This window comes from Phoenix dactylifera, unplaced genomic scaffold (genome assembly GCF_009389715.1).
Source record: "Phoenix dactylifera cultivar Barhee BC4 unplaced genomic scaffold, palm_55x_up_171113_PBpolish2nd_filt_p 000182F, whole genome shotgun sequence".
Classification (NCBI taxonomy): domain Eukaryota; kingdom Viridiplantae; phylum Streptophyta; class Magnoliopsida; order Arecales; family Arecaceae; genus Phoenix; species Phoenix dactylifera.
The window spans coordinates 187,718-249,063 of record NW_024067712.1 but is presented as its reverse complement, the minus strand read 5'-3'; the positions used below and the strand labels follow the sequence as shown (position 1 = coordinate 249,063).

The following is a 61,346-nucleotide window of genomic DNA, read 5'->3' as shown; positions in this document are numbered from 1 at the left end:
GTTTAAATATTAGACATGCTTCACATTTTGGGTTGGATTTATTTTGAAGTTTATTTAGCTATCCAATCTGACCCAACCCAAATTGAAGGAAGTACTTCAAGTTTTCTATTTTTTTCTCTATTAAGAGAAAAACGCTCAAATTAATTTCACTATATAAGGCCAGCTGTTTAGGATATTAATCTCTTAAAGAAGATTGCAGTATTAGAAAATATTAGTTCATGAAGTTTTGACTATGTTATTAAATAATTTTGGGATAGTGAAAACTCAGTTTGATTTAGAAGTAATAACAAAATTTACTTCATAAAATCTTGTTAGCGACCTAGACTCGAATATTGTGGGCTATATCCAGGTCATACATGACCTCGACTCGATCGGAACAACATATTGGGTTTGAAATATTTTCCATGGACCCGACTTGGCTTGACCCAATCATCTACTGGATTGGGTTTGACCCTAACATCAAGACCCATATATGAAAGCAAGTCGGGTTAGGGTCAAGCATGCCCTAGTCTAACTTGACCTGTTTGCAATCAAAACAGGAAGTTAAGCCACCAACTTTGAGCTCAAAAATTCAAATGAGCCAATTGGCACCCTTTTTTTTGTCTCATCATGGGCGAGCTAAGTAACGCGGGATCTTCGGAGAGCTCGGTTGGTCAGAGTAGAGGGCAACACACCAAGCTTGATCGGGTAAGGCTTGGGCCTGAATGTACACGGGCGTGCACCAATACCGAGTTAGCCAGAAAACTATAGGTTGAATGAAGGATAGAGAGTAGGGTGGGTCAAAGTGCCTTGACCTTCAAGGACTTTCACTACAATTACACTGCTATTCGAAGGAGATAAAAATAGATCGGATGTAGCTATAGGCTATGGTAGAATGGGTATAGCAGCGTTAGGCTACAGTATGGGTATAGTGTTGGGCTATAGTAAGGGTGTAGCATGGGGCTATAGTATAAAGCTAAGTTATACCTACTCTCAAGATAAAAGATAAAATTAAAAGTAAAGATAAAGATAAAAATAAACTAATTGAATTGATTGTCAAAGAATTCCTCTATAGAGTATAATTCTACTTATTTATATTAATAGTTAGTAACTTTCTATAAATACAATAATTGTCCACTCCAACGGTAACTTCCTACATCTGATCTCTATGCCTAGAATTTTTGATAATTGCTGCCAACCATTCTTTCATTGTGTAAGTATACATGCATGATCATTCTGCAACCACTAGAACGATAATCATGCCTTATCTACCTTTGATGCAGCTTATGTAGGCCATCTCCCCTCATTCAGCTTGCAATATAGTCTTTTGTTCCTAGGAGGCCAAGATTGGTATTATTTTCTTGGTCTTCTAATGGCTCAAGCTTGGACCTTTTGGCTTGCTTCTCCACCTCAGAACCAAATTCTATCTGTTAGGCCTAGGTATATACCCTATATGATTTCACAGTCAAACTCTATCTAATCTTAGCAAGAGTCACATGAATCTCACTTACTTTGATTCAATCAACTTAATTCACATGGCACTTGTTCCTAACCACCAGTTAGATTATTGAGATTGGTGTCAGTAATACCCTCCATATCTCATTGGTCGAGGATCATGAGGTTGATAGGATGTCCATCATCACCTTCTTAGTACCTGCAAAATAACAACGCTGTAATTAAGGTCTTCATTTGTTGACCCAGTATTACCCTATACCAAGGCATCTGCTTTTCACCTTTGGTAGTCTGCTTGCATTTTTTTCGATTACGTTGAATCTTCCATTGTCACGCCCCCGACCCAAGATCGCGAGCCGGGGGTACTCGCCAACTGCCGCACACCCGTAGGGAACTTTCTCCACAAGCATGCAAGGCATCTTAACCAAACATCTCAATTATATAAATCTAAAATAATTCATCTAAATAAATGCAATCTTATTCCATTGACTAAGTCATAAAGTCTCACAGTTCTAAATATGCAGTGGAACAATAATTTACCAGCATGCAACACTTAATTCTTAAAATAACAAAACCTTGCAATGTCCAACAATCATAATGAATGTCCAAGATAATAACTCAACTTAAATAACCCTAATCTAAGATAGCTTGCGCCACAATCCGTCTAGTCGCTCTCTCATTTTGGAACCCCAATAGACTAGTTCTCGAAATATGTAAAACAACAAGAAATTGTATAATGAGCTAAACAACCCAATAAGTAATAAATACTCTAGCTAGATAAATCAAGCAATAATATGTAGAATATATATATATATATATATGTAGTTCCAAGGTATAAGTCAAATATTTCTTAGATTCTTAAGATTCTTTTCACATATTCAATTCATCTTGTCGATCCTGCACTATAACCACATGTTCCCTGTGGAAGGGTTATAAACACCGTCTAATCTTCTTGCAGTAAGTCCTTCAGGAGAGTCAATTGCCAATGTATCTGCCTCCATTGGCGGGGTCCTCAACATAGCCAGGTCGAAGTTCAATTAGTTCTCTATTTCATTTTTCAGTTATGAAAACATGCAGTGTCAAAACCAAATATCGTTCATATCTTAATTTCTTTCAATTTAGAAAGAGATGACGCCCTCCAACCTACTCTGGATCCACTGTGCTAGACCAGAGCACTCTGCAACCTATAGCCTCCTGCTTGAGATGGGTATCCCTAGATAGATCCATGTCTCCTCCTGCTCTTGCATCTCCAGGATCTCCCTAATCTCCCTCCTGACCCTACGCTCCGTGCTCGGGCTGAAGAAGATGGCTAATTTCTGGAGGTTCACTCTCTTCCCCAAAGCCACGCAGTAATCCACCGCACACCCTTGAGAGCCCGTGCATCCCTCACTCTCGCTATGGCCAGCAAAAGACAATCATCAACAAATAGTAAATGTGAAATGGGTCGGGCTCCCAGGGTTGGAACATAAGCCTCCAACTCTCGGTTCACACACGCTGCCTGCAAACACAGAAAAGCATATTAGAGCAAATAATGAACAAGTATGAGGCAGAGGACATCCTTGTCAGAGTCCCATGGTGGACTGAAAGAAAGGTGACAGCGTGCCGTTGACCAGGAAGGAGAAGCTGGGCCCTTGAATACCACCCGACACCTAGCCTATCCCGGTCCTGTGGAACCAAAGCTTTCCAATGCTCTCCTGAGGAAACCCCACCAAACCCTATCATTTGCTCGCTCCATATCCAGCTTTAATTGTCATCATCAAGCTCTGGCGCTTTGGAGCCCGCTGAAGATCCCACATCATTTTCTGGGCCAACAAAACATTGTCGGAGATACTCCTATCCCCCATAAAAGCTTCCTGCTCTTGACAGATGATACCTGGCAGCAGTGGCTTTATCTTGCCCACCATAATCCTTACCACGACCTTGTACAGTGTGGTGCACAGACTGATGGGTCTGAAGTGGCTCGGCTCTGCTGCATCATGGCGCTTTGGTATTAGAGTGACGTAGGTGACCTTCTAATCCTCTGTCATTATTGCCTGATTGAAAAACAACTATACTGCCTCTACCACTGCTCTCCGAATGATGCGCCAATATCTCTGAAAGAAAAAAAGGGGAGAAATCGTCCGGTCCCGGGGCCTTATCTTCTGCCAGAGCCCAAACCGCCTTCTGCACCTCTAACTCTGACACTGGTCGAATCAAGGCCACGTTCTCTACATCTCCAATCCCAACGTTCGGCCTCGGGAGCTGACTGATGTCCTCGACACCCTTGTCCTCCGTCCATCTAGATCTGAAAAAGTCAAGCAACACCTATCTAATTTCAGACTCGCCCTCCACCCGTTGGCCCATTCTATTCCGCAAGGATCGGATCATACTCCTCTGCCTTCTGATGACGGTCATCCGGTGGAAAAAGCTGATATTTCGGTCCCCCTCACTGACCCATTGGATCCTAAATTTGCTAGAAAACCTCATGCTGTCGCATAAGTGAGTGATGTGTGGCAAATAACCCCCCGTAGGCCCGCCATGTCAGCCTCCGAGAGCTCACCCCCTGGTTTTCCCTCTTTTGAAGATAAGCAATTGAAGCCTCTACCTCCTCCAGCCTTCTAAAAATGTTGCCCACGACCTCCCTATTCCATCGGCGAAACCGTCTCTTCGTGAGCTCAAGTCTGTGTGGATCTGCTGCATGGCATCACGTCGCACTGGCATGCTCTAAGCCACCCGGACAATATCCTAGGACCGGGGGTATGACAACCACACCTTCTCAAAATGGAAGGGTCAGTGATGGTTGGAACTCAACATTGTCGAGATCAACAATGGACAGTGGTCAGATGTAATCCGGGGTAAGTGACTAACCCGCTAGGTGGGAAAGCGGAGGATCCAATTTGGAGACGCTATGGCTCTGTCTATTTGCTCCCACACCCTGGTTTTGCCGGACTGGTTATTACACCAGGTAAACTGTAGCCCTGAGAAGCCAAAATCCACTAGGCCATTCCTCGACAAAAAGTCTCGGAACTTCCTCTGATCTATCGAATCAGTGAAAGCCCTGCCGCCTCTCTTCTCAATGTCGGAACATCCTGGGATACCAAATTGGTAATCTCATGCTAGAAAACTCTCCTAACTCTGTAATCGGTGCTCGCATACACGCTGCATAGGACTCACGGGACTTCATTGGGCTTCGAAATAACCATTACAACCTATTGAGGGCAGTTACGAAATACATCTATAGTGGCCACCTCCCGCTTCCACAACACCAGAATGCCCCCAGACAGCCTTTGGGACTCCACTACAAAAAACTCCCACTTGGCCGCTAGGCGCCGCTACACGCGGCGTAGCCCATCTCCAAACAGGCGCGTCTCACATAGGAAGCAAAACGATGAGTGAAGGGGAGGTTTGATTTGAGGGCTGTGATTTAATCTAAAACAATCCAGGGGTTATAATAAATATGAGACGGCAAGATCTCATTCACTAACGATAGGGATGCAAACAGGTAGGACATGCTTGACCCGAAACCGATGAGACTTTATTTTCAAGTTATGATTTTGAAACCAGATCCATTCCATTAGCTGATGACCACGCTCATCTAAAGAATTTTAGGACTAGAAGGTTATTCGGGTCACGTCAGGGTCAACTACAAATTGAACCCAATCCAATAGGTTTGGGTCCGGTACCTGTTGAATGTTGTAGGACCGCTATGGTCTATTGGGCCCGTGCTACAAATGGGACAAAGCTTTTATAATTCACGAGACCGATGCATTACTGCTGTCCCGCATCGCAAGGCCGTGATTGCGAAACGGGAAATGGTAGCCGCTCCGAAGCCACCACTTCTTCTCTGCTGGAAGTGGCCGTGGGATCCGAACCCAAACCCCCAATCCCCCAATCCTTGTGGATCCCTCGACGCTCCCTGGCTCTTCAAATCCTTGCAGAACCTCGGCTCTTTTGCCCACAACCTCCTCCAGTCCGCCACCGCCGCCGCGTCCAGGGGCGGCACCTCCCCCTCTGCCGTCTCCGCCGCCGGCTCCCGTCGCCAGAAGACGCCGTCCCTGTCACGCGAGGAGCAGGGGGAGGCGGAACACCGAGCCCTCGCCTCGGCCCTGGCGAGCGGGAAGGAAGCGACCGTTATCGAGTTCTACTCCCCCAAGTGCCGGCTCTGCAACTCCTTGCTTGATCTTGTGCTCGAGTTGGAGGCAAGGAACTCCAAGTGGATCAGTTTTGTCCTCGCCGACGCGGAGAATGAGAGATGGCTCCCCGAGGTTAGGGCTTTTCTTCTCTTCATAGTTTTCGGAATTTAAGCTTTTATTCTCATAAAAATAGCATCGCTTTCCATCCTTTGCTTGTTACAAGCTCTATACCAATACTCCTTTGATTGTGGAATTATGTTTGAGACTAATATGAATCTATACGTATTCATATCGAGACAAAAATTAAGGTCAAAAATTTGAACATGGTAATTAAGGTAAAAATTAGAACGTGGTATCCATTGAGTAAACATCATTTTAACACTAAGGCTTGAAATTTCTTGCAATCTCGCCATTAGATAGCAAAAAAAAAAAAGCACCTTAGTCTTCTAACTAGATTGGAAGCAAGGTATGCTATACCGTACTGAATCGGATGGTACAGAGCATACGGTACCATACTAGGTTGGTACCGATATATGGTAAAAGGGTGTACCGATATTTGATACACCAAACTGGCTTCTATACCGGGCATTCCAATACAGCAATAGGATGGTATCAGTACAGAGCCCGATACTGAGACGTACCTTGATTGGAAGCTTTACTGTAGAGATAACCCAATGCAGATATTGATATTGTATATGCAGCAGATGGTATAATGGGGAAAATTTTCAAATTTTAATGAAATCTTCTACAAGAGAGCTCTTCTTGAAAATTGACTGCTTTGAGAATAATTCATAACATCAGTACTTATTCAAACTAAAAGGACACCTATATTTGAAATAGCTGAGTTACTGTGAGTAATTCTAGAACAACTACTGTTAGACATGGCATGGTTTTTGCATGAAACATCCAGGTGTGCAATACGTGGCTGCCTGAAACTTTCCTTGCTTTGACTCAGCTTTGATCTCAGTGTTTTATGAGGATTCAAGGTGCTGGTCATTTGATTAAGATTCTTCTTCCATAGGCCTAAGAGGTTGCATTTCTTAAATGACTTTCCACAGTAGTATCATTATGGGAATTTCAAGAGGTGTTCCTCTAGGGTTTTAATGAAATTGAGTGCATTTGGTTCACTTGATGTTTTCTACACTAATAAGCCTACTTACTTTGAGAGTTGTGCTATTGTGATTCAAATCAATTCCCCTATCCTAGATGGATTGTTATTGCAATTTGAACCATCTTTAATCTTAATTAAGCACATGCAAAAGGAGGAAACAAGCATTTATATTGCACTCAACTTTTGTAATTAACATTCATTGATCCTTCATACCGTAAAGAGAGTGGTGAAATTTATCCTAGTGTAGTTAATTGAATTTTGCAGAATGCCATCACACAATATAGAACCTTCGTTACCTGAAGTTGGAGCATATTCAAGTGTGGAAGCACCAAAAGAAAAATGGGAATTACTTAGAAAACGGGTGTACATGTGAAATTCCGAAGCAAGAATGAAAGATTTTGTTTGTACTGGTCCATATCAGGCATATTTTACTGCAATAGTAGGGAACCAGGCTTAGAGATGGGGTTAATATGAGAAAGCCTAATGGAACTAATCTTTCCTAGTCTGTACAACTTGATACCAACTGTTGCAGTGAAGTATAGACCAGCACTTGCTGATTTTGCTCAATACTAGTCAATACGGAGCCTGTTGCTTTTTTTGGATATTCTGCATTCGAGCAGGTAGAAGAGAGTGAGGGTTAACTTTTTGATCTCAACTTTTACTAATATGTTCATATGTTGAGACAACATTTTGTTATCTTATTAAACAAAAAAGAAAGAAATATCCATGTGTTCACATGTTTTGCATTCTTGTCATGGGATTTCTATTAGTAGTCCCATGGGAAATTTTGGGCCTCAACAAGTAGGAGCAAACTCATGCTATATGTTTCATTAGAAGAAAGAAAGAGAAGAGATGCTGGGAAAGGATTAGGAGAAGTAAGATGAAGAAATATATGGAGGTGAAAGTACCATAAGATATTCTTTCTTCATTCAAAACTATATTATCCCATTACAATTTTAAATACTGTTCGTAGCCTATATGAAAGGACACTTAAATGACACACTCAAAAAGAAGTTCAATCTTAATAAACCAAAACCTTTCTAACCAAACCCTAAAATAACCCTCAGCCTAATAGCAACCCTATATCAACATACCAAAAATAAAAAAAGGGTGGTTGCATCGGTATTGGCACAAAAAACTGTATCATGTGTTGCAATAGCATATCAGTACCATACTGACTTGGCTTCAATTGGTACCATTACCAATAGAAATAATTCAATGCTTTTTTCAAAATGAGTATGACAACTTCAGCAAAAGATTTTGGCTACTAAGGTGCAACTTGGTAGATGTAAGAGTAATTCAAGAATTAATAATAGGAGTAAAGTGTGTAACATAACATTTGTCAAAGAAAAAAAGTCGTTTGGGGCTTGAAATGTAGTTGTAGACTAATTATGTTGTAATTCTTCAATAATACTTTTGTACCTTCATGTATCATATACGAGTTAATTCTTTTAAACACTTAGAAACATCATTTTGATATAAGACCATGATTATCTAAATACCCTGGGATTATTTAAAAAATATGTGAACTAAAAGCATTCTTATATGATTAAACTCTTAAATTATTGTCAAGGATTTTGATTTCAAAATCATGATTCTATTCGTTATTTGATTCAAAAATTTCTAATTTTGAGTTGATATTTTTTTAAACAAATCTATGGATGTTAAAAGAAGAAGGTCTATAATTAGAAAGTATAAGGTAATAGGGAGGAAAAGAAATCATGAACAAGTAAATTCTGCTCAATGTAGGAAGGACCGGGATGTCATGATTTTGAAATCAAAAGCATATTGTTTGAAAAGGCATATTTTTTTTTAAAAAATATATTTTTTTGGAGAGGGAGACTATTTCACCAATCGAGTCACAGGTATCTAATATATTCATACCTAAAGATTTTTCACAAAGTGGTGATGAAACATATAACTTTTACAAATTTTTCCAATATGGTCCGATCCATTTCATGATATTTTGTGATTTTACATTATTTTCAGATTATGTTATATTTCATACAGTTAGATGTGTCGTTATGCACTGATAATTCATAAAACTCCCAAACAACCTGTTGGCCTCTAACCTCTTGGTTATACTTTGAGCTAATCTATGATCTTATAGTCACTAAACAAGAAGTGTCAATTCTAGGGGTTTAATTTAGATTTACAATGTGTTTTTACTTGTTCTAAATTGATAGGTCTCTATTAATTTACTCCTTCAAGAAGGAAGCTGAAGCATGCTTACTGCTTAGGATACCCTAATGATTCTACCATGACATTACATGGGGAGGCTGAACATTTCACTTGGAGAGAAGTATGGTAAGCATAAAAGAGAAGAAGTCCTGAAGTGATTCCAATCATACTTGATTTGTAAACTTCTTTGCAAATGATAATGTCATCCTTCATAGCAACAACTTGACCAACAGTCACTCCAAGGTTCAAATCATGTTTTAGTGGGATATTGGAAATTCCCGTCATTTTGGTGTCATTGTAACAGCTTCGCAAACGAAAGAGAGAATTTGATGACTTTACCTTCTCACTAAGAACATCCAAGTAACATCTTGACATTTAGAGGTTGCACATTTTGAATTTCAACTAAATGAAAGGAACTATGTGGGAGTGTCTCAGACTCATATTTGGGAAATAACTGTACATTCATCAGAAGATTCTATGGCCCACATTTTAAATCTTCAACCTACAAACATCTGGTTGTTGATCTCTCTTATGAATATTTCCCATAAGTTTCTCAAATAGTCTTGCCATAATTCTGTTAGTTCTTGTGCAATGGTTGACACATGAACTCCATATTTACAGATGTGATTTGTGTTTTTGTGTGTCTGTATGTGTATGTTTAGAGTTTAACTTAATCCTAGAAAACCCATTTGATTCTCCATCGTCCATCAAAAATTAACTAAACAGAGTACACCTGGTGTACCTGGTCTAATTGTTATGTTTAACATTTGACAAGGAAAACTTATCAGTAGGAAGTCATGAGGTCAAAATTTAGCTTTCCAATGGGTGTACCACAAGACTTTAAGGGAAGTTCATATAGAGTTATGCCTTTATTTGAAAAAAATGCATGAAAACCTTATAGGATCTTAGCTAGTTCTTTTTTCTCCTTCATCCACTAGTACAATGTTACCACATTAACATTAATGGATTAGGGCTATAAAAGTTGTCTGTTGTAAGTCAAATAGTTGAAGTTCCTATTGCTAGTTATCAAAAGCTCAACTATTTGTTTGGATTGTTTTTATATGAGCACGGTAGGCTAAATTGACCATTTTCTCTTTAATAACTGTATATTTGAATGCTTTTATTGACCATGATCATGTTCACAACTTTTTTTCCCTTTCAAGCATTAAAGAAAGTATCACCTCTGATATATATATGTAGCAGGACAACCTGCTCAAAAATCATCATTTATGAACCTTGCTAAATCAGTTTTCCTCTGACCTAAAGTGGAGTGGATTCAACCTTTGGTATTTGGAGTATTCTCCTTTTATTAATTGCTTGTTTTAACAACAATAATACCAATTTGACATATACTCTTGCAAATGGATTAAATACTTCAAGATGATCATACCAAATTGATGTTGGATGATGGAGGAGAGGAAGGAATTGCAACGGCAATCTCAAAATAGGCTTTCGACCCACAAGGACACCTCGAAGAAGATAATAGCAAAATAATTCTTAGAAGATTACACTTCTAAACTAAAAGAGGATAATTTTAATTCCAAACAACATGTTCCTTTCCTCTAAACTCATCTTTGACTAGAAGGGATGAATGTAGAGCATATGAAAAGCGATTATGAAATATTAAAATACAACACGTCATACTAAAAGTTTCCACAATAAACTACAAGATAGTAAGCAAACACTTTACTGCCTACAATTAATGACAGGTCTCTTATAAATTCTAGGCATAAATAACTAGGAGAAATGCAAAGACCAACGCAAAGGACACTTCTGGTGTCATGATCAACCTTCTTTTTTCTTGAAGTGCTTATTGTTTGTACTGACATTATTCTTCGATGTTCACTTTAGAAGATAACTAGACATTCGAGCTCTCTATACCTTATCCAATCATCTCCGACCGTCCGGATTACAAAATCCTTTTACATCGTATCTATCTTGTCTGGTCTTTGGTAATACATATTGAACAACTGACTACTTATTCATTAACAAGTCGGTAAATATAGATGTAGATCTTCCAAACAATTTACACTAGTATAAGATATTGAGGGGGCAGAAGTGTAAGAATTTGACTTAGAAAATAAAAAAGAAAGCAGGTCTGGAAAACATAAAAGAAAAGAAGGTGGCTAGAAAGAAAGATCTGAAAACAGAGAAGAATGGTTCTCTAGGAGATCAGCAAAAGGAAAAGAAAGAGAATAAAGAAAGAAGAAAGAATTGGGGGAAGAGGAAGAAGAAGGAGAAAAGTTGCAGAAAAAAAGAAAAAAATGGAGGACAGAAGAAGTAGAAAACGAATTATAGAAGGGAAGAAGAAGAGAAAAGAGCAAGGAATTGTCATAATTGGACAACAAGAAGGAAAAAGATGGAAGAAGAAACATGAAAGAGAAGAAGAAAGAATGAAGAGAAGAGGAGGAATGGTTGGAGCGTTAGAGGATGGTGGATAAAGAAAGAAAGAAACAACAAGAAGGAAAAAGATAAAAGAATGAAGAGAAGAGGAGTGGCCAGAGTGCTAGAGGATGGAGGATAAAGAAAGACAAAAGAAACAAGAAAGAGAAGAAGAAAGAATGAAGAGAAAAGGAGGTACGACCGGAGTGCTAGAGGATGGCGGATAAAGAAAGAGAAAGAAAGGACAACATCGAAGAAAGCAAGAAAATGGGACCTAGATGGCAGGGAAGATAGAGACAGGAGGATGGAGGAGAAAGAAAGGTAAATAAAACACTTGTTGCTTCTGGTGAAACCATTGGTGGCCATCGAATAGGCTTACGAAGTGACTAAGGAGAGCTAATAGGATTGTCTCTTTGATAATCCTCTATTCTCTCCTTTCTCCTTTCGTTCTTTTCTTTCTTGCACAGATGGATGTGTTATGTAGTTGATGCACAAAATCTTTTCTTTCCTATAGAAGGATAAGTAACTAATACCTCACTCACCCATCTCCAATGGCGTGTATGCGCAGCCTAACTTGGTCGCTTATGTGTTCCTATATGGCTAGGTAGGATGCCTAGGTGCCTGAGAAGACTCTTTAATAATACTGCGCTACGAGTAACTTTGTCATGGTTAATCAAGCCTTGGTTTGATCGGATTTAGTTTGATATTAATTTCGAGCTTGAAAATTGAGATTAAGCTTTGATCTTTTGTTATTTGTCTGAGCCTAATTGTTACAGCTTGATAATTCGTTATTTTCTTACCCTTCTCTCTCCAAACTTACCTTTGAAGCTAGTCATCATCTCCTAATGCCACCTTTAGTCAATTGGCTGTACAAGTTGGATTGGCCCCTTTAGCTACTTTCTATATAAACTATTAAAGTAACAAGAAACATTATGAACAACATGTTAGGAACCCGCCCATGCCGCAGAAAAATTTCAAAAATTTCAGATGCAGCGGAAGAGGCATGCGCGGGATCAACCGTTCATCGCATGAACGTTGTTTAAAACCGTTCGTAGATAGATAAGGATTAAAAATCTTTTTAAAAATATTAGAAGATCAGATCTTCACCTTGTGCGGGTAGATGATCACCGCAAACTGATGATCGTGGTTTTTGGATGAAGGTTCGCTTGAAGCCGTTCAAGTGCCCGGCCTCTACGGGTATCCACACGAAGCAGGAACCGATCCAAGCTCTCTATCTCCCCGGGGTGCTAGCTCCCTTGCAGAGATAACTTTGATGGCTGATGTCCTCCCTTTTAATCAACCCTTGATTGTGCTTGGGAGGAGGAAGAAGAAGGATGAAGAGAGGAAGAAGATCAAAGCCCTTGGCAGCCTTCTTCTCTTCTCATGCGTTGAAGCCAAGGAAGAAGCCCAAGAGGAGGGATACGCCTCCTCTTCTTTTCTCTTGCTGTTGGCGGCTGAAACAAAGGGGGAAAAGGGTGGCCACGGCTGGAGAGGAGAGGGCTTTTCACATGCCCTAGGGCGCCTCCCTTCACCTCCTTTTAAAGGGATCTAGGGCTCCTACAAATTAGGAGCCCTTGATGCCTAATCATGAGGGCGCCGACCCTCCTTCTTGCCGCACCCAAGAAGAGAAGGAGGAGGGGCGTGATCCCCTCCTTCTTGTGATGCCCTAATCCTCCTTTAAGGAGGATTAGGTGTCCCTCTTATGGCTAAGTCCTAATCCAATTAGGTCTTAACCAAATCATGAATCAATTGGGTTCAATCTATGCTAGTCCTAATCCAATTAGAACTTGAATGAACCATGACTTAATTGAGCTCTTCAATCCTAACCCAATTAGGAGTCATGTTGATTCATTAGATTAATAATTAATTAGGACTTAAGAAACCCTAATCCAATTAGGACTTATTTAATTTTAGTCCTAATCCAATTAGGACTCTGATTTGAATTCCAAGTCCTAATCCGATTAGGACTCTAGAAATCCTACTCCAAGTAGGAATCCAAATTTAATTCAAAACTCCTAATATAATTAGGATTGTAGGAATCCTACTTCAAGTAGGAATCCTAGTCCTACTCCAAATAGGATTTTCAGTCCAAGTAGGAATCCCAGTCCAAGTAGGAATCCCAGTCCTAATCCAATTAGGACTCCAAGAATCCAACTCCAAGTAGGACTCTTGTTTCAAGTCCAATTAATTAATTTCCTTTGTTCCTTCCTCAACTTATTATCAATCGAATTGATTACTTGTGATTGCTAATCACGATTCAACCATCGGATCGATCAATGCCTCTAGTGTGTGTGACCCCATAGGTTCTACTCTGACTGGTAGTGAGATATATTGTGATCTCTATCACAATATCATTGAAAACTCCTTTCAATGGGTCGGAATGATTCCAACTCTACTCATTAGGGTTTATCGATCATCAAGATAATCCCTATGAGTCCCACCATCCACCAATGAGACCTAGCAGCATGTAGTGGCTACCCAGCAGAATAGAATGATGAATCTCTAGGTGCAGTTATCATGTGATACAGTCCTTCTATCGTAGATCCCTACAAGACGGAGGTCATGGATAACTCGTCAAACCCCTTCGTCTATCATATGTCAAGATTTATTCGACTTAAGTTCGAGAGCGGAGAACTCTTTCTCCACTGTGCAATCTGCCCCGGCCGAGGTCTTACGAACTCAGTCTTATAAATCACATAGGATCTCTCCTTATCTATCAAGGTCGATAGATTCCTTGTAGATGCATACCCTACTCCTACAGTGAACCTACTGCAGCCAATCTACACTGCATGGACCCATATGGCTAGAGACCATGTATTTGTGCAGTCAAACTACAATAACCTCACTGTGAGTAGCCGAAGCATCGCAGGTCAAAGGACCAGTCACACTACTGCAACATCAAGCAAGTCACTGACGAGTGGATAGACATCCAAGTGACTTCTTATGTTGGTCACGCTCAGTACCCTTGTTCTTTAACAAGCACTTGCACAATTGCTCCAGTGTCCCTACACTGTGGACTCAAGACTCGTCCATCAAAGAAAGCAATATGTGCACTAATCTCAGCGGATCAATCACCGTCCTCGTGATGATCCATCGATCAGGAGCAATTCAGGAATTAATCACCAATGACACATGCCTCAAATTCTCAACTCTTGAGAATATGCGTCATCTTATTAATTTCTTGGACGATTCATGGACACATAAGAACATGAATGAAAAAGATGCCTTTTATTTATTCAATAATAAATAGTCAAGTACAAAATTATGTCCTAGAATAAAATAATGCGTCAGCCAAATTGGCTTCTAGGGCATACTTCTAACAATCTCCCACTTGCACTAAAGCCAATTAGCCATAAATCTAAGCCCCATCTTCTCAAGATGCGTTTTAGTTTTCTGCTGAGTTATCTGCTTAGTGAATGGGTCCACCACATTTTCTGTGGAGTCTACTTTTTGATCCTCTACTTATTTCTTTTCAAGGTAGTCGCTTATTAGGTTAAATCTCCGCTCTATGTGCTTCGGTTTCTGGTGAGACCTTTGGCTCCTTAGCTAGTGCTATGGTGCCTTTGTTATTGCAGAAGAGTGCTATGGCATCTGATGGCATTACACCTAATTCTGCAATGAACCTTTTAAACCAAAAGGTTTCCACTGCACCCTTAGAGATGGCTTAACATTCAGCTTCTAAGGTAGAATCTACAATGATTGGTTGTTTGGAACTCTTCTAATTTACTAAACCATTATTGCACATATTCTGATGTAGACTTTCTATCATCAATATGTGTGCATCCTTCTACCTTCAACTCTGATATTCTTCCAAAGATCAAGAATAAATCTTTAGTTCTTCTTAAGTACTTAAGAATATTCTTCACAGTTATCCAGTGCTTCTTGCTTGAATTTGACTGATATATGCTCGTGACACTCACAGCATATACTATATCATTTCACGTACATAGCATGGTATATATGAGGCTCCCTATAGCCGAAGCATAAGGGATCTTGCTCATCCGCTGAATCTCTTCAGATGTGTTAAGGCACATCTTCTTGGAGAGATTTATCCCATGCCTAAGGGGTAATAATCCCCTTTTAGAGGTTTCCATGCCGAACCTCTTCAGCACTCCCTCTATATACATATTCTGTGACAGGACAAGCATCCTTTTAGATCTATCTTTATAGACCTTTATTCTCAAAATATAGGATGCTTCCCCAAGGTCTTTCATGGAGAACTCTTTTAACAACCAGACCTTGACCGAGGTTAGCATGGGAATATCATCCCCTATCAGGAGGATGTCATCCATATATAGTACGAGAAATACGACAGCACTCCCACTAACCTTTTTGTAAACATACGGTTCCTCTTCGTTTTTGATGAAATCAAACGTTTTGATTGCGTCATCGAAACGAGTGTTCCAACTCCGAGATGCTTGCTTTAGTCCATAGATGAACTTTTGCAGCTTGCAGACTTTGTGATCTCCATCACTGGAAGTGAAACCCAAAGGCTGTTCCATATAGATATCTTCATTAAGATATCCATTCAGGAATGCAGTTTTCATATCCATCTGCCAGATTTCATAATCATGAAATGCTGCAATGGCAAGCAATGTTCGGATGGATTTTAACATGGCTACAGGTGAAAAAGTCTCCTGATAGTCAATGCCTTCGCGTTGACTATACCCTTTCGCCACTAGCCTTGCTTTATAGGTCTCTACCTTTCCATCCGAACCTATCTTCCTTTTGTAGATCCATTTGCATCCAATAGGTACAATACCTTCTGGTGGATCTACTAGGGTCCAGACTTGGTTGGAATGCATGGAGTCTAACTCCAACTATTTCTCGGAATCAATATCAGATATCGCCTCGTCATAGGTTTTGGGATCCTGTATGTGATCCCTATCTCCCACTAGGAACATTTCCTCGGTATCCTCTTCTAGTATACCTAAGTATCTATCGGGAGAATGGGAGACCCTACTAGATCTGCGAGGTGATTGAGGGACATCGTGTACTGGCTTAATATAAATAGGTTCTATAGGCACAATGGTTCGTTGCTATTTAGAGACTTTCTCTTCAAGCTCAATTTTCCTCCCACTGTCTCTGTCAAGGATAAACTATTTCCATGAAGATAGCATCTAGGCTCACAAACACTTTGTGATCCTTTGGGACGAAAAGTCGTATCCTAATGACTCTTTAGGATATCCTATAAAACGAGCATTAATTGTCCTATCCTCTAGCTTGTCTGCCTGTAGTCGCTTGACGTGGGCCGGACATCCCCAAATCTTGAGATGACCAAGACTTGGTTTCTTATTATGTCATATCTCATATGGTGTGGTAGGAACGGACTTTAGAGGGAACTCTATTCAATAAGTAAATAGCTGAAAATAGGGCATCTATCTAAAGAAACAAGGGTAAATTAGTGAAGCTCATCATGGACCAGACCATATCTAATAGAGTCCGATTCCTCCTCTCTGACACTCCATTGAGCTGAGGTGTACCAGGAGGAGTCCATTATGAAACTATACCATTCTCCTTGAGATAATCACGAAACTCTCTATTAAGGTGTTCACCTCCTCGATCTGATCGAAGAACCTTAATGAGTTTTTCTGTTTATTTTTCTACTTCATATCTTAACTCTTTGAAACTTTCAAAAGTTTCAGATTTGTGTGTCATACACATATCCATACCGTGAGTAATCATCGGTAAATGAAGTAAAAATTACAACCCCTAGCTTGCACATCGAATGGGCCACACATATCAGTGTGTACCAGGGTAAGTATTTCAGTGGACCACCCTGTGTCCTACAAAGGATAATTTGGCCATCTTTCCTTGAAGGCAGAATTAACAAATCAAATATGACTCGAAAGTCAATGAGCCCAAAAGTTCATGTTTCTCCAATTTGTTTATTCTGTCTTCTCCTATATGGCCAAGCCTGAGGTGTCACAAATACTTTAGATTTATCTCATTTCTAGATTTATTAGATTCTATGGTATTCACTGTTTGCTCAGATACATTCACAGATACATCCATATGTATGTGATAGAGACTGTCAATCATAAAACCACGTTGAATCAATTTATTTCTCAAATAAATGGAACAGTAGTTTTATAAAAATCTTTCTGTGCTAAACAAGATATAGAAATCAAATTTCTGCTAGCAACAGGTAACAGTCCCTAAGTATCCTGAGCATATCTGACATACCTTCTGAAGGTCTGTCACCCTTCATATTTTTATGCTTTCCATATATGTAGGACAGTTCCTCTTCCAATGGCCGTCCATGATGCAAATGAAAACATTTTTTCCTTGCAATTGGCCTTTTTCTTGGAACTTCCTTACTTGGCGTTTTCTCAGTCTTCTGCTTCTTCGCAGGCTTCTTCTTCTTCCAAATAGACTCTCTTTTGGAATTAGAAACCAACTCGACAGCGAGAACGATGCCCCTTGAACTCTTCAAGGTCCCTAAGATAGTTACCAATTTATTTAACAATTCTGTTTTGGTGCTTACAATCTTGTTCATATGATAATTTACTATAAACTGTTCATATGAAGCTAGAAGGGATTGTGGGATCAAATCCATTTGCAATTCCTTGTGCATAATCATGCCGAGCTTCTCAAGCTTCTCTAAGTCCTTTATCATGGTCAAACCATGATCATGGATAGACTGCCCATCACGCATCTTGGCCTTGAAGAGCCTTTTGGACATTCAAACCAAGCTGCGTGACTCTGATTACCATACAACTCTTGCAGGTGTTTTAATGTGTCCTTGGCAATCTTCATGTTCTCATGCTGGCATTAAAATTTATTGGACATGGATGCCATTATGTAGCACCTAACTTTATTGTCATCGTTCGTCCACTTGGCATGCGTCTTACGCTGATCAGTGATCGGACAGATTGGTAATACAGGGATTCCATGGTCTAGTTCATACCCTAATTTCTCACAATTCAAAACTATTTTGAAATTTGCTGAGCCAGTCTTTATAATTGGGTTTGGTCAAACGGTTGTTCTATAGGATATGAGTTAAAAATCTAGAAGCTGACATTATAATTCTCATAGAGTAAAGATTCTAGTTAGAATTTTGTACTTGATCCTTATTTGTTCTAGGGTCTTTTAGAACAAATGTACCTCCCACTATTTTCTCGAATTCCTCACACTCCCCTGGTAGGAAAACGGAAATCCTACGCGACTAGGGTTTCTAGTAGGTACTGCGGTCTCACCAATCTACATGGCACCTCACCTAACAGTTATTGGTGACACATAGATGGATGAGTGTACAACTCTTGTACAATGCTTCTTAAGCATGTTGCAGTGCAACTTGGTCTCTAAGCCATGAAGACCTCACCTAACAGTTATTGGTCCCATTTCTTAGTTAAGTCAGACCCACTGTATAACCGTAGGAATAAAGTCGTCATTGGGTCCTCACCTAACAGTTATTGGTGCCCAACCCCACCTTTACCCTACAACATCTCATGTCTATAGAGAGGTCCAGCCCCCCGATGCAACTTGCCCACTGTATCCAGCCGAGACAAATCAACATCAGAAAGACCTTAGCAGCTCTACTACAGTGGAAGACCTATTGACTTAATATTGGTTAATCAGGTCTTAGTGTTTGTAACTTGAGCTCTTCATAAGAGGTAATCGAACAATTGGCCAGGTAAGCAGGTGGGAGGCTCCCCTTACTCAGAGAGTAAGGTCCTAATTAAGTAACCACCTTTCATGCTTTCCTAGACACCAATTAGATCAATTAATCTAATATGACTCGCTCATGTTGGTTCACTTTTGACTTGATTGAGGAGGTTTTAATTTAGGTCTCATTGGGTTTGCTACATCACATGTAAACCTATCTACCCGACTCTCATTCACATCACATGCAAACGGCACATCACAGGCAGTTATAATCGCAGCATCAAATAAAGCTAAACTTTAAATAGGTGATGATCATGGATTCTAATTAGGTCGTATTACAAGCACATGCACGTCAATCGATCAACTGGTCTTCAACCCTTGAATTGGTTCCAAACCTCCTTGATTCGATCCTTGATCAACTCTTGATCCAATCGCCATCAACCGCTTAGACCCCTGTTCATCTCATGCATCATCTTCGACTTGATCGTTGACGTACATCACATCACAGAAATACAACCAGATATAAAATAAAAATAATAATAAATTACATCTCCCTTTTAGGAGGCACGCAGGCCTCTCAAAACATTAAATAAGATGCATGCAAGCATCTGAAAAATTACATGACATTACAGATCACATCGCAGGTCATTACATTTGATACCAAAAGGGTTTGAATCCTATGATCATCACCACATGCAGTAATTATAATTTTCAGATCTGAAATCTAATTGATTATCTCATGACATAGGTTGCTGATCATGCTAATCATGATTCTAAACTTTGTAATCCCATTAACAATGCAATTAGAATCATCTTTTTATCACATAAAAATCAGCATGCAAAATTCAGCACCCTAGAAAAAATCTGCATGCAGAAAATTTTCAGCATGCATAATCATTTAAATTTCAGATCTAATAAGCCTATTAATAATTAATCCTTACCTTAATCTACGATGCCTAGGCTCTGATACCACTGTTAGGAACCCGCCCATGCCGCAGAAAAATTTCAAAAATTTCAGATGCAGCGGAAGAGGCATGCGCGGGATCAACCGTTCATCGCATGAACGTTGTTTAAAACCGTTCGTAGATAGATAAGGATTAAAAATCTTTTTAAAAATATTAGAAGATCAGATCTTCACCTTGTGCGGGTAGATGATCACCGCAAACTGATGATCGTGGTTTTTGGATGAAGGTTCGCTTGAAGCCGTTCAAGTGCCCGGCCTCTACGGGTATCCACACGAAGCAGGAACCGATCCAAGCTCTCTATCTCCCCGGGGTGCTAGCTCCCTTGCAGAGATAACTTTGATGGCTGATGTCCTCCCTTTTAATCAACCCTTGATTGTGCTTGGGAGGAGGAAGAAGAAGGATGAAGAGAGGAAGAAGATCAAAGCCCTTGGCAGCCTTCTTCTCTTCTCATGCGTTGAAGCCAAGGAAGAAGCCCAAGAGGAGGGATACGCCTCCTCTTCTTTTCTCTTGCTGTTGGCGGCTGAAACAAAGGGGGAAAAGGGTGGCCACGGCTGGAGAGGAGAGGGCTTTTCACATGCCCTAGGGCGCCTCCCTTCACCTCCTTTTAAAGGGATCTAGGGCTCCTACAAATTAGGAGCCCTTGATGCCTAATCATGAGGGCGCCGGCCCTCCTTCTTGCCGCACCCAAGAAGAGAAGGAGGAGGGGCGTGATCCCCTCCTTCTTGTGATGCCCTAATCCTCCTCTAAGGAGGATTAGGTGTCCCTCTTATGGCTAAGTCCTAATTCAATTAGGTCTTAACCAAATCATGAATCAATTGGGTTCAATCTATGCTAGTCCTAATCCAATTAGAACTTGAATGAACCATGACTTAATTGAACTCTTCAATCCTAACCCAATTAGGAGTCATGTTGATTCATTAGATTAATAATTAATTAGGACTTAAGAAACCCTAATCCAATTAGGACTTATTTAATTTTAGTCCTAATCCAATTAGGACTCTGATTTGAATTCCAAGTCCTAATCCGATTAGGACTCTAGAAATCCTACTCCAAGTAGGAATCCAAATTTAATTCAAAACTCCTAATCTAATTAGGATTGTAGGAATCCTACTTCAAGTAGGAATCCTAGTCCTACTCCAAATAGGATTTCCAGTCCAAGTAGGAATCCCAGTCCAAGTAGGAATCCCAGTCCTAATCCAATTAGGACTCCAAGAATCCAACTCCAAGTAGGACTCTTGTTTCAAGTCCAATTAATTAATTCCCTTTGTTCCTTCCTCAACTTATTATCAATCGAATTGATTACTTGTGATTCCTAATCACGATTCAACCATCGGATCGGTCAATGCCTCTAGTGTGTGTGACCCCATAGGTTCTACTCTGACTGGTAGTGAGATATATTGTGATCTCTATCACAATATCATTGAAAACTCCTTTCAATGGGTCGGAACGATTCCAACTCTACTCATTAGGGTTTATCGATCATCAAGATAATCCCTATGAGTCCCACCATCCACCAGTGACACCTAGCAGCATGTAGTGGCTACCCAGCAGAATAGAATGATGAACCTCTAGGTGCAGTTATCATGTGATACAGTCCTTCTATCGTAGATCCCTACAAGACGGAGGTCATGGATAACTCGTCAAACCCCTTCGTCTGTCATATGTCAAGATTTATTCGACTTAAGTTCGAGAGCGGAGAACTCTTTCTCCACTGTGCAATCTGCCCCGGCCGAGATCTTACGAACTCAGTCTTATAAATCACATAGGATCTCTCCTTATCTATCAAGGTCGATAGATTCCTTGTAGATGCATACCCTACTCCTACAGTGAACCTACTGCAGCCAATCTACACTGCATGGACCCATATGGCTAGAGACCATGTATTTGTGCAGTCAAACTACAATAACCTCACTGTGAGCAGCCGAAGCATCGCAGGTCAAAGGACCAGTCACACTACTGCAACATCAAGCAAGTCACTGACGAGTGGATAGACATCCAAGTGACTTCTTGTGTTGGTCACGCTCAGTACCCTTGTTCTCTAACAAGCACTTGCACAATTGCTCCAGTGTCACTACACTGTGGACTCAAGACTCGTCCATCAAAGAAAGCAATATGTGCACTAATCTCAGCGGATCAATCACCGTCCTCGTGATGATCCATCGATTAGGAGCAATTCAGGAATTAATCACCAATGACACATGCCTCAAATTCTCAACTCTTGAGAATATGCGTCATCATCTTATTAATTCCTTGGACGATTCATGGACACATAAGAACATGAATGAAAAAGATGTCTTTTATTTATTCAATAATAAATAGTCAAGTACAAAATTATGTCCTAGAATAAAATAATGCGTCAGCCAAATTGGCTTCTAGGGCATACTTCTAACACAACATGACCATTTTATTAGCCCTAAGACCCTAAAATGGAACAAAGGTGGCCGTCTCAATAGACGGTGTCATCTACATTTGTTTCCTTGATAGTGTTCTCCTCGCTCTTGGAGGAACTTTCTTAATTCACTACATGGTCATCTCCAAGTTGAAGGCCTTGTGCAACCTACTAATCAAAGTGATCCTGATTTGGGTTCCTTGAACTATCTAGATCATAATGTTCTTCTCCAAACCAATGACATGGAGAAAAATTATGATTGTCCATCTACAACAATGATTGAGGGCAGTTGTCAAATTGTAGATCATCTATTGGTTGCTCTGGCACAAGGTGTGGAAGAGCCAATATAATGAGTTCACATGAGGTTGCAAGTGAACACTACAATGTGACTATTGACTACATGCAAAAAGGAGCTTAGAACCTTTTAGAATGGTTGTACACAATCAACATCTTGAGTTGAAACATTTTGTTTTGTTCTTTATGGCAATGTTGATTTGGGAATAGAAAAGTATAACAAAATAGTTATTCTTTTTAAAATAATGATTTTTTTAAACATAGTTATTTCCTTTACTATTTGTTTGGATTTCTATTCTTATTTGGAATAATTTTAGGGTGGCAGATGTTTTTGTCTATATAAAAAAGAAAAAAGAAATAAAAGCCCTTATTCCAAGAATTCTAGGATTAAGCAGGTTTGATCTTAATAACCATTCCTCCCTTGGTCTAGGTTGTTTAAACTTGTTTGGCAGGAATAAGGTTTATAATAGTTTTGCTGAATTGATCAGTACCAGTGTGTACTGATTGTATTGTACCATATCGGTACCGAACTGATATGTGGTACGGTATGCCGAACTGGCCCTCGTACTTGGCTTACTGACACTGTAATAAGATAGTATCGGTACGGGGTCCGGTATCGAGTAGGAAAACCTTAGTTTATATAGTCCTTATTTGTGCTTTATTCTTGAATAGAACATAGTCTATATATTTGGATATGATGTCTAAAAAATGCATGAAATCCATCCTTGAAAATAAGGAAAAGAGCATGAAGTATATTCTCACAAACATAAATATGATTGTTCTGAACCTGCAAGAAGAACTTTATCCCAAAGGCATTTGTATCGCTCACAAGATCTGAGCAATGAACCTTACTAGAAATGATTGGCAATCCATGTGGGGGTCTTTACCTCTTTTCCTTCCTCCATGGAAATAAGCAACTTCATTATTAGATTGGGGGCTGCTGGTAGCCCCTTCCTCATTGGAATTGGCCAATGTAGGCTCCTATAACTTATGGTTGGCAGAACTATCGTTGTCCATTTCCATTGGCAACTGGTCACATTCTTTCTGTTATCAGCCTAGAGACACAATCCATGGGATCTTGACTAGAGTCATCTCGGTCATTGGTCATGAAAGGGTAATATTCAACTTAGGGTTGACCATGAAGTGAACCAGGAAAAGTTGCTCTAGCCACGTGGAGGAAGAGAGTATTTAAGTACTCAAAAGTTTGCAATCTATGCTTTCTAAGAGTATGGTACCCAAAAGTGCACCATAGTTAATTGATTAAGGTTTATGTGCGTCTATAAGTCTTTGGATTATTTTGACTAGTGCCATGTGCATTTCTTCGCCCACTGGCAAGCACCACAAACTTGATGTAGGAGGAAACTAGTTGGAATATTTGGGCATAGATGAAGGCTGCATTAGAATTTTAGTGCATCGTAATGCCAAGAAACCATGATTAAAATGGTTTCTACAATGAAACCTCACCTAAATGAGGATACTCCAATATGTGATGGCATAGCATTGGATCCCCCTTACTGTGAGTTGAATCAAGACACTGTCAAGATATCAACATTTGGACACATAGTTGAACAGCATTTAAACTATTCTATGCTTAACTAGATTGCCTATGATGTTACGATCTTTAGAGAACTAAGAGTTACTGATTAGTTCTATCTTATTTCCATTCAAAGTAGTATTAATCTTAAGTTTTAAGTGCACAAATGGAATCTACCAAATGTAAAGAGGACATAACCTGTAAATACTCCTTTAGTAATGGTCTTGAATATAGTGGGAAAAAGGCATTCTCTTAAGATTATTGGATGCATTCCTTTTCAACAAAGGTGTTTTGCATGTCCTCTGGTGGATATCATGTGCGTTCAGTGGCGATTTGGTAGATTCAATGAGCCAAGTACCACCTTCACTGGCCTTGACAGAGTATAAGCATCAGTTTTGATGTAGTGGACTTCTCTACGAGGTATTAGGAGCTCCATATCAGGTCCTGTACCTCCATACTTGTTCTAATTTATTCCTATTTCATCCCTGTATGTCCAAGGCCAAAGAGGGCTTTCATATCCCCTTTATGGTGGTTCGTTTCAAGCTTGTCTTATGCCTTCTGATCCAAGCAATCCATTCTTCCATAACCAGACATGCAATTTGTTTCATACACTATTTGGATCACCTATGAACCATTGGTCCTAGATGGACCATGTCGCTTCTTGTATTAGAATAGATTTCTCTTACGAGTTATCTATGTACTCTATCTCTTGCACTAAGCTGAAGAACTTGGTAGGATGACCTGAATATTTGACAAAGAAGTGAATAGTATTAGTAGTTTCTAAAGTATCCCTTACATTAAGTTGCTACCAAAGTGAATGCAACTCCAATGTAGAGTTGGGTCAATCATATTCAGTTATTTCTCGTGTTACATTGTTCCTATGCCACTTGTACATAGCATTAGGTCACTTTATTCCTTGAGTACGTGACCTGTAGGCATTGATTATTTAAAGGAAATAATTCATGTGCTTGTGTTGCATGATGGGGCTGTTTGTTTTGCCTACAACTAGGCATGCTGCAAGCAAATTGTAGGCAGGCACTTGCAGGCATATTGTTGCCTGCATGCATGCGGCCCTTTTGTTGCGGAATGGTTCATGGCCGAAGTTGGCTGCAAGATGCAACGATTATTTGCAGAGGATTGGCATATAGTGTCCTTGCTATTCCGATACTCATCCCTTCCATCCCCTTTGAGCATGCTAATATTAATAGAATAATATAATATTATATATCATATATTCATAATATAATATAACATAATATAATGTAATGAAGAATATTATGTTTATATTCATTCTGTAATGCAAGTATAATAGCTCTACAAAATTTATGATATAATGTATAATGACAAGTACCACATTAGCAATGCAATATAGAAAATTGATACTATTATTATGTTATCATAACTTTTAAGGTACTATAATTAATATTATATAATAACAATTACTTAATACCATTGGATATTGTTATCAGCAGTACTATGATATTATTAGTATAATATGGTAATAATAGTACAAAGGTACTGTTATTCTTATAAAATTAAAATTAGTGTATCATATTATAATGCATAATAATTCATTTCCATATTTTACCATATTATCATATAACAAATATTCTCCCATTTATATTATTATTATGTTATTTATTATATTATAATTATATTTATATTACTACATAATGCATTCTAACAGTGTGGTGTTATCTAATATATGATATAGTATTTTTGACCTCTTGATAGGATGGGGGTCTCTAGATTATATAATTTTTGAAGTATAAGTAGTTTAGAGATAGTAGATCATAACCAATAGCTTAGATGTGGTATCCCCATCATCTAATTTAGACTTGATGGATCTAAGTGGATATCCGCTCGTGTGTAACCAAGTCTTTTTGCAGATGTAGTACTTCAACATAATTCTATATAAATATTGTGTTCACTGTTTCTGAAGGAGGTACCCAACTTGGTTGCACTTGCATTTCTCACTTTATGAATTTTTGCCATATGCATGTCAAGCTTGATGATCAACTTGAAATGCATGGATCATATGACAAAATAATGAATGATTTGCAAGCACACTTCAGTCTTACTGTTGCTATTATTGGCACCATGAGACTCAAACTTTTAGTTTGATGACATTAACTTACCTACGAAACGTTCATGTGACACTCCTATAGGTTAAAACTATGTTTGTTTCTTGATCATGCCGACCTTAACAAGTGCCAAGATAAGCAAGTGCACGTGTAGTGACTAACTTATTGTAGAAGTTGGAACTAACAACCTTCCAGGAAGGCCTCTTCTTTGTTCATGATTACTTTACTATTGTCAACTCGCTAAGAAAGCAATTTCAATTTGCGAATGTGAGGTTAAAAGCCTTAGATAAGATTGGTGATGACCTTGGAGGACAACCACATCAAATGTGCAACATTCATTCTAACATAGGCTAAAATGCATGAAAAATTTGAACATTGCTACATCCTGTCTGTTGAAAACCTCTAAACCTAAATGCTCTAACTGAAGCGAGGTAGCGAAGCAGTTCAAGATTACTGACAAGAGTTTAAGGATCTCAGCCTTTAGATGCAGTTCTTTATGTTCCTGATCTAGTAGAATGAGTCATATTTTGTGCTAACAGGTATTGGACTGGTTGTGTGAAACTAGGTTATTGGATATAGGTCAGGTTATCAAATTTGATCAGCATCATGACAATAGAACTGGACCAAACCCTATATAGAAATATATGAGAACAACCTGGGAAGTTTTGTTGTCATTTCGGAAAAGTTGCAAATTATCTATGACTAGCCTACTCTTGCCTACTGTTCCCTACTTGACTCTCTGTATTCTTCTTCTCCTTGTTTTCACATTATATTTCATCTTTCTAACTTTCCTTATATCAATTCATTCCTTATTCTGCCTAATTTTCTCTAATCTTTGTTCGCCTTCTTGTTCAATTCTTTTGTTCTTTCTTTCTTCATACAGATCTTAAATTGAATCCAAATAAGGAATCAATGACTTCATCAGATCCATGACTTCACATATACAACCTGTCCCCATATCCAAATGCAATTTAGTCTCATCATCTGTTGAATAAATCCATATCCTTGTTTCTTCAGTGAGCTATTAATTTACCACGGCACCTTTTAGCTACTCAAATTTCAGTGTTGATCGACTTGAATACTGTTTCAGATACTTCAAGGAGTTTTGTTTTGCTTTAGTTCTCAACAGTGATCACATTGCTGCTCAATGCCAGTTTATTTGTTCTTAATTTAGTATATACATTGTGAAATTGGTTGCATACAGCATCAATTCATGGAATATTTTTGTTCTGTCTTCTGTCTCTCATTGCGTTTAATATTATGGTGTCAAACCAAAAAGATTCAATTGATTCCATATAAAGGAATAGTACTACACCATTTATCAACTTAGGATCAAAACCTATTGATCTGATATGTAAACAAATCATGCCCAGGAGTTCATGTTTGCATATTTTCACTTGATCATTGTTAAATTGAAAGATGTTGATGGGTGGTGCCAGTGCTAGTAATTGTCTCTGGCTGTAGCTGTAAGATTAGAGTAGCATGAAGCTCCGACTAGTGGAAATCTGACACTAGAATGTGCTTGGTGAAATAGCATTGTCCCTTCATACATGTTAACTTCACTGCTGATATATGAACACAATTTTGTTGTCGACCAACCATTAAGGAAGGTTAAGGTGCTTTACGAAGATATATTTTAGAGATTTAATTATTGATTTTTTTTATCATTCTGCACAACTATTGCATGATATGTTAATCTTTTATGCAAGTTGCTGTTGTTTGTCTCTATATGACCGGCATTAATTGGTTGGATTATCTTCATTCTATTTATTTCTTTAATTTTTTGTAAAATTAATTTTAGAGTTTGTTTTCTTTAAAAAAAAATCAGTCATCAATCTGAATTGTCTTTATTTATATTTAGTCATTACTAAATATTAGTATATTTAGATTAAATGCATGATTTCCAATATGTGCAGCTCCTTCATTACGACATCAAATATGTGCCTTGTTTTGTGCTTCTGGATAAGCATGGAAGAGCATTGGCAAAAACAGGCGTTCCCACGAGCCGGCTGCATGTCATTGCTGGCCTTTATCATCTTCTAAAGCTTAAACAGCCATCAATACACACAGAAAAGAATTCACCTTGATTACAAACTTCCATCAAATGAACATAAGAAACTTGAGAAGTTAAACGAGCTTTTCTTTTTCTTTTATTGGATCAGTAAGAAGGGGTTGGCCCAATTACATCTTCAAAGAAGCAATGCCCATAACATCCTGGCTTGCAGAGCGTTTACTGGGAAAAATGCGAACCAGTTCTTTTCTTTCCATATCTTGCAGAAAGTTGGATTTTATTTGTTATCTAAAGTATGAATTTTTAGTCATGGTTCAAAAGTTTCTTCACACAAGCGTGCATGCCGCGCGCCCACAGGCGCGCAGCGGGTGTTGGTGGTGGGGGGTGACTTGGTGGCTTAAAATAAAGCAATATAATTGCTACTGGCTAGCCATCTCTTTTTGGGGATTTTTTTAACCATTGTTCTTGCTGTGGGGCAGCTTTGCTTTCTTTTATATTGCTTTCTTTGCATATATGCTCATAGGGTCTGTTTGGGAATGCAAATAGTATTAAAACGGTAGCTCTACCTTCAATTTTCCTAGGGTTTTGGTTTGTAATATCTAATATGTATATTAAAATGGTAGCTCTACCTTCGTAGAGCTTTCTGTCTGCAATGTGTGCAAATAGTATAACTCTTTGTCCGCCATGTGTATAAATGATATTTAATTTCATGTAGAAATATTTTTTGCTCTGGAGTGTGTGTAAAGAATAAAAATCATATAGGGCAGGCACTAGAGAAAAAAATATGGAGCGGATTTTTAATTTTGCTACGTTTTTCCAAGCGCCTATCTTAAAGAAAAATTCAAAAGTCAAATTTTTTCTATTAGCAAAGTCAGCTAGTTTTGTGATTAAAAAATTAAAAAAAATTGTATGCGACATTCTTTTTTTTTTCGTTTTTAAAATATATTTTTTATCGTCTCATACTATATGGCAAAGCACTGCATATCAAGCAATTATTTGAATTCTTTGATTTTATATAAGTATTCAAATTTTTTGGTTCTATATAAATATCAAAATCTGTTCAGTGCATAGCTAATATACATATTCTCGTCCTTATGTATGTTGAGAGCTATACATGTATCTTCAAACTTAGGGTTAATAAAATGAACAATTCATTTATGAGCAGCTCATTTATAGCTTGCTTAAGCCCGCTTCAACTAAGTTTGAAAAAGAAAAGTTAAATTAGTCGCTTAATCCTAAGATGGTTTTTTGGGTGCTCCTCCCTATGTGTGGTGAAAATTAACTTTGACGCTTCGTGGGAGGAAGATGAGGCAGGGGCAGAATGTATTATTAGAAATCAGGATGGCTATGTGTTAAGAACTGGAACAAGGAAAATTCAAGCAGCTTCAGTTCCTACGAGCAGCTTGGGAAGGGATCCAGTTCCCACAAAACTCTTTTTTTCCCTAAAATCAGTGCTGGCATAGATTGTTGCTAAAACCTATGATCTTCCACTGCCCTCCGTTACCACCATAACTACCTCTTGATTACATGCATGAAATATGTCCAGCTTACAATACTCCGGTTTTCAAACTGCAATGATATCTCCTGACAACTCCTAGGATTCCAGTGCATAAAACTCCTAGGACCTCGACCGCCCTCATGGCCTGTTGGAGACCTCCTCCAGAAAGTCTCGAATAATATGCAAATCTCCGGGTTATGCATATGCACTAACCTACGTAGAGCCGGGGCAGACTATCATTCTGCCTTTTTTTTTTTTTTTTTAACAGCTAGAAAGAAAAATTCAAGCATTTTGTATAAAAAAAGGACCATGTCGTGCAGCATGTCCCAATCACGGGAAGCGCATCAAACCGTCCGCGAATGAACGCGGACAGCCGGCCTGTATGCCCTTGTCCAGAAATGGACGGGATATTCTATCTTTTTAATTTTGTTTTCTCTGTATGTATACTATCGCCTCCCCTTTGACCTTGGGAGCAACCCCTGCGTGCACCTAGCCGCATTCAAAGTGGAGGAAAAAAAAACCAAAAAAAAAAGAGAGAGGGAGAAGTGGGACCTATATTTTAGGCTTGGAAGGCAAAGTGCACAGTTGGAGTGTCCACCCAAGAGAAAAAAAATAACTGCGGATCTTACATACTACGGTAAACATCTCCAACCCTGGTTATCATTAGGTAACCTCAGTTACTTCTCTCAAACATGTATTGTCTTCTCTCTCTCTCTCTCTCTCTCTCTCTCTCTTTCTGACTAATACTAACATTTTTTCTTATCTATACATTATATATATATTTTTTTTATGATGAGCTATACCACCCCATGATCCTCCGCTCCCGCCCAAGTTCATGCACGCATCCTTCCTTGGTTTGATGAGCACACTGTCGTGTATAGCATAGTTGTCTGTTAAAATTTAAAAGATCAATTAATAGTTATAATCTATAATTTACAGACCACGTGTCACGCATCAAAATCATCTCACTTCCGGTTGAGTGTCCCATTGAATGGGAAGCATCGCGACGATGATATTGATATCTCGATGGGAACGGAAAAAGAAGAAAAAAAAGAAAGCTTGTCCTGCCAGACTCAACGGAAGAGACGAAGGAGAGATGGGGGCTCGACGTTGGTGGTTGGGGACCAGCAGCAAGTGGGCGGCGACGGCGGCGAGCCTGTGGATCCAGTGCACGAGCGGCCCCGCTTACTGCTTCGGCATCTACTCCCCGCTCCTCAAGTCCTCCCAGTCCTATGACCAGTCTACCCTCGACACCGTCGCCTTCTTCAAGGACCTCGGCGCCAACGCTGGCGTCCTCTCCGGCCTCCTCTACTCCTCCTCCGGCCCCAGGTCCGTCCTCGCCGCCGGCGCCGCCCAGTGCTTCGCCGGCTACTTCCTCATGTGGCTCGCCGTCACCGGAGCCCTCCCTCGCGTTCCCGTCCCCCTCATGTGCCTCTTCATGCTTCTCGCCGCCCACGCCCAGACCTTCTTCAACACCGCCAACGTCGTCACCGCCGTCCACAACTTCCCTTCCTACCGAGGCACCGTCGTCGGCATCATGAAGGTTCTCCAATTCCTCCTCCCTTCTTTCTTGATTGGTTTCTTTTAACTCAGAGATAAGAATTGCTTTGCATCCTTTCTTATTTGAATATTTCCATATGGATATGTGAGTTTCTGCAGATAATTTTTTTTTTCTACGGTGCATGCCTGGCTGTTGTTTGGTGAATTGTCCCTAATAGAGAAACTAATTTTGATATCTATAAATTGCGCATGTGTGAAATGTAACCAGCGGCCAATACTTGTATCCAGTATTTAATATGCACATCTTAGAGGCTTAGACTGGTGCATAGCTCAAACAGTTTTGGTCCCTTCAAATTATTTATATATATTTAGTCAGTTATGCTCCGATATGTGGTTTTGTTAAATTGCAGTCCGAATAATTTCCAAGAAAGAAAATTGTTCTAGATATGTTTCTGAATTTGACTGGGTGGTTACTGCTCGGTGTAACTTCAAATAGTTCACAAAATAGGAAGCCAAATTATCAAACAAGGTAGGGAAATAAGTATGTTCTGTACCGGCTCCATATTTTCCTTTATCTGAAAAAATCTTGTTTGAGATACTTATTCGAGGAATAAATAAATTTGACCAGAATAACCATTTCTCCCTTATCCCTTGTTTGAGCTTGTTTGGCGAGAACAAATTTTATTTACAGGCATTATTCTCGCTTTATTCTTGATTGAAATACAACCTTTACATTTTGATGTGATAAAAATCTAAGACTGCATGAAGTACTTTCCTGGACAATGGAAAAGAATCACGAAGCATATAATCTTAAAATTAGATATGAATGTTTTGGACTTGCAAGAAGACCTTAATCACAAACAAATCTAATGAAATTTCCCTTATGAGATGCGAGCAATGAACCTTGTTAGAAACACCCAATTGAGTTGTCAGCATGGAAGTCACCACTTATAACACCTTTCTCATTGGTAACAGCCAAATTGATGGTCAGATTCGAGTCTGCAGATGTAGCACCTTGCTTATTGGAAATGGCCAACCTGATATTCACATTGAAGTCTCCATTTATAAACTTCTGGCAGCTTATGGTAGGGACTTTCAGATGCTACTACCTTTCACTGCCAGGTGAATAAATAGGAGAGGCACGAGTTTTGAAGTTGCCCTTGGTCATTCTTGTAGGTAGTCGATCAACATTTTCTCTCAATGTCATCATTAATCTATAGAAGCGCATTATGACCTAATGATCTGTGAGATCCTAGCTAGGATCTTGATCAATGGGTACTAGAGGGTCATCTTCAATTTGGGTGTGACCATAGCAAACTAGAAAGTTACTCCGAGCACGAGAAGGAAAGCACTGTTATGATGATGCCACTTTCCTATTAAGAGGCAAACTCTCTGTGATGTGAGAAACTTGGTGCAATTAAATGGTGTTGCTATTATTGTTTTCTTACTACCTAGATACTTTTATGCAAGTGAAAAAAGGGGCCTACTGGAGTTATCTTAATTTGTTGCCAAGATCATGGTTGTTATTGGATGATGCTAGCTATTTTAGAAGTTAGTTAGGAGAGAGAGCAAGGCCAATAAGGATGAGACATTTGGCTATAATGAAGATAGTGGTTAGCGCCTAGTTCTTTTGCTTTTACAACAAAAATAGTTGCAGTTTTGATTAGATATTTTGCTCAGATCCACATCTAGATCATAGGGGAGATTGGGTTTAAATGGGAAGAAAGAAAACTCGACTAGATGTTTTAACTTGCCCGCTAGTGATGTTGTCCCAGTTAAGGCTTTCACTAGGACTCATGGATTCTAGTTCATATAGCTCATGAACATGACGTATTATTCTTTTCTGACTAGTTTGATTAAATAGTCTCCCGAAAACTTTTGTCTTAGATACGGATGTAAAATCTAGAAACCACTCAACACAACATTCCAATTTTTCACTACTTATCATCCACAAAGTAATAGATACCTAAAGGTTGTCAATAGAAGCTTAGGGGTTTTTGAGATGTGTGGTAGGAAATCATGAATCTGATTGGTGCTTCTGTTGGCAAGTCAACATGTTTGTAAGTCATAATATTTTTAGTTGGTACCAGCCAAAAGCCATACAAACCCAAATCATAGGATATCATCAAAGGAGAGAGTTGGTTTCTTTCTACCATTTTTTGAATTAAAGCCAAAACAATCAAGTCAGGCTTGGTACCAGCCAAATCATCGATGGCACCAGCCCATACTGATTAGTGTTAGGATCTCTCCATCTTTTTTTTTTTGAATTAAAACCAAATCGACTATTTTGGGCTTGGTACTGGCTGAGCCAGCTGCGCTACTAATCATAGAAGACATCGATTTATTTTAGTTTGACCACATCACACCTTGTACTAGGGTTGGTTTGGTGTGGAATGGTATGATACCATTAGTATTATCCCATTTTGTCAAGTTTTAATTCTTTACCTATGTTTAATATGGAGGACTTGACATTCTACTAAGAGCCTGTAGACTCAGGATTGCTAAACCATCCCAAAATGGGTCATTTAGAGCAAACCGTACTGAACTAGCCAAGAACTAGGATGGTTTGGTCTCTCAAAAATGATGTAGGTAGTAAATTTGGATGAACTGGACTAAAACAAATCAAACTGACTGGGCGAACTGGGCTAAACTGACCATCTTATATAATACCCCCATCCCCCCTCAATCCTTAGTTTCGAACTCTCTCTTTTTGCTTCTCTCTCTCTCCCTTCAATTTTTCTTGATGGCCTGACATTGAGCTTCCCCATCGATCGCCTTAACCAGTCATGCTAGCAGATTGCTCTCACTGTCGCCCTTGATGGCTCCCACTCCAAACCTTCTGAGACCCTAAGCCTTCTTGTCGATATTGCCTATGCCTTTGCTATGGCCGCCTCAGGCATCACCCTTCTGGCATCTCTTGTTAATTCATCGCATACATCTAAATTCTAGTTGGGATTGGAGGTGGGGATCTCGTTGCCTCAATCTCTACCCGCTACACCAGATCCATTATCACCATCAGGTATCCCTTGCTTCTCTCCCTCCCACCTCCTGTCTCTTTGGATTTGGGGGTATCACCATGTTAGCAAAACAATGTTGTGTATCATGTGTTTGCACGGGTATTGTACCGCACTGACCCAGTATATGACCAATACAAGTCATGGTATTGGTTCAAAAAACTTGCTGCCGACATCTTTTAAGCCTTCTTCCTTTTTTTGTTGATAGTTCTATTGTTGCATCTTTTGTATCTACCTTATGCTTAGTTTCCGCACTCCATTGCTTCCCATCCCACCTCAGTCATCATAAGAAAGAAAAAGTGGACAAGTTTGAGGATCTTGTTTGATGAGAGGACCATTTCTACTATTGCGATGGATGTCAAAATTATTTGGTCAAATGGAGTGGACATCCAGCATTAGATAGCACATATCACCATAGAAAAACTATAGCTTAACCTTGAGCTAATTGAGAGATGTCGTAACCTTTTTCATTGGAGGTGAACATTTCCAAGCAGGGAAAAGCTAATAGGGATTGCGATGGATTCTGGGTGTGTGAGGCATTCAAATATGCATCCGAGCCTCTAGAATGATATTGATGACTTTGCACCTTGGCAGGAGTATTAATGAGCCTTATTGGGTGCAAATTTTGTTGTCTAAGTAATAACATTCAGACTTTGCTATAGACTTAGTTTTACTTTAGTATATTTCCTGCTTTTAGTCCATCTTTTGTTCAGTCTCAGTATGAAAGCAGTCAAGCAAGAACTTTGTCATATGTTTAATTAGTAGGCAAATAGACCATTAAGGTATTTGAAAAAGGAGGCAGCATAGTTCATGACGCTGTAGCATGAACAGTAATGGTACAGTTTTGAACCTATTTATTGCTGTCTTCTTTAATATTTTTCTTTTTATGTGCTATAAAGTTAAATATTTTTTTTTTAAAAAAAAGAAAAAAAGAGCTTCATTTTTTCTCTATGTAGGAGATGTGGGATATGGGTTTTGAGGTACAATTGAATGAATGTGATTGACAGTGTGAGATCATTAGGCATTTATTCTCCTTTTCTTGTTTTCTCTCTTCTCCCTTCTCTATTGTTGAACCTATCTACCCTCAGCCATAATCTTTTCACCTCACAGCCCTAGCAATCCCTTTTCAGGTTTAGCACAGCAGCAGCCATAACCATCAAAAGCAAGCCATCCAGAAACACATATCTGAACTGCAAAAAGGTCACCGATAGGCTCATAATCTTCTGTTAAGAAACCTTTTTCTGATCCTTGTTACAAGCCTAGGCAGTTCAGTTTTCTTCAAATAAAGTTTTATAATCCCTTGAGTTCTGTACATAAGCTTTATATCTTTGTTGGATCTTTCCCTGTTTATCAGTTTTACATTTTCAGATCTGGAAACTAGTTGTAGATTTTTCTCCCAAGCGAATCCTAGATTTGATTGAAGGAGCAAGGTTCGCCATACTGCCCCGAAGCATCCAGTTTGGGGTGTACTGAATTATACCATGGGCAAATCGGCATGGTTTTGCCCCTCGGTTCAAAATATTAGGCGAGGAAGGGGGAGAGAGAGAGAAGGAGAGAGAGGAAAAGAGAGAGGGAGGGAGAGGGAGAGGGAGAGAGGGAGGGAAGGAGAGGCAGAGCAAGGGAGGGAGGGAGAGGGAAGGGGAGAGGGAAAGTGAAGTCAACAACTGCTGCCAAATTCAGTTTGAAGCGGCCAAATAAAAAAAGGACCTAGTGAAGTCTGTTGGGAACCCGCCTATGCCGCTGATATTTCAAAAAAAAATTCAGATGGCAGCGGAATCGGCATAAGCGGGATCGACGTTCATCGCATGAACGTTGTTTCATGAACCGTTCGTAGTTAGATAAGAATTAAAAACTTTTAAATACATTAGAAGATCAGATCTTCACCTTGTGCGGGTAGATGATCACCGCAAACTGAAGTTCGTGGTCTAGGATGAAGGTTCGCTTGAAGCCGTTCAAGTGCCCGGCCTCTACGGGTATCCACACGAAGCAGTGATCCGATCAAAGCTCTCTTGTCTTCCCGGGGTGCTAGCTCCCTTGCAAAGACTTCTTTTGATGGCTGATTTCCTCTCTTTCAATCAACCCTTGATTGTGTTTGAGAGGAGGAAGAAGAAGGATGAAGAAGAGGAAGAAGAGGAAGAAGAACGAAGCCCCTTGCAGCCTTTCTTTTTCTCCCTGCGTTGGAGCCAAGGAAGAAGACCAAGAGGAGGGAGACGCCTCCTCTTCTTTTTCCCTTTGCTGATGGCGGCTGAACCAAGGAGAGGGGAGAGGGTGTACGGCAGCAAGGAGAGGAGTTTCACTTGATTAGGGCGCCGGCCCCCTTTGCCCCTTTTTATAACCATCTAGGGCTCCTACAATCTAGGAGCCCTAGAGTAATTACCTAAGAGGGGGCGCCGGCCCCCTCTCTTCTCCCTTCTCCACATGGAAAAGGGAGGGGCATATTTCCCTCCTCATGGTAAACCCTAATCCACATTAAGTAGGGTTTGAAATGCCCTAATATGGTCAAGCCCTAATCCAATTAGGCTTAGCCCAAGGGTGAACCAATTAGGATCCAATCTAGGTAAGTCCTAATCCAATCAATTTTGACTCAATTGAACTCTTCAATCCTAATCCAATTAGGAGTCTTATTGATTCATTAGGTTAATAATTAATTGTGACTTAAGAAACCCTAATCCAAATTAGGACATATTTAATTTTAGTCCTAATCCAATTAGGACTCTATTTGAATTCGAAGTCCTAATCCGATTAGGACTCTAGGAATCCTACTCCAAGTAGGAATCCAATTTTGATTCAAAACTCCTAATCTCATTAGGATTGCAGGAATCCTATTCCAAGTAGGAATCCCAGTCCTACTCCAACTAGGATTCCCAGTCCTAATCCAATTAGGACTCTAGGAGTCCTACTCGAAGTAGGACTCTTGTTTCAAGTCCAATTAATTAATTCCCTTTCCTTCTTCAACTTCTTATCAATCGAATTGATTACTCGTGATTCATAATCACTTTTCAACCATCGGATCGGTCAATACTTCTAGTGTGTGTGACCCCATAGGTTCTATTCTGACTGGTAGTGAGATATATTGTGATCTCTATCACTATATCATTGAAAACTCCTTTCAATGGGTTGGAACGATTCCAACTCAACTCATTAGGGTTTATCGATCATCGAGATAATCCCTGTGAGTCCCACCATCCACCAGTGACACCTAGCAGCATGTAGTGGCTACCCAGCAGAATGGAATGATGAACCTCTAGGTGCAGTTAACATGTGATACAGTCCTACTATCGTGGATCCCTACAGGACGGAGGTCATGGACAACTCGTCAAACCCCATCGTCTGTCATATGTCAAGATTTATTCGACTCGAGTTCGATAGTGGAAAACTCTTTCTCCACTTTATATTACTGCCCTGGCCAAGGTCTTAGAACTCAGTCTAACAAATCACATAGGATCACTCCTCTTCTATCAAGGTCGATAGATTCCTTATAGGTGCATACCCTACTCCTACAGTGAACCTACTGCAGCCAATCTACACTGCATGGACCCATATGGCTAGAGACCATGTATGTGTGCAGTCAAACTACAATAACCTCACTGTGAGTAGCCGAAGCACCGCAGGTCAAAGGACCAGTCACACTACTGCAACATCAAGCAAGTCACTGACGAGTGGATAGACATCCAAGTGACTTCTTGTCTTGGTCATGCTCAGTACCCTTGTTCTCTAACAAGCACCTGCACTATCACTTCAGTGTCCCTACACTGTGGACTCAAGTCTCGTCCATCCAGAAGGAAAGTGATCTGTGCACTGATCGGATCGATCACCGTCCTCGTGATGATCCATTGATCAGGAGCATTTAGAAATTAATCACCAATGATACATGGCTCAAATTCTCAACTCTTGAGAATATGTATCATCATCTTATTAATTTCTAGGACGATTCATAGACACATAAATAATATGAATGAAAAGATGCCTTTTATTTATTCAATAATAAATAGTCAAGTACAAAATTATGTCCCTAGAATTAATAATGTGTCAGCCAGATTGGCTTCTAGGGCATACATCTAACAAAGTCGACAATAGTTGCTGACTTCAGTTCGAAACAGCAAAATAACAACAGAAGAGACTTCTGTTTCGAAATGAAATATGAGAACACCTATCTTGACGAGGGCTTCTGACCCTCTCTCTGCCTCTCTTGGCCTCTCTTACCCTCTCTTGGCCTCTCTCACCCCCTTCCTCTCCCTCCCTCTCCCTCCCTTCCTCCCTCCCTCACTCTCCCTCTCCCCTCCATCCCCATCTCCCTCTCTTTTCCTCTCTCTCCTTTCTCTCTCCCTCCTCTTTGGCTCTTCCTTTTCGGTATGTCTTGAAACGACATGACACGACACAATTATGTACCATACCATACTGTCAAGCAATCAGTATGGGTCTCAGTACTAGTACATTTGGCTTTCTAGTGTGTGTCAAGTTTTACTTGAGGTCATGTTCATTGGCATTCCTTCCTAGTCCAACACTCAGGGAAAAAGATATGGCTACTTCAGACACTATTGAAGCATCCAACTAAGCTAGCAGCAATCCATTATCCGACATCCCATACTTTTGTTTGCAGAAATTTTGGTTTATGTTTGTTTTGTAGTTCTAGAGTATGTCATGTTCTTCCACTTTCCCTCAACAGGGTCATGTTTCATTGGCATTTCCTTCCTAGTCCAGCATACAAAAGGGAAACAAGATATGGCTGCTCTAGACAATGTCACAGCAATCTGATGAAGCTAGTTCTAATCCTACTAAGCTAGCTATGATCCATCACCTGGCATCCAATACTTTTGTATGCAGAAATTTTTGTTCTATATTTGTTTTCAACAACCTGCAATTATGACAACACTTTCATATGTCATCTTTTATTAACTCATTTCTTGATCATATTAGTTTGAAATTTTAGTTTCCAGATAATTTCTATATTTATACATATGTATAGTTTAAGATGTTATTATTCATGTTGTCATTGCATTTTTAGGGTTCCCTAGTGTTCTCTTGAATCGCATAGGAAAAGTGGGTGAGTTTTTTTCCCAAGGCATTGGTAGCTCTAGAAAATTATAAGGAAATTAGGATATTGGCCACTAAGAGGATCACATAAAATAGAAGAATAGCCCAAATGAGACTTGATTGTACAACATAGCTAGGGAAGAGTTCAAAATGCATTCTTTAGACATGAAAAAAGGATAAAAGCTAATGTTTCATGGACGCAGACGTGAGAACCAGATATAGACACATATCCAATTGCCTGACGTTGAAGGAAAAAAAGGAGATACAAGGTCACATAGGGAGAAAAATTCATGAAAATTACTTAGATGTAGTTTCCACGTACTTTGGATATTGTATCATAGAAATCACTGAAATATATTATTTTCTAGGTTACCCAAGAAAAGACATGATTTTTTTGAGGTGCTTTTTTGAGCTTGTTTTCATCCAAAATTCAAAATTATCTCTAGGATGGAAGAAACATGAAATTTTGCAAAGTTGTTTTTAATGCCTACATTCTTATCTTATCCCTTAAATCAATAGAAGTGTACCTCCAATATCACCACGGTGGGTTGAATTCATTGCTAGAAAGGTCAGTTTTCCATGATTTCTTGAAGTTGCAAAGAAAGAGTTTGGTAGTTACCCAAGAGTCTAATACATATCTAATTCCTGGATGTATTTCTAACATACATTATTTGGAAGTTTACTTCATATCTAATTCATAATAGCTAAACCAAATACACTACGGGATAGTTTTGCTGACCATCTTAACTCTCATTTGCAGTTCTTATGCTACTTTTAACACATGTAAGGAAAGTTTCACAATTCATGAATGCTAAGCATTCTAAGATATGTGTGAAACCAGCCTTATCGATCAAAGTTCTTATGTAAGCATGCTTTACCTACCTGATCATCTGTTGTGAATCATATATAGCCAACTTTTTCTTGTATGGGATTCTTTTTAAGACTAGCTTAACTTACTGTTGCAGTAAGCTTCTGCTATCCCTTTAATATAGTTATGTTTTTTCTTTATTGATTAGTTAAGAGTACAATCTAACAATTTTAACCTTTCGCTGTTTAGGGCTTTCTTGGTCTCAGTGCGGTAATACTAATCCAGTTATACCGAACGCTTTACAGCGGAAATTCAAGTTATTTTCTTTTAATGCTTGCAGTCCTGCCCGCTTTCCTCCCACTCGTCCTCATGTATTTTGTGAACGTTCATTCCTCATATGGAGGAGATAACAAGCAACTCTTGGATGGCTTTTCCCTCATTGCCCTTATCATTGCTGGTTATATTATGGCTCTTGTCATATGGGAGAATGTAGGGACTATGGGATCACCAGCCCGCATTCTGACTTTTCTAGTACTCATTATGTTACTTTCCTCCCCGATAGCTATTGTTGTTAGAGGTCATATGAGGGACACTAGGATTCAGTTTGAAACCTCAAGCCATGAAAGGATCTTATTGACAAATGATGTTGATCCATCAGAAGTTACCGGGCAAAGAGAAAGTGATGCATTACCGCCTAGGAAGTCTTGCTTGAAGAGCGATAGTAGTGCACATTGGCATGAGGCCCCTGAGCGAGATGCGCAAATGCCCCGAACAGTAGAGAACTTGAATATTTTGCAGGCCATGTGGACCTGTGACTTCTGGTTGTTGTTTCTAGCTATGGCATGCGGTATGGGTTCAGGATTAGCCACAGTAAATAATATTAGTCAAATAGGAAGTTCATTGGGCTACACAAGTGTGGAAACAAGTACCTTAATTTCTCTATGGAGTATATGGAATTTTCTTGGTCGTTTTGGCACAGGATACATTTCTGATTACTTCCTCCGCATTCAAGGCTACGCTAGGCCTATATTCATGGCTATAACACTTGGAACCATGAGCATTGGTCATGCAGTAATATCTTCGGGCCTTCCTGGTGCTCTGTATGTTGGTTCTATACTGGTTGCTGTGTGTTATGGTTCTCAGTGGTCACTAATGCCCATCATCACTTCAGAAATATTTGGTCTAAGGCATTTTGGCACCATATTTAACGCCATTGCCATTGCAAGCCCTTTAGGATCTTATATCCTCTCTGTAAGGGTTGTGGGATATATATACGACATGGAGGCATCTACATCTGACAAGAGCACTTGCACAGGTATCCACTGCTTCATGCTATCTTTTCTCATTATGGCAGCTGTGAGTCTTTTTGGGTCTATTGTTGCCTTGATTTTGTTCATGCGTACAAGAATGTTCTATAAGCAGGTCATCGTTGCAAAACTTCAACATTCAGTTATTCTGTGAGTAGTTATTTCAGTTGTAACCTTTGTATAATATGATATACAGTAATGTAGATAATGAGCATCTCCTTTAGTATGCTTTAGAGGTCTTAGTTTACACGATGGAAACAATCTTCTTGGGACCCAATTTGATGGTCTTAGTTGAATGTTTCTGATATTTATTTGGTATTAAAGTTTCTTTCATGTATATCTTTGAAAAATATCCTTTTGTGTGTATATCCTTGCAAACTCTCTGCAGATTATTCCTAGAAACTTGATCGCAATAAATTTGATTCGAATTTGAAAAACAAGTTTATGCTACTTGAACCCCCTGACATTATAATCCAGAAAATTGTGGAGATCAGCTTCGATCACGGTCTGGCTGTGTATGAGCTCATGCGGAAATCTTCCCAACTTGACCCATTTGCTAATGGATAGAGGATTAAGATGGATTATTACTAGTTCCACTTGCATTGACTTGTGTGTTCCTGACTCACATATTTTTTTCGTTTGTTAATTGATATATAATCTTCCAAGGCATGGTCTGGTACACATAATGCTGCATGCTCTGCCCATAGATATACAGACCTAGTTGACATCGACCATAATCAGAACATTAGTTGTCTACATGATTATATCTCTTTTTACTTTTTTTCCAAACGAATATGATCATTAGGAATGAAAAATGACCCAGGCTTAAAGTTTGTACTAGCAAACTTGACAATTTTATTGCAGAATTTTAATTCTTTAATTGACTATGAATTTGTAATTGATGACTTTCTAAATATTGAGATTATGGATTTTGGTATTTAAATTTAGATTTAATCGCTCTGAATCCGCACTTATTTATTTATTTACTGTATGATAGATTCGGATTATTTTGTTATATTTTATTTAAGATAGATTTGTATATAGATTATGATTGTTGGCTTCGTATTATCTTGAGCAATATCCCTTGATAGCATAGCTGTATCTTCGAAATCCATGCAGAAAAAAGCAAGAAAAAATATTAATTAAATCAACTAATGATATCTAAATTTTACCAAAATGAAGTGGATGTATGTCTGGGTGGTAAAATGAGGCCTTGTTTTGGTCATTGCCTAAATAGTATTTTTCAATCTAATTTAGTTGTTATATAAATAATATTTAATTTCACGCGAGCTTATCGCTTTCCATGCAACTTCCTTTCCATCCTATTGCTATAGCAAAGTGTTTTTCTTTTTTGACGGAGCAAATGGGTTTTATATATCTAGTACGAATACATTGATAAAGTCAGAAAATAAAATATTCCAACGTAGATGCTAGATTGACGACGAGTTAGGCCCCGTTTGGCAAAGAGTTTTTGGTGGGCTAGAAAGTACTTTTTGACCTTCTAAAAGTACTTTTGGATAGAATAGAGGTATTTAGTAAAAAAAAATTGGAAGGCTGAAAGCTAAAATAGCTTCATGAAAGAAGCTCCAAAATGAAGCTTTTTTGGAAAAGCACTTTTAGCATATGTCGGAAAACTGTTTTGATATATAAATTTTTTTTAACCAAAATATCCATCATAAAATATTATAATTACAAAAAATGCCCCTTTATATTATAAAAATCTGTAGGAGTCCCAACAAATGAAACAAAAAGCCCAAAAATTAGTTTCTAAAAATATTATATTAATAAAATTTTAATATATAATGATAATAATTATTATATTTTATACTTTTATTATTGTATTATACTATAAATATAATTTTATATTACACTATATCATAATATATTGGTATGTTATATTATATAATATCAAATTATATTATATTATTATACTATTATATATAATATTATATTACTATATTATATTAATATTATATTATATTACAGTAATATTATACTATATTATATATTTATGTATTTATATATATTATATTTTATTATATTTTGTTGTATAATACTATGCAATGTCTTTTATGATTATTTTGTCGTACTTTTAGTATGATCTAAATTTGTTTATCAAACATATATTAAAGTTCTAAAGTATTTCAGAAATATAGTTATTAATATATTTCTGAAGATTTGGGTTACACGAGAGATAACGTTGACCATCACCTACGCACCCTCTGGGGGCAACAAACGGGCTATTTGTCGGCTAAAGATGTCACTCTTGGAGTTGAAAGTTGGGCCTCTTTTACTTCCACACCACCAAGTTGACGGTTCTCCTCGTTTTCTTGGACCCTTACGTGTTCTGTCAAGATATGAAATACACTCTTATCAACATATGAATAAATAAAATTTCACATAAAAATCGTACTGGCAAATTTACTGAGTTTTAAAGGCTTAATATGCTGCTGCAACAACAAAAAGGCAGGGCAAAGTTACCATGGCAAAGTGAATATAATATAACAATTTAAGCGTCTAATGATAGTAAAATTGTATTTAGAGAGTAGGTATGACAAGATTCATCTTTGCACACTCCACTTGTATAACTTTGAGATAATTCACCTGTATGAAAAAACTTTGGACATGATATCCTGCTCCTCAGTTTCAAATGGCATGGATGTGCAATGACAAAACCTTTTGACACCAAAGTTTGGTATTGAATTCTGCAGGCAAACTTCCACTTGGAATTCTAGACTGCAATCTAAATATATTGTGGAATGATGGCGCAGGTTTAGAGCAGTGTTAGAATTATTGTGTCTTAAAGCTTTCCTGAGCTCGAGGAGATTAGGAAAGGCTTGCACGCTAATTTAATGCAAGTATACAGTCGTTGAAGCTGCTTTCTTTCTTTCTTTTTTTTTTTTTTTTGCTACTAAAACAAAAGGGAAGAAGGGGGTGAAGAGAACACCTGTGTAACAACCTTTATTGGGCCCACTCTCCATTGGGGAATGTTGATACGAGCAGATAAGTTTTACTCATACCCTTCCCACCCGCAGGGGAGCCCCATCAACATGGCAGCCTCTTCCACGTATGAGTACGTTACATTAGTACCACCTTAGTACCAGCAGACCAGATATAGCCGTTGAAGCTTTCAGTGGATTCATAACGTCACATGCCAAGACTATTTTTGTATGCTTTCCAAGGGTTCGGTTGGAGTGCTCCTTGTGAATTTTGTTAGAAATCTGGCCTCGTTGGTGAATCCAAAAGAGAGCGCGAGTAAAACGAGACTAAGAGTCATACACTTGTGAGGAAATGTTGTACCCATCTAGACTACCAGGCATCTATCAATTAAGAAATATCCTGCTGTGACAACCGGATTATACTAGCAAATTTAAAACTAGTAGGATAACAGCACATTATACTAGCCTGAGCTTTAATTCGGACATGGAGGAGGCAAGATTCCACTAATCTGATCGGTGAAATCATCTAGAAGATGCATTTGACTGCCGAATCATGAAGGAATTATTAACAAAAAATTCATAATACTTTCATATAAATATTAACAAAATTTAATAATATGTTAAGACTTCAATAAAAATGCTTAAATTAATAATATTATTAATAAAATAATATATCTTAGTAAAAAGAATTGTATTTTTATTAATAATAATTTAAAACATTAATAATGTTTAATAATATATTAATATATTAACAAAATTATATTTATTAAAACTAATAAAAATATTATTAATAAAATAAATATTTTACATATTAATAAAAATATATTATTTTCTAAATAAATATGTAACTGAAAATAATATTTTAGGGGTGGTAGGTCTTTTTTTTATAAAAAGGTACAATAATCATCCGAGTTTCCTCCCCTCTGTTTAAAGTTGAGGCAAGCATTCTCTAGCATTTTCTTTTATTTGAAAATACATAGAGTGCATATAAAACAATTCTAAATAAACATATTACTATAAAATAGAGGTTCTAAATAAATATTTCATTAGTACTATAAAATTGACACAGAAATTCATAATATTATCAATAATCATAATTGATTAATATATGCTGATAAATATATATATATCTACTAAACAAAGAATTTATTAATATAATTAAATTATTATAGAAATTAATGATACTATTAATAATTATATTTATTGAATATATGCTGATATTAATGAAAAATACTTTTCATTAGTATTATTCTAGGCATGTCATTAGATTATATTAATATTTTATTATTTTTAATATATTTTTATGTTCATAATTTTACTTAAAAAAAGAAAAGACAACCACAAACAATCTCATTATATTATATTTAAATATCCATAGATTTAATATTTTCCTATTTCTTATTATATATCGGTTGGACATCTCATTATTTCTTCTCCAACCGGAACGTTCAAGAAAGCCAAAATAAAACCCAGCGCATATTGAGCACCAACTCCCTCCTCCCATATAAATATACCCCGAGCCCTGGGATATGTACCAGTATTACAAGAGAGAAGGAGTGGGAGAGAGAGGTGTAAGAATGGCATCAGTGGGAGGAGAGGATGCAAATCTTTTGGGGGGGTGGGCAAGCCCGTTTGTGATTCGGACACAGATCGTTTTGAATCTGAAGGGAGTGGATTACGAGTTCTTGGAGGAGGTGTTTGGGGTGAAGAGTGAGCTGCTGCTCGAGTCCAACCCTGTGTACAAGAAAATTTCTGTACTCATCCATGAAGGCAAGCCCATCTGTGAGTCCATGATCATCGTTTAGTACATCGACGACGTTTGGGCTGCCAAGGGCTCCGCCATCCTGCCCGCCGATCCCTACGGAGGCGCCATTCACCGCTTCTGGGCATTCTACGTTGATGACAAGGTACTCATTGTAATCTAATTGTTGCTTGGGGCATTTTATTTGCAGTCCTATAAGCTTTGCTCTGTGCACATTTTGCTCAACCTAAAATATAGGTCTAACTTTGCGTAACAATGATTGGTTCGGAGTGCTAATGCGGTAGGGGGGGACTTTGAGAAACAAAAGAAAGGAAAGAAAGGAAAGAAAAGATGTAGAAGAAAGAAGAAGGAAAAGAGAAGAAAGAAAAGAAGGAAGAAGGACAAGGAAAGAAAGAAAAGAAAGGAGAAGAAAAAAAAAGAAAAGGAGAAAAAAATGAAAAGGAGAAAAAAATGAACTAACGGAAAGAAGAAAAAGAGGAATAAGGGAAAGGAAAGAGAAAAAAGGTAAGAAAATAGAAGAAAGAGGGAAAAGAAAAAAAGAAACCTATTAAAAGTAAGAAAGGAAAGAGAGAGAAAGGAAAGAGAGACTATCTCTACAAGGATGCTTGATTTGGATGGCCACATGAGACAGAAGAAAAGAAAGGAAAGAAAGCAAAAGAATAGGAAAAAAAACCGAAAGAAAAGGAAAGAATGGAAAAATAAAAGAAAGAAAGGAAGCAACAATAGGAAAGAAAAGAAAGAAAGAAAGAAAGAAAGAAACCAAAGGAGAAAAAAGTGAAAGAATGAAGGAAGAAAAAAAAAAGGAAGAAGGGAAAGGAAAGAGAGAAAAAAGGTAAAAAGAATGAAAGAAAAGAAAGAAAGAAAGAAATATAAAAAAGAAAGAAAGGAAAAGAAAGAGAAAGGAAATAGATTGATTTGGATAGCCACCAAGACGAAGCAGGATAGCAGAGCATCCCATTTTATGGAGAAACTGGAATAGGGATTTAAAACTTTGGTTAATAGTAATCAAAGTAGAACTCTTTATATTTTCAAATGATTATTTCCCAAATAAAGTTGGCATCCTTTTAATTGGGTTTTTTTTAACTATGTACCCTTGCAAATACATCTTACTACATATTTATCCTTCGAAAGTCACTATTTGCAAATATGTATTAATGCCTGTCCCATTAGATTTTAGGTTGATAGCATTAAAACTTGGCTGTTTTGAGTTTCATTTAGCACTACTATCCTTTTGATTAAATACCTTTGAAAAATTTTAACATTCAATTTATATCGAAAAGCAGTTTATTTTATATAATTTTATCAAGATATTAATATTAAAAGGTAATAAAGTCATTAAAGTTAAATAATAATTTATTAACACTGCTAGTAAGTAGTGGGAGGGGTGTTCAAGTCTAGACATGACAAGTTAAAGAGTATATATGCAAATAGTGATTTTTAAGGTATACAAATACGCGAGAAAACCCTAAAATTTGACTAGAGTGGATAGACGCCTTATTTTATCTTTTTATCTTAACTCAGTTTAATCCCGTGTCATACTCAGCATTAAAGTAGAAATTAGTTAAAGCCACAAAAAGGTAAAAGGTTTACTTGTATCTAAAAGTTAAATATGTTGGAAACTAAGATTTTGGAAAAAATTATCTCCAAAATGATCTAAACAAATCCCAAAAAATGAAAATTTTAGAAACAGCTTTTAACTGAACCAAAACTGATAAGAAAGAATGGGTAATTGGGACCATTATTCTTAATACTAGGTATGAGTTGTCTGACATTATTCTATGATTTTTAGAAGTCTCACCAATGCGAGTCTTTTTTTTTGGGTGGTGATTTTTGTCTTTGTAAACGATGATGGTATGTTTTAGTTTTCTGTTGTTCAGATCTAAAGTTGTGAGACCAGAACGTCGTGGTCAGCTTAGAAAATTTAAAACTGCTGAACTAATAAAGTCAATAAAGAAATGTCTTAGGTCATTAGTGGTTATATATTATGCAGAGTGTGTGTGTGTGAGAGAGATTGGTAAGTTTTAATTATAGATTAGTACTCATCTTACCCTCATAAACAACCTTGGGAAACAGGATTAGTTTGCCTAACAAACATCAACAAGAATCTTGAAAATAGAATTGATATCTAACTAATCATTGTAAGGGTGGAGAACTAATCCTGGATGGTGGACTTGCTCAGACTTACTGTAGATTCCTATAAGTTTTCAATTTAAATTGCCGAATAAACATAAAAATCTGTCCCACTATTTGTCATCGTAAATTTGTCTCATTATTCTCAACATCCGAATAAACAATCGAAGAAAAATGTATTGACCTACATCCCTGTAAGATCATGATTAATAAAATTGCTCCTAATGAAGTTCACAATCTTAGTTCTGGATCTTGGTACCATGTTTGAATTGCACTTTTGTACCAATCAATATCTGGTATTGGGCGGTACATGCTGGTATTGAGAATATTGGTTTCTAGCTTTAATGACTTAAAATTATCTTTTCATAGTTGACACATCTGATATAAAGACTATTGTTGATGGTGATGGCTAATTCATTTTGTTCTTTCTTTTCCTATTTCGTTTTCATTTTTGTGCAGTGGTTCCCTTCGGTATTCGGAATCTTTAAGGCAGAAACAGAGGAGGCTAAGTCAGAAGCAGTGGAGCAGGCCTTTGCTGGGCTGAAACTTTTGGAGGAGGCTTTTGAGAAATGCAGCAAAGGAAAGGGTTTCTTTGGTGGTGACACCATTGGGTACCTGGACATTGCCCTTGGGGGTTTCTTGGGGTGGCTCAAGGCAACAGAGAAAATCATTGGTGTTAGGAGGAAAAACAGAGTTTAAAAACAAAGTTAGCCTAGCTCGGCATCCGACCAGACGCCAGTCGCGACGCCCAACCAGAAGGTGCCCACAGGCATCCAGCCTGAAGGCAACTAGCCCGGCTCGGCATCCGACCAGATGCCAGTCGCGGCGCCCGACCAGCGGGCGCCCACAGGCATCCAGCCTGAAGGCAACTAGCCCGGCTCGGCGTCCAACCAGACGCCAGCCGCGGCGCCCGACCAGCGGGCGCCCGACCAGCGGGCGTCCGACCAGAAGGCGCTCGGCTAGCAGGCGTTCGATCAGCGAATGCCGAACCTGAAGGCGCCCGGCCTAAAGGCAACTAGCCCGGCTCGGCATCCGACCAGATGTTAGTCTCCAAAATGCCCCGCCCGAGCATTCAACTTACCTAACCTCCCCTGGAAGCCTCACCCCAGAAACTCGACCTCTCCCCTCACCTACTAACGTCACACCCTTCCGTAGTTCAGCCAGAGACCATACGCTGCTTCGCCGTCAGCAATTAATGCGCGTGGCCTGTTCTGATCCCCGGCTCACTCAACCATTAAAGCGTATGATCTCCGTTGATCTCCGGCTCACTCAACCATTAAAGCGTATGGCCTCTGCTGATCTCCGGTTCACTCAACAATCAATGCGCTTGTTATCTACGGATTTCAAGCCCTCCATGGCAGGCAGATGAACCACTCCACCATGTCTGATCAGCCATGATGACTCACTGACTCCGGTCTGATCTCCCACGACACTATTAATGCACATGATCGTGCTCAATTATGACAAAAGGACAATCTGCCCCGTCACTTCAGAGGTAATACAATACCCCTCTATAAAAGGGGAACCCCTCCGCTTTGGAGGGGGTTGGACTCTGAAAAATCCGGAAAAAACATCTCCCCTCTCCTCTCACATATAAGCCCCTTCTGACTTAAGCATCGAAGGGCCGGCGTCGGAAATCCCGGCCACCGGCTTCTTGCAGGTCTTCCGGAGGTCGCCGACCGCTGACCGACCGCCGCCTTCCGTCCGAGGCACTGGAGCTCCTCCTCCTCAGCCGACGGCCGCCCCCGGGTCCAATTTCTAGCAACAATTGGCATCGAGCTTCTTGACAAGGCGAAGACACCTCTCTTGGTTGGATGGGCGGAGAGATTCTGTGCCAATGATGCTATGAAGGGGGTGATGCCGGAGACCGACAAGCTGGTGGAATTTGGCAAGATGCTTCAGGCCAAGTTTAAGGCTGCTGCTCCTGCTCAATGAAGAAATGAAGCCTTCAGACAGGTTGGAATCAAGCATGATCAAGACCTGCTTAAAGAAGTTTTACTTATAGATCATGGTTTTTGGTCCATATAAAACCCAACAACCATGGGTTGTCTCTAGTTGGGTTTAGGTTTTTTAGTTTGAAACTAGCAGGACTGGTGATTTTAACTGAATAAGACATGATCAGATTGGTAAACAAGTTGAATCGATCGAGTCATGATCAATTCCTGTAGTGGTTTTGGTTAAATTTAATCAATTTTCAGGCATATCTTTTTTGCCTATTGTGGTCAGACTGAACAACAAGCACCATATGATAGGATATTACTTACTGTTCCATTAAGGCCGTTAAAAAAGTTTTGCAATTAAGCTGGTTATCACATATTAAGTTTTGTTTTTCATTGTTGTTGAAAGACTTATTCCATGAATGGAAAACAGTCTCCTACATATTGTGAATCCACAACGAAGCACAAAAGTATAACCAAATAAGAATAAATATCAAAAGTAAGTTATTAAATTTAAATAAGTATAAATAAAAAGATAAATTAATATGGGCATAGAAAATAGAAGCTAGAGAGTATAAATTTAAGCCAAAATAACTAAAGAAAAAGATGATAAAATCACAAAATGTCTCCAAATAAATAATAGCCATGATTATTATAAAATCAATTCCATTTCTCTGTTAATGATATAATGATATTTAAAGATTAATACAAATTTGATTACATTCTAATATATGAGTGGTTAAATTAAATATTTGAATTGAAGTAGAATTGAGTCTATTCCTTGCTTACAGGCGAATAAGCACCTTTGGGGAGTCGATTAAGCCTCCCTAGGCTTTGGGGGTCCATTCCCTCGACTTTACTACTTACGCTTTGTTGCCCAAGGTGACAACCCAGGAGGGGGGGAGGGGTGCTATGATTTTAATCTTGATCTTTTTAAAAGGAAAATTAAATGTAGAATACCCCAAGTATAGGGTGTAGCAAAGTAATATTCTCGGTGAGTTCGAGATCGAATCCACAGGGATTTGACAGTGAACAAAAACTAAAGGCTAAATAATATTCGGATTGACAAAAATATAACTAAGGCATTAGGATTCAGCATAGCACTTAATCATGCTTTTCTTAAAATCACCTATTATCTCAGTTAGATATGAGTAAAGACCTAACCGGAAAGTGGAGCGGTGAAAATACTAATTAAAAAATAGATTTAGTTTTATGGGCAGCATTATAGTAATTCTATTTTAAACTACAGGGATTTCTAAGTATCTGTTATACCCGGGGGAAATAACAAATCAAAAAAAAATATAAGTTTGAAATAATTTCTATAAATTTACTGCACCATAAATCAAATCAAAAATATTAAAATTCCATTGATGATTAAATGAAATACATGAAGAAAATGCTAGGCTTTTTCCTAGCCTTAGCTAAAAGAGATTTAGCTATCCATATGAGATGCAAGCATTTTTATAAAAGGAATTAGCATAGAATAAATAAAATAAAGCATAAATCCTTTTTTTTTTCCTTTCTTCTCTTAAGAAAACAGAGGGCTCTGTTTTCTTCTTTTCTTTTTTTCCTCTCTCTTCCGATGGTTCCCTGGTTTCCTCTCCTTCCCGAATGGCCTCCCTCCTCCTTTTCCTCCACCGGATGGGAAGATCGGAAGAGGAGATGTAGATGGTTGGTCTCCGTCCTTCCCTTCTCCCCTCCCTCGCCCGGTTGGCTTCCTTCCTCTTCCGTCGCTGCTGGCCTCCTCCTCTTCCCGAATGGCCTCCCTAGATGCCTATATCTCGCCTCTCCCCGGTTCCTTTTATAGACACCTTCAGCGGTGTGGCTGGGAAGACCGAAGGATGCAGGAAGATCGCCGTTGCACTTATTGCGGACGGTTAGGAACCTGCTGGGAAAGGATGAGACACGTGGATGGGGAGCGTGGAACGCAGCTGAAACGCATGGATTTGAATGCAGCTTGTGTTAGATGTATGCCCTAGAAGCCAATCTGGCTGACACATTGTTAATTCTAGGGACATAATTTTGTACTTGACTATTTATTATTGAATAAATAAAAGGCATCCTTTTATTCATATTGTTTATGTGTCTATGAATCGTCCAAGAATTAATAAGATGATGATGCGTATTCTTAAAAGTTAAGAATTTGAGCCATGCATCATTGATTAATTTCTGAATGCTCCTGATCAATGGATCATCACAAGGACGGTGATCGATCCGATCAGTGCACATATTGCTTTCCTTATGGATGGACGAGACTCGAGTCCACAGTGTGGCGACACTGAAGTAATAGTGCAGGTGCTTGTTAAGAACAAGGCTACTGAGCGTGACCAAGACAAGAAGTCACTTGGATGTCTATCCACTCGTCAGTGACTTGCTTGATGTTGCAGTAGTGTGACTGGTCCTTTGACCTGCGATGCTTCGGCTACTCACAGTGAGGTTATTGTAGTTTGACTGCACATATACATGGTCTCTAGCCATATGGGTCCATGCAGTGTAGATTGGCTGCAGTAGGTTCACTGTAAAAGTAGGGTATGCACCTATAAGGAATCTATCGACCTTGATAGATAAGAAGAGATCCTATGTGATTTATAAGACTGAGTTCGTAAGACCTCGGCCAGGGCAGATTGCACAGTGGAGAAAGAGTTCTCCGCTCTCGAACTTAAGTCGAATAAATCTTGACATATGACAGACGAAGGGGTTTGACGAGTTATCCATGACCTCCGTCTTGTAGGGATCCACGATAGAAGGACTGTATCACATGATAACTGTACCTAGAGGTTCATCATTCTATTCTACTGGGTAGCCACCACATGCTGCTAGGTGTCACTGGTGGATGGTGGGACTCATAGGGATTATCTCGATGATCGATAAACCCTAATGAGTAGAGTTGGAATCGTTCCAATCCATTGAAAGGAGTTTTCAATGATATTGTGATAGAGATCACAATATATCTCACTACCAGTCAGAGTAGAACCTATGGGGTCACACACACTAGAGGCATTGACCGATCCGATGGTTGAATCGTGATTAGGAATCACAAGTAATCAATTCGATTGATAATAAGTTGAAGAAGGAACAGAGGGAAATAATTAATTGGACTTAAAACAAGAATCCTACTTGGACTGGGATTCCTACTTGGACAGGAAATCCTATTTGGAGTAGGACTAGGATTCCTACTTAAAGTAGGATTCCTACAATCCTAATTAGATTAGGAGTTTTGAATTAAATTTGGATTCCTACTTGAAGTAGGATTCCCAGAGTCCTAATCAGATTAGGACTTGGAATTCAAATCAGAGTCCTAATTGGATTAGGACTAGAATTAAACAAGTCCTAATTGGATTAGGATTTCTTAAGTCCTAATTAATTATTAATCTAATGAATCAACATGACTTCTAATTGGATTAGGATTGAAGAGTTCAATTGAGTCATGGTTCATTCAAGTTCTAATTGGATTAGGACTAGCATAGATTGAACCCAATTGATTCATGATTTGGTTAAGACCTAATTGGATTAGGACTAAGCCATAAGAGGGACACCTAATCCTCCTTAGAGGAGGATTAGGGCATCACAAGAAGGAGGGGATCACGCCCCTCCTCCTTGATTTCTTTGGTGCGGCAAGAAGAAAGGGAGGCGCCCCACATGGCATAACATCAAGGGCTCCTAATTTGTAGGAGCCCTAGATGCTTTAAAAGGGGGTAAAGAGGAGGCGCCCTAATTCATGTGAAAGCCCTCTCCTCTCCAGCCATGGCCACCCTTTTTTCCCCTTTGTTTCAGCCGCCAACAGCAAGAGAAAAGAAGAGGAGGCGTCTCCCTCCTCTTGGGCTTCTTCCTTGGCTTCAACGCATGAGAAGAGAAGAAGGCTGCCAAGGGCTTTGATCCTCTTCATCTCTTCATCCTTCTTCTTCCTCCTCCCAAGCACAATCAAGGGTTGATTAAGAGGGAGGACATCAGCCATCAAAAGTTATCTCTGCAAGGGAGCTAGCACCCTGGGGAGATAGAGAGCTTGGATCGGTTCCTGCTTCGTGTGGATACCCGTAGAGGCTGGGCACTTGAACGGCTTCAAGCGAACCTTCATCCAAAACCACGATCATCAGTTTGCGGTGATCATCTACCCGCACAAGGTGAAGATCTGATCTTCTAATGTTTTTAAAAGTTTTTAATCCTTATCTATCTACGAACGGTTTTAAACAATGTTCATGCGATGAACGGTTGATCCCGCGCATGCCTCTTCCGCTGCATCTGAAATTTTGAAATTTTTCTGCGGCATGGGCGGAACTCTAACAGTGGTATCAGAGCCTAGGCATCGTAGATTAAGGTAAGGATTAATTATTAATAGGCTTATTAGATCTGAAATTTAAATGGTTATGCATGCTGAAAATTTTCTGCAAGCAGATTTTTTCTAGGGTGCTGATTTTTGCATGCTGATTTTTACGTGATAAAAAGATGATTCTAATTGCATTGTTAATGGGATTACAAAGTTTAGAATCATGATTAGCATGATCAGCAACCTATGTCATGAGATAATCAATTAGATTTCATACCCTTTTGGTATCAAATGTAATGACCTGCGATGTGATCTGTAATGTCATGTAATTTTTCAGATGCTTGCATGCATCTTATTTGATGTTTTGAGAGGCCTGCGTGCCTCCTAAAAGGGGATGTAATTTATTATTATTTTTATTTTACATCTGGTTGTATTTCTGTGATGTGATGTATGTCAACAATCAAGTTGAAGACAAGGAATGAGATGAACGGCGATCTAAGCGGTTGATGGCGATGGGATCAAGAGTTGATCAAGGATCGAATCAAGGAGGCTTGGAACCAATTCAAGAGTTGAAGACCAATTGATCGATTGACGTGCATGTGCTTGTAATACGACCTAATTAGAATCCATGATCATCACCTATTTAAAATTTGGTTTTATTTGATGCTGCGATTATAGCCGTCTGTGATGTGCCGTTTGCATGTGATGTGAATGAGAGCGGGGTAGATAGGTTTACATGTGATGTAACAAATCCAATTGAGACCCAAATTAAAACCTCCTCAATCAAGTCGAGAGTGAACCAACATGAGCAAGTCATATTAGATTAATTGATCTAATTGGTGTCTAGGAAAGCATGAAAGGTGATTACTTAATTAGGATCTTACTCTCTGAGTAAGGGGAGCCTCCCACCTGCTTACCTGGCCAATTGTTCGATTACCTCTTATGAAGAGCTCAAGTTGCAAACACTAAGACCTGATTAACCGATATTAAGTCCATAGGTCTTCCACTGTAGTAGAGCTGCTAAGGTCTTTCTGATGTTGATTTGTCTCGGCTGGACACAGTGGGCAAGTTGCATCGGGGGACTGGACCTCTCTATAGACATGAGATGTTGTAGGGTAAAGATGGGGTTGGGCACCAATAACTATTAGGTGAGGACCCAATGACGACTTTATTTCTACAGTTATACGGTGGGTCTGACTTAACTAAGAAATGGGACCAATAACTGTTAGGTGAGGTCTTCATGGCTTAGAGACCAAGTTGCACTGCAACATGCTTGAGAAGCATTGTACAAGAGTTGTACACTCATCCATCTATGTGTCACCAATAACTGTTAGGTGAGGTGCCATGTAGATTGGTGAGACCGCAGTACCTACTAGAAACCCTAGTCGCGTAGGATTTCCGTTTTCTTATCAGGGGAGTGTAAGGGATTCGAGAAAATAGTGGGAGGCACATTTGTTCTAAAAGACCCTAGAACAAATTAAAGATCAAGTACAAAGTCTAACTAGAATCTTTACTCTCTGCAGATACAATGTCAGCTTCAAATCCTTTGACCCGTATTCTTGAGACCAACCGACTGACCGAAACCAATTACAAGGACTGGCTTAGAAACCTCAAAATTGTTTTGAATTGTGAGAAACTGGGCTACATACTCGAAAATGATATCCCTAGACTACCAGCAAGTCCTACTGATGATCAGCGTGTGACGCATCAAAAATGGACGGATGATGACATCAGAGTCAAGTGCTATATCATGGCATCCATGTCCAATGAACTACAATGCCAGCATAAAAATATGAAGACTGCTAGGGACATACTAGCACACCTGCAAGAGTTGTATGGTGAGCAGAGTCGCACAGCTCGTTTTGAAGTGTCTAAGAGGCTCTTCAAAGCAAAGATGCGCGAGGGGCAGTCTGTCCATGATCACGGTCTGACTATGATCAAGGACCTAGAGGAGCTTGAGAAGCTCGGTATGAACATGCACAAGGAATTGCAAGTAGATCTGATCCTTCAATCCCTACCTGATTCATTTGGACAGTTTATAGTAAACTACCACATGAATAAGATTGAATGCACTAAGACTGAACTGATAAATATGTTGGTAACTGCTGAGGGAGCCTTGAAAGGTTCAAGGGGCAATGTCCTTGCTGCTGAGTTGACATCTGGTTCCAAGAGAAAGTTTACTTGGAAGAAAAAGAAGCCTGCTAAGAAACAGAAGAAAGACAAGTGAGGATGATAGTGTTATTTTGATGATTAACAAGCAATTATCAAGAGTATGTTATAAGTTAAATCGATACTTCATTTATAAGTCTGTTACTCTCAGTATATTTGTATAAATTGATAAAGATACATTTCATTGTTTATATGAATGAATCTAACCTTGAGATGCAGCAAAGTGTGGATTGAGTCGACCCAAAGGATGATTGGGTCGACCCCGGCACATCAGGAAATCATTTGGCACACTTCTGCAAAAATGGCACAGATGAACAGTAAGTTGAGTCGACCCAAGGAAAGCATGAGTCGACCCAAACATCAAGCTTCTCAACAACTCAGAAATTAGTTCTCTGGAAATACTGAGAGGGTCGACCCAAGATAAAGTTGAGTCGACCCAAGCTTGAGTCGACCCAAGTGAAGGAAGGCTAAATTGCAAGTTTCTGTGTTTCTGAGAGGGTCGACCCAAGGAATGTTTGAGTCGACCCAAGTGAAAGTTGGGTCGACCCAAGGACAGGTTGAGCCGACCCAAACACGGGCAGAAGCATAACGGCTAGTTCTGCAGAAGTACTTTTTGTCCTTCCAATAGTGAGTAACGGCTAGTTTTTGAATTCTAACCATTGGGGCTTGTCCAATGGATGTAGAAAACTATTTAAAGTGGCACTATTCATCAGATAGAACATCCTTTTCAAAGAACATCAAAGAGTACACAAGAAAGAGAAAGTGCCCTAATCTTCTTCATCCAAGTGCTTCATTCAAGAGTCATAAGAAAGTGGTTGAGCAGATTCAAAGAGTCATCAAGAGCTCCATCCACCCTTGAAGAGTGAAGCATCCTTGACAAAGAAGAGAGAAGTCACATCAAGCGATAAATATTCTCTAAACTCTTCTTTGTAGATTATATTGTTTTATTTGCTCATCTAGGAGTTTAAATCTTCTTCCTTTGTTTGATAAACTACTTGTAAAGGTTGGTTGGTTAGCCCGCAAAACCAACGGAATAGGTTGATTGGTGAACCCGGAAAACCAATTGTAAAGGTTCGTTGGTGAGCCCGTAAAACCAACATAGGTTCGTTGGTGAGCCCGTAAAACCAACATAGATTTTTGGTGAACCCGGAAAACCAAAGTGTAAAGGTTTTTGGATTGTGAGCCCGGAAAACAATCCAATTGTAATCCGCGGGATTATAGTGAATTCCCAAGGGGTCGCTTGGGGAGTGGACGTAGGTGCTAAGGAGAGCACCGAACCACTATACTTCTTGTTGTTTGTATTGTGATTTATTTAAGTCTACTAACTCATCATTTAACAGAAGTAAGATAGTTAAAATTAAAAGAAACCAATTCACCCCCCCCTCTTGGCTTGTCACCTTGGGCAACAAGTGGTATCAGAGCAAGGTGCTCCAATAGTACTCATTGATCTCACAATCAAGAGTTAAAGATCATGACAACCCAAGTGGGATGTTCTATGAGTGAGGGGCAATCCACAAATAGACCACCTCTATTTAATGGCACAAACTACACATATTGGAAAGCTAGGATGAGGATATTCATTCAAGCTTCAGACTATGAATTATGGTACATCATTACTAGAGGACCTCACACACCCACACTTAATATAGAGGGCACTATCATACCCAAACCAGAAATGGATTGGAATGAAAGTGATAGAAGATTGGCACAGTTAAATGCAAAAGCTATAAATATACTTTATTGCTCATTAGATGTAAGTGAATTTAATAGAATATCTACTTGCATCTCTGCTAAAGAAATTTGGGACAAACTTGAGGTCACTCACGAAGGGACCAATCAAGTTAAGGAGTCAAAAATAAACATATTAGTACACAAGTATGAGTTGTTTAAAATGGAATCTACTGAGTCCATAACTGATATGTTTACTCGTTTTACTGAAATTATAAATGGGCTTAAGAGTTTAGGAAAGTCTTACACTAACTCTGAATTGGTGCGAAAAATTCTCAGGTCTCTACCAAGAATTTGGGAGGCCAAGGTAACCGCAATTCAGAAAGCTAAGGACCTCAACACACTGCAATTAGAGGAGCTTCTAGGATCACTCATGACCCATGAGTTGACAATGAGGCAAAATTCGGAAGATGAGGTCAAGAGAAGAAAGCCCATTGCCCTAAAGACTACCACCTCTAAACAACAAACTGAATCGGAAGATTCAGATGATGATTGTTGACCCTCTAATGGATTTTGATGAATACAAAATACTAGAGCATAATTCCCTTTATCTTAACAAGTTATTTGAGGATTTTAGTTGGTTAATTAAGAATATTGTTAAGAAATGTCTAGGCAAGTTCCCATGATTTTTAAGAACTTATTGAAGAATTTTTGAGATGAAAGAAAAAGTTCAGGGACAGCCGAGACGTCTCCGGGTTGTCTCCGAGACGTCTCTGGCACAAACAGGAAGAACTGGCACGTCTGGAGACGTCCCCGGTACCTGCGGAGTCGTCCCCGCAAGTAAAAAGCAGACCAGCGGAGTCGTCCCCTAGATAGCGGAGACGGCTCTCTCAGAGAATTCCAGAAGACTTGTTTTTCGGAGATATAACGGCGGAGACGTCCCCGTAAAGCGCGGAGACGTCCCCGGAGCGCGGAGACGTCCCCTGAAAAAGCGGAGTCGACTCTCTCAGAGAATTCCAGAAGACTTGTTTTTCGGAGATATAACGGCGGAGACGTCCCCGTAAAGCGCGGAGACGTCTCCGGAGCGCGGAGTCGTCCCCGAAGAAGCGAGTCGTCCCCATGCAAAAAGCGCAAACAAGCGGAGACGTCCCCGTAAAGCGCGGAGACGTCCCCGGAGCGCCTGGGACGCGACTAACAACTTTTTCAGGTTTGATTTGAATTTCAAACGTCTCTTTTTTGTGTCTAACGGCTATATTTGCTTTTTGGGCTATAAAAGGGACCTCTTAAGTGCTTCTCAACATCTTCTTACCAACCCAATACAAGATCATTCAAGAGAGAAGAGAGAAAAAGAGGTTCAAGGGAGTTAGTGCATTCAAGTGAAGAAATCAAGCGCCTTCAAGTTTTCCAACAGATTTTGTGCTCAACTACTCTCTCCCATTTGGCATTCAAAGCTCACATTCAAGCCAACGCGATCCACATCGGAAGAACCATCATCTCCCACGCTTCCAACGGCTAAAAGGGTTCTTGCGGGTTCTATTGTTTATATTGTTATATTTGCTTGTTTAAGAAGCTTTGATTTGTTTTAAACCTTTATTCTAATATCTGTAACTTGATTCAATCAAGGGATTGAATCAAGGGGTTAAGGTTTGTTGGTGAGCCAAAGGGAAAAACCAACGTTGTAAGGTTGTGGTTGGTGAGCCTTTGGGAAAAACCAACCGGGTTGGATTGTGAGCCCGTGAAAACAATCGGTTGGTTCGAGTCGGTGAGCCTGTGAAAACCGACCGAGTTTGTTGTAATCTCGTAAAACAACAAGTTGGGTTGTGAGCTTGTAAAACAACCGACTGTAATCTGGAGGATTATAGTGAAATTCCCAAGAGGTCTTGGGGAGTGGATGTAGGTGCTGGGGTGCACCGAACCACTATATGTTTGTTGTGTTTGTGATGCTTTTTGTCATTGTCTAACTTGCTCACCTACTTACTTAGATAAATTGCTTGCTTAACTCTTATCCGTGCATCCTTTAGTTGCAAGCATATTTAATTTAATTAATCAAGTCTCATTCAATAAATCAAACTGTTGCTAAGTTTAAATTCCACTGTGCATCTATACAACTTAGCATAATTAATCAAAAAGTTTCAAAAGCAATATAAAAGTTTTTAAAAGACCCAATTCACCCCCCCTCTTGGGTTGTATCTACTGGGCAACAAGTGGTATCAGAGCAGGTGCTCTAAGATTAATTATTGATCTCACGATCAAGAGCCAAAGATCATGACAACTCAAATAGATAGTTTTCTAGGAGAAGGACAATCAATTGATACACCTCCACTATTTAATGGCATAAACTACACACATTGGAAAATACGCATGCGCATTTTTATTCAATCACAAAACTATTATTTATGGAAAATCATAATAAATGACCTTCACACACTCTCTCAAACTATTAATGAAAAGGACTTAGCACAATTGAATGCTAATGCTATGAACATGTTATATTGTGCTATTCAAGAAACAAAGTTTAATAAAATTTCTGCATGCTTATCTGCTAAGGAGATCTGGGATACGTTAGAAAATATTTATGATAAATCTCAGATTAACTCGCATGTGCTTCAATTACATACTAATAATGAGATTGCAGAATCCTCCACAGTAGCCGAGTCGACTCCCAGGTTGTCCGAGTCGACTCCTAAAGAAGAACAGTCTGAAAGGCAGAGACACAGTCTTGAAGACCCTGTAAACTCGAGTCGACTCGAGGAAGAAAGAACAGCAAGAAAAGTCAAAAGCTTCCCAAAGACAAAGAAAGAGATAAAGAGGAAGAGAGCCTTGACCAAGGAAGAGTCAAGCAAGAAAATGAAAGCTAGGAGCAACAATGATGATATTAGCTCCAATGAACTACAAGAGGTAACTAGCTTATGTTTTATGGCACAAGAAGACAAGGTAAAATCTGAATCTACTTTTACCTCAAATGATTTTCAAGAAGAATTCTCTTATGATGAATTATAAAATGCGTTTCATGATTTGTATAGTGAATATAGAAAATTAGCTGTGAAGAATAAAAATCTTAAGAAACTAAATCTGAAAATTTCAAAAGAAAGAAATCCTAATGATGAAATACAAGATTCTGAAAATAAAAGCTTAAGGTTAAATTTAGAACAATTGATCCAGAAAAATCAGAATTTAATTAAAGAAAATCAAAACTTAAGCAAAGAAATTAACC

General features: G+C 39.0%; 2 protein-coding genes and 1 pseudogene across 2 annotated transcripts; all 3 read left to right on the top strand.

Moving 5' to 3' along the window:
* Positions 1–5,180: 5,180 nt before the first annotated feature.
* Positions 5,181–28,783, top strand: LOC113461039. The gene is made up of 2 exons (XM_039117083.1): positions 5,181–5,675; positions 28,008–28,783. Exons 1-2 carry the CDS (start codon positions 5,223–5,225, stop codon positions 28,176–28,178), a joined length of 624 nt encoding a protein of 207 aa, XP_038973011.1. The 5' UTR covers positions 5,181–5,222; the 3' UTR covers positions 28,179–28,783.
* Positions 28,784–30,610: 1,827 nt separating this feature from the next.
* On the top strand, positions 30,611–41,629 carry LOC103715875 (protein NUCLEAR FUSION DEFECTIVE 4-like). The gene is made up of 2 exons (XM_008803653.4): positions 30,611–31,143; positions 40,206–41,629. The coding sequence occupies exons 1-2, from the start codon at positions 30,697–30,699 to the stop codon at positions 41,415–41,417; spliced, it is 1,659 nt and encodes a 552-aa protein (XP_008801875.2). The 5' UTR covers positions 30,611–30,696; the 3' UTR covers positions 41,418–41,629.
* A 4,026-nt stretch (positions 41,630–45,655) lies between these two features.
* On the top strand, positions 45,656–50,223 carry LOC103715878 (annotated as a pseudogene).
* Positions 50,224–61,346: the final 11,123 nt, after the last annotated feature.

Coding starts and splice junctions, on each gene's coding strand:
- LOC113461039 (XM_039117083.1), top strand. CDS start 5,223: ATGGTAGCCGCTCCGAAGCCACCACTTCTTCTCTGCTGGAAGTGGCCG. Junction 5,676..28,007: donor ATGAGAGATGGCTCCCCGAG/GTTAGGGCTTTT, acceptor CAATATGTGCAG/CTCCTTCATTACGACATCAA.
- LOC103715875 (XM_008803653.4), top strand. CDS start 30,697: ATGGGGGCTCGACGTTGGTGGTTGGGGACCAGCAGCAAGTGGGCGGCG. Junction 31,144..40,205: donor CCGTCGTCGGCATCATGAAG/GTTCTCCAATTC, acceptor TTCGCTGTTTAG/GGCTTTCTTGGTCTCAGTGC.